Source organism: Salmo salar, chromosome 17, assembly GCF_965601325.2.
Source record: "Salmo salar chromosome 17, fSalSal1, whole genome shotgun sequence".
Classification (NCBI taxonomy): Eukaryota; Metazoa; Chordata; class Actinopteri; order Salmoniformes; family Salmonidae; genus Salmo; species Salmo salar.
This window is the reverse complement of record NC_138307.1, coordinates 48357856-48428081: the sequence shown is the minus strand read 5'-3', so window position 1 is coordinate 48428081 and position 70226 is coordinate 48357856. Positions and strand designations below refer to the sequence as shown.

The 70226-nt window shown below is 41.6% G+C and overlaps 6 protein-coding genes across 8 annotated transcripts in view; 3 read left to right on the top strand and 3 right to left on the bottom strand.

Moving 5' to 3' along the window:
- Positions 1–6244, top strand: part of ldhb (L-lactate dehydrogenase B chain) — an 11628-nt gene extending 5384 nt beyond the window's left edge. The window contains exons 2-8 of the mRNA NM_001140497.1: positions 1830–1969; positions 2219–2336; positions 2582–2755; positions 3022–3195; positions 3495–3612; positions 5320–5443; positions 5558–6244. Coding sequence (NP_001133969.1) covers positions 1841–1969; positions 2219–2336; positions 2582–2755; positions 3022–3195; positions 3495–3612; positions 5320–5443; positions 5558–5725 — 1005 coding nt within the window. The 5' untranslated portion in view covers positions 1830–1840 and the 3' untranslated portion in view covers positions 5726–6244. The remainder of the gene's footprint in view (positions 1–1829; positions 1970–2218; positions 2337–2581; positions 2756–3021; positions 3196–3494; positions 3613–5319; positions 5444–5557) is intronic.
- A 6024-nt stretch (positions 6245–12268) lies between these two features.
- On the top strand, positions 12269–24451 carry gys2 (glycogen synthase 2). The gene is made up of 16 exons (XM_045699682.1): positions 12269–12631; positions 16431–16612; positions 16993–17184; positions 17384–17569; positions 18180–18324; positions 18550–18667; positions 18772–18892; positions 18978–19084; positions 19290–19349; positions 19678–19756; positions 21007–21120; positions 22148–22274; positions 22436–22531; positions 22783–22946; positions 23281–23361; positions 23699–24451. The coding sequence occupies exons 1-16, from the start codon at positions 12511–12513 to the stop codon at positions 23915–23917; spliced, it is 2112 nt and encodes a 703-aa protein (XP_045555638.1). The 5' UTR covers positions 12269–12510; the 3' UTR covers positions 23918–24451.
- LOC106566434 (spexin prohormone 1) lies at positions 24264–25659 on the bottom strand. Its single transcript, XM_014134466.3, has 4 exons — positions 25304–25659; positions 24951–25013; positions 24689–24775; positions 24264–24516 (listed from the first exon to the last, which is right to left on the bottom strand). Exons 1-4 carry the CDS (start codon positions 25449–25451, stop codon positions 24452–24454), a joined length of 363 nt encoding a protein of 120 aa, XP_013989941.1. The 5' UTR covers positions 25452–25659; the 3' UTR covers positions 24264–24451.
- A 7143-nt stretch (positions 25660–32802) lies between these two features.
- LOC106576018 (vesicle transport protein GOT1B) lies at positions 32803–36231 on the bottom strand. 2 transcript variants are annotated; one of them, XR_001321880.3, is made up of 6 exons: positions 36060–36231; positions 35549–35640; positions 35066–35244; positions 34753–34834; positions 34306–34370; positions 32803–34001 (listed from the first exon to the last, which is right to left on the bottom strand). XR_001321880.3 is itself a non-coding variant. In XM_014152815.3 (5 exons), the coding sequence occupies exons 1-5, from the start codon at positions 36082–36084 to the stop codon at positions 33963–33965; spliced, it is 417 nt and encodes a 138-aa protein (XP_014008290.1). In that variant the 5' UTR covers positions 36085–36230; the 3' UTR covers positions 32803–33962. The 2 variants fall into 2 exon arrangements, 1 of the variants encoding a protein (XP_014008290.1); XM_014152815.3 differs by lacking the exon at positions 34306–34370 and having other exon boundaries at positions 36060–36230.
- Positions 36232–36418: 187 nt separating this feature from the next.
- On the top strand, positions 36419–55563 carry LOC106576017 (ATP-dependent DNA helicase Q1). 2 transcript variants are annotated; one of them, XM_082963799.1, is made up of 15 exons: positions 36419–36634; positions 39871–39943; positions 40516–40719; positions 47118–47297; positions 48101–48207; positions 48315–48513; positions 48808–48974; positions 49152–49233; positions 49347–49613; positions 49861–49999; positions 50105–50196; positions 50369–50585; positions 50906–51035; positions 52079–52201; positions 54362–55026. In XM_082963799.1, exons 2-14 carry the CDS (start codon positions 39922–39924, stop codon positions 52172–52174), a joined length of 1902 nt encoding a protein of 633 aa, XP_082819925.1. In that variant the 5' UTR covers positions 36419–36634; positions 39871–39921; the 3' UTR covers positions 52175–52201; positions 54362–55026. The 2 variants fall into 2 exon arrangements, with proteins under 2 accessions (XP_082819925.1, XP_014008288.1); XM_014152813.3 differs by lacking the exon at positions 52079–52201 and having other exon boundaries at positions 54362–55563.
- Positions 55564–55790: 227 nt separating this feature from the next.
- pyroxd1 (pyridine nucleotide-disulphide oxidoreductase domain 1) lies at positions 55791–69682 on the bottom strand. The gene is made up of 11 exons (XM_014152981.3): positions 69350–69682; positions 69180–69260; positions 68846–68965; positions 62333–62461; positions 62166–62239; positions 61775–62069; positions 61437–61539; positions 59454–59566; positions 59209–59331; positions 58917–59054; positions 55791–58736 (listed from the first exon to the last, which is right to left on the bottom strand). Exons 1-11 carry the CDS (start codon positions 69425–69427, stop codon positions 58488–58490), a joined length of 1503 nt encoding a protein of 500 aa, XP_014008456.3. The 5' UTR covers positions 69428–69682; the 3' UTR covers positions 55791–58487.
- Positions 69683–70226: the final 544 nt, after the last annotated feature.

Below are 70226 nucleotides of genomic sequence, written 5' to 3'. Positions count from 1 at the left end.
CCACTCCTGTGTTGTCTTGGCTGTGTGCTTAGGGTTGTTGTCCTGTTGGAAGGTGAACCTTTGCCCCAGTCTGAGGTCCTGAGCAGGTTTTCATGAAGGATCTCTCTCTCTCTCTCTCCTCCTCTCTCTCTCTCTCTCTCTCTCTCTCTCTCTCTCTCTCTCTCTCTCTCTCTGTGCTGCCATCACCATGCTTCACTGTAGGGATGGTGCCAGGTATCTTCCAGATGTGACAATTGGCATTCAGGCCAAATAATTAAATCTTGGTTTCATCAGACCAGAGAATCTTGTTTCTCATGGTCTGAGAGTATTTAGGTGCCTTTTGGCAAACTCCAAGTGGGCTGTCATGGGCTTTTCACTGAGGAGTGTCTTCCGTCTGGCCACTCTACCATAAAGCCCTGATTGGTGGAGTGCTGCAGAGATGGGTTGTCCTTCTGGAAGTTTCTTCCAATGCCACAGAGGAGCTCAAGCTGAATGGACAATTCCTTTGACCTCGTGGCTTGGTTTTTGCACTTACATGTACTGTCAACTTTTATATAGACAGGTGTGTGCCTTTCCAAATCATGTCCAATCAATTGAATTTACCACAGGTGGACTCCAATGAAGTTGTAGAAACATCTGAAAGATGATCAGTGGAAACAGGATACACCTGAGCTCAATTTCGAGTCTCTTGGCAAGGGGGGGTGAATACTTATTTACATAAGGTATTTCAGTTTTTTTAATTATTTTGAATGTGGGATAAAAAATTGAAACCTGTTAACTTTGTCATTATGTGGTGTTCTGTGTAGATTGCTGAGGATATTTTTTATTTAATATATTTTTAGTATAAGACTGTATAATGTAACAAAAAGTCAAGGGGTCTGAATACTTTCCGAAGGCACTGTATCCTTCATTGTCATAAGATTAAAATATATTAAGACATTTATCAGAGGGTGCACTGTTTTCATATTTAAGAATTGCAATAACATACACTCACATCTGGGTCATGCTACTCGTTATAGGGCTACGTTAGGCCCACTTGTCACATTGTCATGTAAAACTGTAGTAGAACAGGTGTCGTCAGCTGAACTCTTCTATTCAGGTCAAATTGTAATAACACCATTGCTTGACCTTTCTGACTGTCCTGCCTCTGGACTCCAGTATAATTTTTAGCTGCTGATGGAGGATTCAGGCTACTGGTGGCAAACAATTCTAACTCATCACAGTTTTATTTGTTACATGCTTTGTAAACACCTGGTGTAGGACAGGTGTACAATAACAGTGAAGTGCTTACTTCGTCTGCGTCTGTTTTTAAGAAGTGTTATAAATAATGTTTGAGGAGTTTGCGAGCAATAGTAACTGCGTCTCACATGGACTAGACTAGATATTTGCGAACAGAGCAACTCTCCTACTGATATCACTTGTTGTGTAAGTTTGTGTGTGCGCCTCTGCTTCAGCAGCAGCAAATGGAGGGGGGAAATGGATTGTAATTTAGGCTCGGGGGGGGGGGGGGGGGCCTAATGATGAGGGAGGATTAGGGTCACTGTCCGACCCTTTCTTTTTAGGGGGGCAGTTAATAGGATATTGGTTTTAACTGAATAAATGAAATACAGTAGTGTTTGATTGGCTTAAGAATTACATTCCTTGGGCTGGATTCCCAGACACAGATTAAGCCTATGCCTGGACTAAAGAGCGTGCTCAATGGTGAATGTCAATTTGATTGCTTTTCGCCAAGGCATGATGACCTCTCACCCAAATTTCACACTCATCTTGGTTTCCGTTTGAAAAATTTCTCACAGTAGACCAACCTTGATAACTAGTCTGAAGGTTAAACTCGCTCTCCCTCCCTCCAGCGTCGTGAATCATGTCGTCTGTGATGCAGAAGTTGCTCACCCCCGTGGCCAGCGGCCCCGCGGAGCCTCCCAGGAACAAGGTGACCGTGGTGGGGGTGGGCATGGTGGGTATGGCCTGTGCCGTCAGCGTCCTCCTCAGGGTAAGTCTAACTATATCACTGTCTTACTGCTACTTTACTTCTCTTACTATTGTATTATCAGTACTAGTTTACTCTGAGTTTACCTCTACTATTGTGATACCAGCAAATAGTTACTACTCAGTTATGTAGGCTAGTTGTAATTGTGGATTTTACCATGTAATTTCTAACTAAATACCAGGTATTCATATCCTTCCTCTCCTTTTGGCCCTTCACCTCCTCTCCACCCTACCTTCTCCCTCTTTCCTATAGGACTTGGCTGATGAGCTGGCTCTGGTTGATGTGATGGAGGATAAGCTGAAGGGAGAGTTGATGGACCTGCAGCACGGGAGCCTCTTCCTAAAGACGTCTAAGATAGTCGCTGACAAAGGTAAGAGAATCTCCTTGTGTGCATGCCACTGGAGTGGCTCAGAGCTAAAATGGCAGAATATTTATGTATTTCGCAATTGAACATGTAATGCAGCCTATTTTGAAACGAGTGGCCTTACCAGGGTAAGGTTTTGATTACCATTTCGATTCTTTTTTTTGTTTTTTTTTTGTTGTTTTTTACCCCTGCTAAATGTGAATTGGAAAAATCCTACGTAATTCAATTGCTCTTTCTCGATCTCTGTCCAGATTATGCCGTAACGGCTAACTCCCGCATCGTGGTTGTGTCCGCTGGCGTGCGTCAGCAGGAGGGAGAGAGCAGGCTCAACCTGGTTCAGAGGAACGTCAATATCTTCAAACACATCATCCCACAGATTGTCAAACACTCCCCCAACTGCACCCTTATTGTGGTGTCCAACCCAGGTACACAAACAAACAAACAATCCGGTACACACACTGACATTTCAAATAAAATCTTGGACACACAAAATGTTCTTATTCTCCCCTAGATTATGTTGTCCCAACATTCCACCCTTATCAACTACTACAGTATCACACCATTCCACATTACAAGATAGGGCGGTCACTGTGACAACAAATTGGGTGACAGGGATGGGCAGTCATTCATTAGCATTGTCAATGATAAGTGTGTGTGTGTGACCCTATCCCCGTCTTTCCCTACCCCCTAGTGGATGTGCTGACCTATGTGACGTGGAAGTTGAGTGGCTTGCCCAAACACCGTGTCATCGGCAGCGGCACCAACCTGGACTCCGCCCGCTTCCGTTTCCTGATGGCTGAGCGCCTGGGCATCCATGCCTCCAGTTTCAACGGATGGGTGCTGGGAGAACACGGCGATACCAGTGGTGGGGATGATGGCGACAATATTGACGTCAGTGGAGTGTGTACTTCAGTGGGAATCTGAGCTCATGTGTGAACTTCTTGTCACATCTAGTAAGCCACAAGGCTGTTGGCAGATTTAAAGGCTTTAAATGAATCCCACGAAAGTACTTGTTTTGGCATGGGTTTTTACATCACTCTGGACATCAATTATCTCTGTCAGAAAGAATGTGTTATGAGTTGAGTCTGCTTGTTTTAAATAGGAAATTCTAAAATCTGGTTAAATGAATGTGTAAATATCTGACTCTCCCCCTGTGTGTGCTAGTCCCTGTGTGGAGCGGTGTCAATGTGGCTGGAGTCAACTTGCAGAAGCTGAACCCAGAGTTTGGCCTTGATGGAGACAAGGAGGACTGGAAGGCCACCCACAAGGCAGTGGTCGACAGGTAACTACCCTGAACCTATCCCCAGCTCCATCCAGAGTCTAAATATGTGCCTCTGACTCCACCTAGCCCTGGTAGTACATCTGGAGTTTACACCGTATTGCTCCCCACCTTTTGATTCATTCATATCTACTGGAGCTGTCAAGGTGTAAGGGCTAAAATAAGGATGATATAAGGCTGGGCTAATTTTCTGTATAATTCATATAATTAGTTCTACTGATGTTGTATACTAGAATTACTGTCAAAGCCTGCCCTCCCTTCCACATTTTATTTTGAATTCGCTTTTGTGTTTTATTAGGATCCCCCTTAGATGTTGCAAAAGGAGCAGCTATTCTTCCTGGGGTCCACATGAAACATTTAATATACAAGAACGGCTCAAGGACAGCACTACGTCAATTAAAAAAAGGCACACGTAGCCTTCATATCAATACATACACAAATTATCTAGGTGAAATCTGGGAGAGCCGTTGTGAGGTGTTGCTGTATCTGTTTTTTGAACCCAGGTTTGCTGTTCATTTGAGCAATATGAGATGGGAGTTCAATGCAATAAGGGCTCTATATAATACTGTACGCTATCTTGAATTTGTTCTGGATTTGGGGACTGTGAAAAGACCCCTGTTGGGGTAAAAGTGTGTATCAGAGCTGTGTAAGTTGACTATGCAAATAATTTAGAATTTTCAACACATTGTTTCTTATTAAAAGAGGTGACGCAGTCAGTCTCTCCTCAATGCATAGTATTTATATCAGCCCTCTGATTTACAGTGAAGAGCAAGACGTACTACTCTGTTCTGGCCAGCTGCAGCTTAACTAGGTCCTTTGCAGCACTCGACCACATTACTGGACAATAATCAAGATAAGACTAAACTAGAGCCTGCAGGACTTGCTTTTTGGACTGTGGTGTCAAATCAGCATCTCTTTATTACATCTTTACAACCATTGAATCTATATGTTTTGACCACGACAGTTTACAATCGAAGGTAAATGCCAATTAATTTGGTCTCAACTTGTTCAACAGCCACACCATTCATTATCAGATTCAGCTGAGGTCTAGAACTTAGGCAATGATTTTTACCAAATACAATGCTCTTAGTTTTAGACGTTCAGGACCAATTTATTACTGGCCACCCATTCCAAAACAGACTGCAACTCTTTGTTAAGGGTTTCAGTGACTTCATTAGCTGTGGTTGCAGACGCGTATATGGTTGAATCATCAGCATGCATGGACACACGTGCCTTGTTTAATGCCAGTGGCAGGTCACTGGTAAAAATAGTAGAGGCCCTAGGGAGCTGCCCTGTGGTGCACCACACTTTACATGTTTGACATTAGAGAAGCTTCCATTAAAAAGCCATAAAACACGTTTATTTTTATTTTTTTTCAACAGGTTATGGTCAATAATATCAAAGGCTGCGTCAAATGTCAATCATTTGTGTCAGTGCAGTACATGTTGAGTGCCCTTCACTATAAGCATGCTGAAAGTCTTACTTTGTTTACAGAGAAATAGCATTGTATTTGGTCAACACCTTTTATTTTTTTTATTTTTTTTTCCTAACAGTTTGCTAAGAGCTGGCAACGAGCTGATAGGTCTGCTGTTAGAATCAGTAAAGGCTGCTTTACCCCTCATACAGGTTCCTCTCATTGCGAGAGAGACCTGTTCAAGATGGCAACAGTCGGATGTTGACTGACGGTGACTGTTTTGTGTGCTCCTCCAGTGCCTACGAGGTGATCAAGCTGAAGGGGTACACTAACTGGGCCATCGGCCTGAGTGTGGCGGATCTCACTGAGAGCATCATCAAGAACATGAGCAGGATCCATCCTGTCTCCACCATGGTCAAGGTGACGGGATAACGCACCCAGTCACACATTATCCACGTGTAAATGTAAACACACACACGAGAATAAAACACCCATTTTGATGCGATAATTGACGGCTGTGTTTTGTTTCCCAAGGACATGTATGGTATTGGCGAGGAGGTGTTCCTGTCCCTGCCATGTGTGCTGAACAGCAACGGAGTGGGCAGCGTGATCAATATGACCCTGACTGACGCTGAGGTGGGACAGCTGAAGAAAAGCGCAGAAACACTCTGGGGCATCCAGAAGGACCTCAAGGACATCTAGACACACACCTACCCTCTCTTTTCCGTTCCCGATGCAGTCAAACCCAGACCTAGTTCCAACCGTCCTCTGATCTACTGTATCCATCTCCCTTTCATCTTAATCTACTGGTATACTCTTCCTTCCTTGTAGGATTGGGTTGCTGTGTTTCCATGCTAGGTACTGTGTGAACCAGTATGACTGTATGCACCCTCATTGGATTCATGTGTTGAAGCTATTGTACTACGATAAAAAAAAATGTTGGCTTTATCCTCCGTTTGCACTGTCTTGAAGCACTGTTCTGTTCACTTCCTGTAGTGAGAGCAGAAACACAGACCCTATAACTCAGTCTCCTCCTGAGGGGAGCAGTGGTGTTGGTTATTGTGCGAGGAGAGATGTTCAGTCTTTCTTTCTGGCAATCAATGTCAGAGGGCAGAGTTGGACTCAATCGAAATGGCCTACTTTATTTTTACTTACTGTAACACCCATGTTGATTGTGTAATGAATGAGGACAACAACCAATTAATAAATATTTGAACCTTACGAAGCCTGTTGTGTCCAATGATGTAAATGTTTCTCTGTAAAAACTAGTCTACACAATGCCTCCCTGTGGTTAGGTATTGCTACTACATAATCTGACATTTTTTCAAGATGAGTTAAGTGTAGAAGGAAATGCAGATCCTTGGCCATGCTTTTATTCACATAAACCATCAAATTAATTTGGACAATTATTGACATTTTCAGCAAAGAAACATTCTGTTAAATAGCCAACACTACTGCATGCCTTTTACATTGCTTTTCTCCCCCAACCAGCAAATTAAGGCCCTGTCAACTGTTTAGTTGTACTGAAATGCGTCTAGCTGGTTCAAGACAATTACACTACATGGCCAAAAGTATGTGGACACCCCTTCAAATTTAGCAACTAATTTTTAGGGGTGTCCACATATTTTAGTGTAATTGTCTTGAATCATCACGTTGCTGAAAGGTGTATAAAATTGAGCACACCGCCATGCAATCTCCATAGACAAACATTGGGAGAATAGCCCGTACTGAAGCGCTCAATGACTTTCAACGTGGCACCATCATAGAATTCCACCTTTCCAACTAGTCAGTTGGTCAAATCTTTGCCCTGCTAGAGATGCCCCGGTCAACTACAAGTGCTGTTATTGTGAAGTGGTAACAATGGTTCCGCGGTGAAGTGGTAAGCCACACAAGCTCACAGAACGGGACCGCCGGTTGCATTACTCCCTACCGAGATTCAAACTCTCTGGAGGCAATGTCCGCTTAAGAACTGTTCGTCGGGAGCTTCATAACATGGGTTCCCGTGGCCAAGCAGCCGTACACAAGCTTAATCCCCATGAGCAATACCAAGTGTCGGCTGGAGTGGTGTAAAGCTTGCCGCCATTGGACTCTGGAGCAGTGGAAATGTGTTCTATGGAGTGATGAATCACGCTTCACCATCTGGCAGTCCAATGGACAAATCTGGGTTTGGCGGATGCCAGGAGAACTCTACCTGCCCCAAAGCATAGTGCCAACTAAGGTTTGGTGGAGGATAAATAGTGGTCTGGGTATGTCTTTCGTGGTTTGGGCTAGGCCCCTTAGTTCCAGTGAAGGGAAATCTTAACGCTACTGCATTCCAGACAATTCTGTGCTTCCAACTTTTTGGCAACAGTTTTGGGAAGGCCCTTTCCTCTTTCAGCATGACAATGCCCCCGTGCACAAAGCGAGGTCCATACATAAATGGTTTAAGATCGGTGTGGAAGAACTTGACTGGCCTGCACTGAGCCCTGACCTCAACCCCATCAAACACCTTTGGGGTGAATTGGAAAGCCTACTGTGAGCAAGGCCTAATCGCCCAACATCAGTGCCTGACCTCGCTAACGCTCTTGTGACTGAATGGAAGAAATTCCCCGCAGCAATGTTCCAACATCTAGTGGAAAGCCTTCCCAGAAGAGTGGAGGCTGTTATAGCAGCAAAGGAGGGACCAACTCCACATTAATGGTCATGATTTGGGAATGAGATGTTCAACGAGCAGGTGTCCACATACTTTTGCTAATGTGGTGCACTTTTGGCCATTTAGTGTAATAATAATTACATCACACAATACATGTACAAAACTTTTATTTAGCAGACTTGTATTTCCCAAACCCAACTTACAAGTAGACAATATGACACACACTCTTTACCTCATAAGTGACGTGCTATAACGACGCTGCTATAACTGCTACAACAATAAGAAATTGACCGTCTCCGTTGTTTAAATATTGGTTCCTTCTTGGGAAGAGAAAATGCTTTTCAATTTAGGCAGGAACTTCTAGTTCTCGGAGGTAGAGTAGAATAGGCAACAGTTTGCTTGTCCTGGATCTTATGAGGTTGGCCTTGAATGGGTCAAATTTATCGCGCTTTCCAAATCGGAGCCCAAACGGGTTGAAGTTGAATTTGCTGGTCCGAGTTAAACGATGTTTGCAGATCATTTGTCGCTGGTCTTCATCACCCTCTTTCAAAAGGTAACAAAGGTTCGCATCGCCAGGTAAATTCGGACTGACAATCTCGCTTCCTATCACCACAGAGTGCCTCACTTGCACCTTAGCTGGTGTATGTCCTGAGAAAAGAGAGAGCATCAAATTATAAAATCGAATTTTCTTAGCTTATTACTTTTGGATATTACAACGTTTGGCTCAGGACATTATGAGAAGAAAATGAACCTATAAGAAATCCAAAAGTAATTAGAATATATCAAATCAAGAAATTACCTGGGATATCCGTCCACCCAAATCCATGCGTTGGAGTTCCCGATGTTCCATACTGGCGAGTTATTACACAAACAAGGAAAAATGCCAGCATTCTCATTCTGTCAAAAGCAAGTGATGCAGAAAGAAACTATATGTTATCTACACTAAGCTGTCTTTCTTTGATACATGACGTGTATTCTGTGCCTTTTATATTTCCGTCTGTATGCCCCGGATTGTTAGGAGCGAGATGACAGCGAATGAGTCGCGTTCGGAGCGCTGTCCACTGTTTAGTGGTGCTGAAATGAATAGTTCATTACGTTCTAGGAAATGTTGACAACCGAGCCAAGGGATGTCTTTTCTCTGAAAATATGACCGTCAGATGTGGTTATTGTTGAATTGATGCAGTTTGCTAGAGTGCATGAGAGGATAAAAAAATGTAAAATGATTGAGGGATATGAAAAGAGTACGTGTTATGCGTTTGGCTAAAGTAAAAAATAAACATCCATACACTGCAAAAATTTAAATCTAAGTAAGATTAAATATCTTAAATCAAGGCAATATATGCTTGTTTTTTGTCTGACAAGATATTTCTTCTTATCAGCCAGTTTTTATGTTGGAGGTAAAATCAACCAGCTTTTCAGCATCCACTAACTCAGTGGCCTGTGCAAGGTGTGGGACCTCAACTTGATAAGCCATGATGTTTCTATCAAAGCATATAGTTTGAAATGGTTGCTATTCCAAACAATAAAGCCTAGAATCAACAAGAAATGTGCTTTAGACCAGTCCAAATTCTGGCATATTACCATTCTGTACTTCGGCAAAGATCATGGACTTCTGAGTTATGTATTTATTAGAATGTATTACAAGCCATTTGACTGATACAGCATGGTTTACTTCATTGAAACCTAGAAAGTCCCTCAATTTTCCACAGAAATATTGTAGATCTTTAACCTCTGATACAGGTCCCATCTCCCTTTCATTTGAAAAAATTGGGTGCATTGAACTGTCAACATTTTGGCAGCTTCATATATTTGGTTCTGGTTGATCAAAGACTTGCAAATATTTATAAAATTGAGCTTGGAAGCCCATTGTTTAAAGAATACACAAATGTCAAACCATTGGACCCAAAGACTTTATCTGTGATGGCAAATGTATCATATAATGCTGTTTAGGTGTAACATTGCGGTCTGGAAAAAGCTCCTTCCAATGCTTCAAATGATTTTCAATGAGTAACTTCAACCTAGACACAGTCACAATGGAAAGAACAGGTGCAAATACTATCTGTACAGTCTCTATTAACTCAATTATCAGTTGTATATATGCATTGACTTCCAAACTCTCCAAAACAAATGGCAATATCCTTAGCAGGACAAGCATTTGCCCAGATGACTGTTTTAGTTTACCATCACTTGACATTAATGTACTAACATAAATTGGGGAAGGCCGATCTCTAACATCTAGAGGGGAATAAGGGAAACCAAGAATAGCAGAATTCACTGAGTCCAGATCAATCTGTCCTGACACAACAAGATGATTCAAAACACATTTGATTTCCAACGGGGCTATGCCCTCCAGAATTACATGCATAATGTCTTGCGGAGTTTGTTGTATGATATCAAAGGCTGGGAATTCAACTAACTTGCTCCTTCTATTGATCCCATATGTTGTTCTCAGGCTGTTGCGAGGCAAGTCCGTCTGTACCTTTTTCTATTTCATCACACTTTCTGACATGCTTCTCCAATGTCCTTTTAGTATATGCATCCTCATTGAAGTGTGTCTGCATGTCCTCAAAAGAACACTCAGTGTTCTTTTGAGGACATTCTTTTGAGGACAAGTTCTTTTTTGACATTCTTTTGAGGACAAGTGCAGGCAAAGCCCACACCCTTTGAACCTTGCTAGTTCATGTTGTGCTAGGGTGTCTCCAGAGAGAGAGACCATGGTACCATATATTGTTTTCTCTCCGTTAATAATTAGCATTTTAACCCCACTGTACAATGCATCCATGTCTTCTTTGATTCTATTCAATATTACATCTACACCAGATTGACGGAGGTCTACTGATCTAGCTATGCCAAGTAGCCTGATAGCAGCCAGTTTAGACCTGAATTTTGGATTTATATTTCCTAGGGTGTAGTACACCATTAACAACTTGTTTTTTGATGCAAAGGATCCTAGTGGATTACAGATTTCTATTTCATCCGTGTACAGAACCATCTGCAATGCCTTTGGTTTCTCTGAAAATAAGGGATGTGATTTTAGAAGAGCACCATCAACAATGTCATGAAAAAAACTTTCCCTGCACATCTGGGGTCCCTTTTCAACCACAGACACAATCCTTGGGTGATAAGAACTGCTCTAGACTTTTGACTAATGGTACATAATGAAATAGTTTGTCTTTGATAAAGAAGTATTTTGATCCTCCACATTTCATCCTGCATATGTTTTGAGCGTTTGGAATTTCCTCTGCATCCAAACAGCTAAACTGCTTCTTAATAACACTGTCCTGTCTAAATGTTGTTGCAACGCCAGCAAAAGGGTCAATGAAATTGTCAAATATATCCATTGCATCTTTTTCAAGTTGACCTGATGTGCTTCCTGAAGGCTTCTTTAGCACTGCCTCCATCTGCTTCCTGAGGTTGTCCAATAGTGATGATTGATAATACTAAATTACTTCACCCATGATTGATTCTTGTAATGTCGGTCTGTCAGAATCGGATGCATTATATTTGACCAACATTCAACCCCATTCAGGACGAATGGGGGTGCCAAGTGTTTGCATAGCCAACACAACATATAAGGCCTATTTCTACGAATGAATCGAGATTATTTGCTGAGAAATTATGCCATATACCACCAATAGGCTTACCTATAGGCTAAACCACCTATAGGCTAAACCACCTATAGGCTAAACCACCTATAGGCTAAACCACCTATAGGCTAAACCACCTATAGGCTAGGCAACATTGAGAAAAGGACTATACACTTGAAAAGGCTACATGGACTGAACATGGATTAAGAGCGAGGTCAGGTTTCAATGTGTGGATATACATTACACAGCCCTAACATTTGGCTGTCACTGAATGAGGAGGAGCAAAGTTCAAGCGAACGTTTTTGTCGCAATTACTGTTTTTTCCCTAACTTAAGCTATTGTTTCAAAACAAAAATGTGATTTGTGTAATTATTTAGGCTATTGTAATTAATGTCGAGGTCCCTCAATTGCAGACATATGATGTGCATGATAATAAAACTCCAGTAGGCCTAATATAGTCTACAGCGCCTAAATAAGGAGGAAACCATAGCCCTATAAATAGTATGGACAAATTCATGATATAAATAATAAACATTTACATTTTGATATAAAAAATACAATATCCAAATGTGAATGAGTATTTTAATATCATGAATTTGGTGTACTGTTTAAGGCTAGGGAAACCACAGAATAATGACGGTAAAACTTTCATATATAATTTATGTAGGATCTTCATTTGATCGCTCTTTTGTTGCTGAGAATTGTCCTGCACAGCAGGAAATGCAAACTTGTAGTGTATTTGAGTTTTAAAATGCCTTCTAAAGTTTGTAATTTCCAGTAATGAAAAATTTATCAACCCCTATAAAAATGTCAATTAATCATAATCCTCATAATAATTAATATTTCCTGTTGCTGCAGGATTATTTTCCTGCTGTAGCAAACTGGCTCAAATTAAGATCCTACATCTGTATATTCTCCACTTTGGCTCACTATTGGCTTTGTCAAAACATTACTCTTGATGTCTGTGTGTGGACTTCAGTCCCGTGCATGCAGCCAGGGAATGTTGACTTTCTGTTCAAAGACGAGGGTCGGATTCAATCACAAAAAGTAGGCGGGCTGGACAGTGGACTGCTACGAGTGACGAACTGGGACAATGGGATGTGTGTTGTATCCTCTTCTGAGTCCAAGTGAACTCCAGTGGGATATTCGGGTGTGAGAAGATAGACAGTTTACAGTTGAACCTACAGAGGAGTGGACCAACAAACTGAGAGAGCATCAGTGGCACTTACCTTTTCTTAACTTCAAAAACTCTACTTGTTGACAGCAACATGCCCCTGACCCGTTCCTTATCCATGACGTCACTGAGCGGTTTGCCTCTGTGGGATGAGGAAGATCTACCTGTAGACGACCTGCTGCTGTTTGAGGTAGCCTGGGAGGTCACTAATAAAGGTTAGTATTACCTGACCGAGAATTATTTGCATGGAGACAGACAATTCACTGTAAAGTCTCTTCCAATGGTCTTGGTCCTTGGAGTATAACTGTTTTGCGTCCCTCCTCAGTGAATGTAATAGTGACAGTGGATGCAATGTTGTATGCATTATCTACAGATGCTATTGATGACCTTTCAATTGTAATAGTCCATCATATATTTTAGGCAGTGTTACTACTGTTCTGTAAAGATGGGTTGCAGTGAAGTGTACAAATATGGAGCAACTCTTACAGAGTTCATGACCCCTGGACTATTGGTCCAGAGTGGTCAGATATGGGATACTATCATGATTGAGAGGATCATCTTAAAATTCCTCTGGAGCTGTGACAGTTCAGCCTAATGCCAGTGTCACCTGTCATCTCATTTTTGCTAAATATGGTCATCTTTGAATCTTTGGCCACAAAAGAGCAAATATTGAAATACAGTGAAATTACACTGTGGAGAACTTTAACTGTCTCAGTGTCTGAACCTTTAAACATTAAATTGAAGATAAATACACAATCTCTGTCAAATACATATGTCTTAATGTTGTTTGTGTAAGAGGATGTGTGAACCATATGAACTATGGTTATATATACTATATGAACCTTAACCTTACTGGCAAAATAAATGTGTGTTCCTAGAAAATAGACTGAACTAGACATGAGAGTCCCAATGATCATAAAAACATGATGTACTTTTTGTAGTATAGGGCTCTTCCTGGTTCCTCTAGGTTTCTTCCTAGGTTCTGGCCTATCTAGGGAGTTTTTCCTAGCCACCGTGCTTCTACACCTGCATTGCTTGCTGTTTGGGGTTTTAGGCTGGGTTTCTGTACAGCACTTTGTGACATCAGCTGATGTAAGAAGGGCTTTATAAATACATTTGATTGATTGATTGATTGATTCAGTTCTGTGTACTGTACACGTACGGATCTGTTGTCTGAGTCTATCCTGTTGTTTATGTGAAGAGTTCAGAGGTTATCACTTATGCAGTGTTGGGAGTAGTGAACTTCTATATATGTAGTTCAACTAGTTCAACCCACAAAGCTTATCACCAAGCTAAGGACCCTGGGACTAAACACATCCTGGACTTCCTGACGGGCCGCCCCCAGGTGGTAAGGGTCGGCAACAACACATCTGCCACGCTGATCCTCAGCACTGGGGCCCCTCAGGGATGTGTTCTTAATCCCCTCCTGTACTCCCTGTTCACCCACAACTGCATGGCTAAGCACGGCTCCTCCAACACCATCATTAAGTTTGCTGACGACACAACAGTGGTAGGCCTGATCCCCGACAACGATGAGACAGCCTATAGGGAGGAGGTCAGAGACCTGGCAGTTTGGTACCAGGACAACAACCTCTCCTTCAACGTGAGCAAGACAAAGTAGATGATCATGGACTACAGGAAAAGGAGGGCCGAACACGCCCCTATTCACATCGACAGGGTTATAGTGGAGCAGGTAGAGCTTCAAGTTCCTTGGTGTCCACATCACCAACAAACTATCATGGTCCAACACACCAAGAAAGTCATGAAGAGGACACAACAACACCTTTTCCCCCTCAGGAGACTGAAAAGATTTGGCATGGGTCCCCAAACCCCCCCCCCCCCCCCCCTGTTTTTACACTGCTGCTACTCACTGTTTATTATCTATGCATAGTCACTGTACAAATTACCTCGACTAACTTGTACCCCCGCACATTGACTCGGTACCGCCTGTATATAGCTTCATTATTGTTCTTTTATTGTGTTACTTTTAAGTCGGTACCCCCTGTATATAGCTTCATTATTGTTATTTTATTGTGTTACTTTTAAGTTTGGGGTCACTTAGAAATGTCCTTGTATTGAAAGAAAATAAAAAAATTTGTCCATTAAAATAACATAAAATTAATCAGAAATACAGTGTAGACATTGTTAATGTTGTAAATGACTATTGTAGCTGGAAACGGCTGATTGTTAATGGAATATCGACATAGATGGAATATCGACAGAGTTCCTCTGCCCAGTGTCTGTGTTCTTTTGCCCATTTTAATCTTTTATTTTTATTGGCCAGTCTGAGATATGGCTTTTCTTTGCAACTCTGCCTAGAAGGCCAGCATCCCGGAGTTGCCTCTTCACTGTTGACGTTGAGACTGGTGTTTTGCAGGTACTTTTAATGAAGCTGCCAGTTGAGGACTTGTGAGGCATCTGTTTCTCAAACTAGACACTCTAATGTACTTGTCCTCTTGCTCAGTTGTGCACCGGGGCTTCCCACTTTTGCACTGTTCTGTGAAAGGAGTATTACACAGCGTTGTACGAGATCTTCAGTTTCTTGGCAATTTCTCACATGGAATAGCCTTAATTTCTCAGAACAAGAATAGACTGACAAGTTTCAGAAGAAAGTTCTTTGTTTCTGGCCATTTTGAGCCTGTAATCGAACCCACAAATGCTGATGCTCCAGATACTCAACTAGTCTAAAGAAGGCCAGTTTTATGGCTTCTTTAATCAGAACAACAGTTTTCAGCTGTGCTAACATAATTGCAAAAGGGTTTTCTAATGATCAATTAGCCTTTTAAAATGATAAACTTGGATTAGCTAACACAACGTGCCATTGGAACACAGGAGTGATGGTTGCTGATAATGGGCCTCTGTACGCCTATGTAGATATTCCATTAACAATCTGCCATTTCCAGCTACAGTACTAATCTACAACATGAACAATGTCTACAATGTATTTCTGATAAATTTTATTTTATTTTAATGGACGAAAAATGTGATTTTCTTGAAAAAACAAGGACATTTCTAAGTAACCCCAAATCTTTGAACGGAGGTGTATATTTTTTTATTTTATTTTATTAATTAAATACTTTCTTATCTCTATTTTCTTAAAACTGCATTTCAGGGTAAGCTCTACACCTTTTGTATTCGGCGCATGTGACAAATAACATTTGATTTGATTTGAATTTAACTACATTTTGCAGTAGCTTGGTGGTAGTTGAATTGAATTCAAATCTTGGTTGTGTTTTTTTGGGTAGGCAAGAATTTCGTTCATTATTCGGCATCAGACTTGCCTAGATGTTACTTGAAACAATGTTTTTGTATTTAGTAGGCTAAATTACACGTTCTGTTTACATATGAACCCAAAGTGATCTGTTATTGCAATTTGTAGTCTATGACATTTCAGATGCAGTTTGGACGTAGTGAAATACTTTTTCAAAGTCAATTTAGTTAAGTAAACTATATTGTTCTTAAGGGTAGCTTTACTTCTTCCAGATTGAAGCAATTAGTAGCTTGGTAAACTATATTTTAAGAGTAGCATCCCCAACACTGTTTATCAGGTATGCAAAAAAAAAAATGTATGAAATTGTATGAAATGTATGCATTCACTACTGTAAGTCGCTCTGGATAAGAGCGTCTGCTAAATGACTAAAATGTAATGTAAAAAATGTATGCTGAGTAAATGTATTTGGCATCAGGGAAATGTCTTATACGCCTACAATATGATGGTGTGCAAACATAATACAGTGGTTTGTGATTGTTGAGGGTCCTCTTCACAAATATTTGACAACTGTAGCTTATCTTCTATGCAGCATTTTCAGTTTTTTATTTATATTTATAAGCTATTTATATCATGGTCTTTGTTTTTGTTAATTCCAGTGTATCTTGGACTATTAATCATGCAAAACACACAATATCATGCAGAATTATATCTTAATATGTGGACACACCTCCCCTTATGGTTGTCATAACAAGTCACAGGTTAGAAAGTTTGAATCTCATGTATATTATATATATTTCCTCCAGTGGGTGGGATCTACACAGTTATCCAGACCAAGGCCAAGATAACAGTGGATGAATGGGGGGAGAACTTATTCATGATGGGGCCGTACTACGAACACAACTTTAACACCCAGGTGGAGCAGTGTGAGCCCCCCAACCCAGCCATCAAGAAAGCCATGGGTGCCCTCAATGACAACGGCTGCCTGGTACTCTACTACAGAATTACTCTATTCTATTATTTTCTATTCTATTCTATGGCTGTGACATGCGAGTGGATAATAGTAGTACTGTAGCAGTACTTCCTGGCCAGCAGAGGGCAGACATGCACTTCTACAGAAGTAGGCCTAGACTATTGGCGCCAATAGAGTTAGATAGAGGCGATGAATCCACAAGATGGCAGACAAACTCCATCTCCAGGATCAGAAACAAACAAATACATCAGCAGCTTCAGAAACTATTATTTAGTAGTATTTCAGCTTTGCCCCATGTGTTTGATACTGTGATTGCGGGTCTCGTGTTGATTGGTACTGTCTTGTAGAACCACACATATCTTTCCCTTGTGTTGGGGTTATACTGTATGTTTTAGGTGTACTTTGGGCGCTGGCTGATCGAGGGCAGTCCCTATGTGATCCTATTTGACACGGGGTCAGCAGCCTGGAACCTGGACCGATGGAAGGGGGATCTGTGGGACACTTGTGGTATCGGCCTGCCCGCCCATGACAGAGAGGCCAACGACTCACTCATCTTCGGATCCATGGTTGCCTGGTTCTTTAAAGAGGTAATTTGTCAGGTTGTTAAGGATATTTCGAAAAATACTCTGAAAGAGGTTTATGCTTGATGTGAATACCTTAATGTCAGATACCTTTGAAAATAAATTATACAGTAGCCTACTTCTTTTTACCCAAGACATATTCACCCTCTTGGGTAATATGAGATTTCAGAGCTAATTATCAGTAATTAATTGCTTTCATTCCTAGTTAACCGACGAGCTTGGAGACTCGCCCAATGTCCTCGCCCATTTCCATGAGTGGCAGGTAGGGGCAGGACTTATTCTCTGTCGCTCACGGAAGATTCCCTTGGCAACCATTTTCACAACCCATGCCACTCTGTTGGGAAGATACATCTGTGCCGGAAATGTTGACTTCTACAACAACCTGGGCAAGGTAAAGAGGCCGCACACGCACGCACGCACGCACGCACGCACGCACGCACAATAAAGTTGTGTTATTCAAATTCCTCACAAACTTTTTCTGCTTTGACAATGTTGACGTGATAATACGTTAAGCATCATTAGAGTTAGTTTGAGTTTAGTTTCTCATAGTATCTTCCCTGTGGGTGTCAATGAGCTATGGGTCTGTGTTGTGTTCACGCTGGTGTACGGTATTGTAATTGGCCCTCAGGCTAAGTGTAAAAAGGTCATTGTGGACCTAAAGGTCATTCACTGGGCAGACAGGGTAATTGACAGCAGCTTCTCCTTATGGAGAGGAAGCCTCCTCATCACTGGCAGACAGAAGACTCAAGGGTGATCTTACTTCAAACATTTGTCAAACTGTTTGATTGACAGATACCCAACAAACTCGAAATGAACCCCATAGCCCCAATAATAGTTATTGTAGATCTCAACATTTGAAAAAGTTGTGTTCACAGGTTTCATTCACTATTCACCTGATATTTACTTAGAATGTGCATGACAATAGATATTTACACACTAGTGATCTCTTAACAATGACCTATTAATGACTCTTGTGTTGATTTCTGATGTGCCCCTGTCAGTTCAACATAGACCAGGAGGCTGGTGAGAGGCAGATCTACCATCGCTACTGTCTGGAGAGAGCTGCTGTCCACTGTGCCCATGTCTTTACAACTGTATCCCAGATCACTGCTGTAGAGGCTAACCACATGCTGCACAGGAAACCAGGTGAGGGGGCCAGGGTCCTGTACATTACGGTTCACCGTACCAAAACCTTTCGAAATGGAGGCGGTACTACCTGAAATTGTCAATTTATGTCCAATAAGAATTCTCTTTTCACGTTTAAAAAGGTTTTCTCCTGTTTCACTCTATTTCCTCCTATTGAACAAAAAGTGACAGAGCAGGGATATTTGATATTGAAGTAAGCTGGGCTTCTCTCTATCTACTGTACAGATGTGGTGACTCCAAACGGATTGAACATCAAGAAGTTCTCAGCCATGCACGAGTTCCAGAACCTTCATTCCACTAATAAGGGCCGGATTCAGGAATTCATCAGGGGACACTTCTATGGGTAAAACTTAGGTCCTTATTATGTTTTCAAGTTTGTTATCCAATATACTGTTAACTACATTACTATTGCCCGTTATAAAACTATTATCCCTTGTTTTTTGTCAGTCATCTGGACTTCAATCTGGAGAAAACTCTCTTCTTCTTTATTGCTGGACGATATGAGTTCTCCAACAAGGGAGTTGACATCTTCCTGGAGTCACTGTCCAGACTCAACTATCTGCTAAGGGTATGGACCTCTAATCAATACTGCACATGTACTGGTCTCTCTCATAGCAAAATGACAGTTGAAGTTTTTTTCCCTTCTCTCCCAGGTGCATAAGAATGACGTCACAGTGGTGGTGTTCTTCATCATGCCAGCCAAGACCAACAACTTTAACGTGGAGACGCTGAAGGGTCAGGCGGTACGCAAACAGCTCTGGTACGTTTCTGCAACCCCCAACGTTACACCTCATGGAGTTCTGCAAAATGTCTGCGGTGTTAGCGCCAAACGTTTCCTGAAAGTAACATTCTAATTTGTATTCTTCTTAGAATGTTGCCTTGGAACTTGTGTTGCCAACAAGGTTCCCATGAACATGTTAAATCTTAAACAGTTTGCTGATTATCTATGTATCTCTCTCTGACAGGGACACTGCTCACACTGTGAAAGATAAGTTTGGCAAGAGGCTTTATGAGGCTTTGTTAAAGTAAGTCAATTTAAATGTAAATAAAAAATACAGGCTCTCTTCCACCAGTGTATTCACCAGAGCTGTACTGTATGTCATATCAGTGTAACACTTCTCTATTTGACAACCCTGCCATTTAGCCAGGCAATCCTTAAGCAGGCTTTTGTTATGAATGAACTAAGGCTTCACTTAGTTCATTCATGCGGATGGTGTGTGACCTTTGGGTCTTCCATGTTACCAAAGTGTGGAACGAGCTTCCGTGTTAATGAAGGGCTTGTCCATGCGGGTTATAATGTGATTACTTGAGTGTTGCCTTACTGACCTGCTGATGACCTCATGATGTCTTCAGAGGAGACATCCCTGATATGAACACCATCCTGGACAGAGACGACTTCACCATCATGAAGAGAGCCATCTATGCCACACAGGTAGGAGTTGAAGAGACAGATAATGTATGAAATATACTCCGGTAAATGTTATAGTGTATAATTGTTGTAAGATGTGTGTTATACACAGTAATAAAGCCATTAAGTGTTAGGTTGTTGAGAATGCTAACAGTCTCCATATTGTAGATTGGGTCAGGTCTACATTATGATTAAAAGACCGGCGTATAGACATTTGTATGATAAACATCAAATTAAACAGAGTTGGGGTGTGAGACAACCAGAGTGGTAGAAAGACAGAGACAACTGGACAACAAGGTAATAAATATAGTGATGTATCGTACAGAGAATCCCTATATATTGTACCCTGCTGTTTTATGAAAGGAGTAACTTAACATTGGCGTGGTAAAATGGGCCTATAAGATCACTCTGTAAGGTGATCAATTCAGAATGGGATTGGGGGATTCCTGGTGCTAAAATCAATGAATGAATGGTCCCTGCAGTTACACAGCCCAGCGTGAATCATTGAACCGCCATAACACCAGGCCATGGGTCAATAGATTGGGTGTTGTTGCAGTATTGAATAGCAAAGTGCCAGTGAAAATGGTGTTGTCACTTAGATTTATTCATGTCACTTGTGTGTAGGTGTAAAATTACGACCCGGGTGTTTGATGGCTGGACAGATTGTGGCCGTTGTTACTCTCACTGCCATTTCTATTGACCCTGAGTCTCATTTGTGTTAGATGTACCAGTACAGAATGACTTGTCTGTCTCCACTTTTGCTGCATTCACACAGCGGTTAGGGTGACAAATGTCTTTGCGTGTCTGGTAAGTTCTTACGCCTCAGAGCTGATGTAGCAGCCTGTTCACGTGTGACATGTTTTTAGCATTACTGTCCATTCAGCAACTCTTTTACATGCAAGTTAATATATTCTGAGAGAAGGGCTTGTGTTTCTTTTGAGGGTAATCCCAGGAGAAGAGAATCATTAAACATCATTAGGCCAATGGATAGATATTCTCCTTCAGATCCATATTCCTGATGTCTACCCGTAAAGGTTATTAGTCATGGATCAGTGACTTATAGATGTTGATACGTGCCATGTTTACTGCTCAAGGCACGTGCACAACGATGACGCTGTCACAACACACTCGCACACACACACACACACACACACACACACACACACACACACACACACACACACACACACACACACACACACACACACACACACACACACACACACACACACACACACACACACACTGTACTCTGTCTGTCTCCCTCTCCGCAGAGACACACCCTTCCTCCAGTGACCACTCACAACATGCTGGATGACACCTCGGACCCCATCCTGGCCAACGTGAGACGCATCGGCCTCTTCAACGCTCGCATTGACCGAGTCAAGGTATGCAGGATGTTTGTTTGATGTCCGTGTTTGATAGTGTTTTGCCTCGTTTATTGTGTTAAACCAGTTGAAGCATTGTCTGGAAAAAGCCTGGCAGCCGAGACATTGACAATATAAAAGACCCCATAAAGACCCATACGTGCTTATGAGTAGTAATGTACATACTATCAAAGTATTCTTTATTCTGTTAGAGTAGTGGTTCTACAACTGTGGGTCGCGGGAGGACATTACCCCCCCCCCCATTTGTTTTATTTATTTTTAGAATACATTTTCCGTATAGAAAAAACGCTTTCATTAAACTTAAATGACTTAAACCAAATAGAAAGTAGGTAGAAAAGGTAATGGACCTACACGTTTTTCTATAATAGGTTTATCATTTCTTTGAATTTACAATCAACAAAATAAAAGCTAGACGATCAGGACCACATTGATTTCGTTATAATGTTTGAGCATAACAACACAACATTAGCCATGTCAAAATGCGTAGAATTCTAGGAAATTGGCTTAAAAACTGCAAAATGTTCTCTAAGCTCCATGGAAAAATGTATAGGATTTCAGGAAATTGGCTTTAAAATTGCAACATTTTCTTTCAGATCCATATCAGGATGTGTGGAATTGCAGGAGATTAGTTTTGAAACTGCAACATTTCCTCTCCGCTGGCACGATAATATGTTTTACTTATTTTTTGGTCAGTGTATGTTTTTTCACCGCACAACACTTATGGTGGGTTGGGGCTCAAAAGAAACCTCAATTGGTGGGTCATGAAGGAAAAAGGTTTGGGAGCCCCTGTGTTAGAGTATACTGTATATGCCATTTAGCAGACGCTTTTATCCTAAGGAACTTGCAGCTATAGATTTTACGTACAGTTGGTCCTGGGAATTGAACCCACTATCCTAGTGTTGCCAGCACCATGCTCTACCAACTGAACTACAGAGGACCCTTAGAGCATACAGTATAACCAGCGTAGTGCTGATCTCTATATTTTATTCTAAATGGTACTAACAGACATGTTTCCTGATACTCTCAGATAGTGTTCCACCCAGAGTTCCTGTCGTCCACCAGTCCCCTGCTTCCTATGGACTATGAGGAGTTTGTACGAGGCTGTCACCTGGGGGTCTTCCCTTCTTACTACGAGCCCTGGGGATACACACCAGGTGACCTGTCACCACTTACAAAGCCTGCAAACATAAACTCCATCACTTGGGTTTTCTCTGGCTAATGTTTATATCATTGTTTTTGTGTATTCCTTCATGTGCGCGGAGAGTTGTATGATGTGTGGGTGCACTACTATGGTGGAGTTGTTATTGTTCCCCAGGTGAGTGTACTGTGATGGGAATACCCAGTGTGACCACCAACCTGTCTGGCTTCGGCTGCTTCATGGAGGAACATGTGTCAGACCCTACAGCATACGGTATGTACGTGCATATAGACCTCTTCACTTTCATCACCAAATCAATAGATAGTTTGATTGACCTCTTATGGAAGAGGTCTGATATATTTTGGGAGTGCCCCAAAACCAGAAGAACTCTTTTTATCAGTGAAATTCAAGCCCCTACTTCCTATCAGTCAGCAGTTTAGAATAGAATAAATACTCTATTTACATTACAATGGAATACTTTATTCCTGCGTCTCAGTGGTCCGTTCCTGTCCCGCTCCTCTCAGGGATCTACATAGTGGACCGGCGGTTCCGCTCGGCAGATGACTCGTGTAACCAGCTGACCCAGTTCATGTTCGGGTTCTGCCAGCAGTCCAGACGACAGCGCATCATCCAGAGGAACCGCACAGAGAGACTGTCGGACCTGCTGGACTGGAGGTACCTGGGACGGGTGAGTCGCTATGGGTTCATGTCCCTGTTTAACTAATGGTTTGAAAGGCTGGTGGATCTCACAATGCAACAAAGTTTAGAAAACAAAATACTATGACCAACATTGCAGCCTACTGAAAGTAATTCCACTGAATTGTGTGCTTTTGGTGCTAACTTCATTGCTATTCTTTGTTATTGGTACTATTTATTTTTGTAACATATAATGTAAACAATGTCCCTTCTTTCCTCTGAGAAGTATTTTATTGTTCCTTCTTCAGACTAGTTCAGTTGATTTGGGATTGGTTCAGTTGTGTTTTACTTGTGGTTCAATTGATTCAGTTGATTTATGTTTGCAGTTCTACATGCACGCCCGGAGCCTGGCTCTCAGCAGGGCTTTCCCTGACAAGTTCAAGATGGAGCCGCTGGCCCCGCCACAGGTGAGATACGGAGGAGAGTTTGTCTTCCTCTGACTCTATTGATTGACACTATAGATGCATCAGAGACCCAGAGTTCATCCATTCCCTTCGCTTTAATTGACAACCTAACATTTTAGTAAATGACAAGACATGATTTTGTATTTGTGCAATCTGTTACTACTGTTCTCTAAGCACTGTCCTCTTAAGTAAAACAATCTCTCTCTGTCTCTCTCTCTGCTCATTTCTTCATGGTTTGTATTTTGTGTGTATTGTACAGGTACAGTTGCACTGTGGTTTTTCCACAGACGTGAATAATTTGTCTCTCTCTCTCTCTCTCTCTCTCTCTCTCTCTCCTCAGACAGAGGGATTCCGTTACCCCCGCCCCGGCTCTGTGCCCCCCTCCCCCTCGGTGTCAGTGCACTCCACCCCCCACCACAGCGATGAGGAGGATGATGATGAAGAGCCGTATGATGAAGATAAGGAGGCGGAGAGGGACAGGCAGAACATCAAAGCCCCATTCACTCTGGGTGCCACGCCCGAGGGCAAGAAGACACACCCAGGGGAGTCTGCCAACTGAGAGATCTCTCGCTACTAGCCTGGGATGGCCAGCCCTGGTCCTTGAGAGCTGCAGAATGTGGAGGTTTTTGTTCCAGCCCAGAACATACAATATTAGCTCTGTTGTAGGGACACTGAGTCTCAAGTAGCTGTTACACATACTACCTATGTATATTTTCTAAGAGAAAATGCCTATTCTTTTGATGCTAAAAGTCCCCTCACGCCCATAGGATATGAGACATGAATAGTTTAATCAATAGTTATATATCAGGAATTGCATTGAGAGGTCTCTCTCTCTATAGCCTGGGATGGCCAAACCTAGTCCTGAACATATTACTTCTATGATCAGATATACCCTCAGACAAGTGTTGCTATGAATTCTAAATCATTTTATTCCACATTTTATTAAATAATACATTGAAACATTTTCAGTGTAGCCGTACTTAGAGTCCAGTGTTTTTCTCACATCGCATTAAATATTCTACATCCAACAATAGATCAACAGATGCAATAGATTAGAATGTTATCAACAATAATAAATACATTATAAAACACATCAGAAGTACTCTCTTTTCCATGCCGGCAAGTCTTGAAAGTACAGTTGTTCAAGATTTTCTTCTCCTGAAACAAAAAAAGTTAACAGTGCAATTACCTTTATGGCCATTTCAAACCTATAGCTTGGATGTGGTTGGGGGAAGTCGATGCCTGAATTAGCGCCTATTGAGGTGGTTTTCCTAGCTAGCTTGGATGTATTCTTAACCATTACTGTAGGTTATAATATGACCCAACTCACTGTCCTCCTTGGCTTGTTGCAGGAAGTTGAGCAGGACTGTGGCTGCCTGGTTCACACTGAGTTTCTCTGTGTTTTGGCTGCGAGTCTCTGAAAAAAGGATGTCATACAGAGGAATGATAGGTCAAAGTAAAAGATGATGGTAAAATCTCAAATCCTCCTCCTATTCCCCATACAGTGCACTACTTTACAGAGCCATACAGTAGAAGAGCCACACAAAAGAAGAATATGTGCCTACCGCCGAATACAAGCGTATTGTATTTACCTAAATGTAATGTGTCATATACGTCTCCTTCTTTTCTGTCCTCGCTGATAAACCGCCGTCCCTCTGTAACAGCAACATACACACAGTCACACACAGTTATGAAATACAATATATTTTAGTTGCATTCATAAATAAACATACATAATGAGGAAATAATAAGACAACTTCAGATTTAAATGATAATGTTAATCTCTTTACATTAAATATCATTATAGTTGTGCCATAAAAACAGCTAATTTCTAGCATATTATTTGCAATTATTCTCTGTGGAGGACATACATGCAGAAATACATTTAAAAGGTATGTCAAAGGAATGCAAAGTATGATTAGGCTAAAATAGGTAGTAGACATACGGGTGCCCTTGAGGTACAGCATTGCCTGAGGCGACCAATTTCTCCTCTGGAAACTGCCCTTCGGTGCACTCCACGAATGGGAGACGAGCGTTGCCAGAAGTAAAAGAGCAAGTGCATAAGCTGTAATAGTCCTCACACCCTGAAACATGTAAAAGTAGAGTTATGCTGTATGAACAAGCGGACAATGTAAAACAAATATGCGTTCAAAATAAATGACAAGAACGTAATAATCTGTGCGCGCCATGCGCATCTCCATTCGTGAGAACGCAAAGATCAAAATATACCTCCCTAATAGGCAACTTACTTTCATTGCGACGGAGGATATTAGATCCCTGTAACGCCGGTAGAGATCTGTTTCAAGTGGAAAAGGGCAGAAGTTGTGTGCCTTGGCAAGTGCTGTCCCTGTATTTATATTGGACGGGTGGGGGAGACCTCGTAGCCCACAGCGCAACACGTTATGGATGTCAACAGTGATAGGTCATGTCAATTTGATGAAAGAGAGGTGGGCTCCAAGCTCAGAGAGGGAATGCAGAGAGGAACCAATCAAATCACTTACTCACATTTTAATGTACACAATACACATTTTATGAATACAATTAGCTGCCAAAGGCAATCATAGATCTACAGTGCCTTCAGAAAGTATTCACACCCCTTGACTTTTGACACATTTTGTTGTGTTACAAGGTGGGATTAAAATGGATTTCATTGTCATTTTTTGTCAATGATCTACACAAAATACTCTAATGTCAAAGTAAAAAATAAATAATCTAAATTTAGTAAAAAATGTATGAAAAATTAAAACGTCATATCTTGATGCCATAAGTATTCAACCCCCTGAGTCAATACATGTTAGAGTCTCTTTAGGCAACCATTACAGCTGTGAGTCTTTCTGGGTCTCTAAGAGCTTTGCATATTAGCATATTATTATTTTTTCATTCTTCAACTACAATCTGTTTAGTTGGTTGTTTATCTTTGCTAGACAGTCATTTTCAAGTCTTGCCATAGATTTTCAAGACGATTTAAGTCAAAACTGTAACTAAGCCACTCAGGAACATTCAATGTTGTCTTGGTAAGCAACTCAGACTGAACCTGGTTTTCCTATAGGATTTTCCCTGTGCTAAGCTTTATTACATATATTTTAATCGCCAAAAAACTCCCTTGTCCTTGCCGATGACAAGCATACCCATAACATGATGCAGCCACCACCATGCTTGAAAATATGAATAGTGGTACTCTGTGAGTTAGGAAAGACGCCTTCATCTTTGTAGTGACTGGGTGTATTGATACACCATCCAAAGTGTAATAAATAACTTCATCATGCTCAAAGGGATATTCAATGTCTGCTTTTAGGAATAAAAAAATCCAATCTTCCAATAGGTGCCCTTCTTAGCGAGACATTGGAAAACCTCTCTGTTCTTTGTGGTTGAATCTGTGTGTAAAATTCACTGCTCTACTGAAGGACCTTACAGATAATGAATTGAATGTGTGGGGTACAGAGATGAGGTACTCATTCAAAAATAATGTTAATAATCTATTATTGCACACAGTCAGTCCATGCAACTTATTATGTGACTTACTAAGCATATGTTTACTCCTGAACTTATTTAGGCTTGCCATAACAAAGGGGTTAAATACTTATTGACTCAAGACATTTTAGCTTTTCTTTTTTAATATATTTGTACAAATAAAAAAAAAACACAGTACCAGTCAAAAATGTGGACACACCTACTTATTCAAACATTGTAGAATAATAGTGAAGACATCAAAACTATGAAATAACACATATGGAATCATGTAGTAACCAAAACAGTGTTAAACATATCGAAATATATTTCAGATTCGTCAAAATAGCCACCCTTTGCCTTGATGACAGCTTTGCACACGCTTGGCATTCTCTCAACCAGCTTCATGAGGTAGTCACCTGGAATGCATTTCAATTAGCAGGTGTGCCTTGTTAAAAGTTAATTTGTGGAATTTATTTCCATCTTAATGCGTTTCAGCCAATCAGTTGTGTTGTCACAAGGTAGGGGTGGTATACAGAAGACCAAGTCCATATCATGGCAAAACAGCTCAAATAAGCAAAGACAAACGAGATTCCATCATTACTTTAAGACATGAAGGTCAGTCAATCCAGAAAAAGTGCAGTCGCAAAAACCATCAAGCGCTATGATGAAACTGGCTCTCATGAGGACCACCACAGGAAAGGAAGACCCAGAGTTACCTCTGCTGCAGAGGATAAGTTCATTAAAGTTAACTGTACCTCAGATTGCAGCCTAAATAAATGCTTCACAGAGTTCAAATTTACATTAAAATAAATAAATAAATAAAACAAATAACAGACACATCATCTGTTCAGAGGAGACTGCGTGAATCAGGCCTTCATGGTCGAATTGCTGCAAAGAAACCACAACTAAAGGACACCATTAATAAGAAGAGACTTGCTTGGACCAAGAAACATGAGCAATGGACATTAGACTGGTGGAAATCTGCCCTTTGGTCTGATGAGTCCAAATTCTAGGTTTTTGGTTTCAACCGCCGTGTCTTTGTGAGACGCAGAGTAGGTGAACGGATGATCTCTGCATGTGTGGTTCCCACCGTGAAGCATGGAGGAGGAGGTGTGATGGTGTGAAGGTGCTTTGCTGGTGACACTGTCTGTGATTTATTTAGAATTCATGGCACACTTAACCAGCATGGCTACCACATCATTCTGCAGCGATACGCCATCCCATCTGGTTTGCGCTTAGTGGGACTATTATTTGTTTTGCAACAGGACAATTGACTCAAAACACACCTCCAGGTTGTGTAAGGGCTATTTGATCAAGAATGAGAGTGATGGAGTTCTGCATCAGATGACCTGGCCTCCACAATCACCTGACCTCAACCCAATTGAGATGGTTTGGGATGAGTCAGACTGCAGAGTGAAGGAAAAGCATCCAACAAGTGCTTAGCATATGTGGGAACTCCTTTAAGACTGTTGGAAAAGCATTCCTCATGAAGCTGGTTGAGAGAATGCCAAGAGTGTGCAAAGCTGTCATCAAGGCAAAGGGTGGCTACTTTGAAGAATCTCAAATATAAAATATATTTTGATTTGTTTAACACCTTTTTGGTTACTACATGATTCCATGAGTTATTTAATAGTTTTGATGTCTTCACTATTATTCTACAATGTAGAAAATAGTATAAACAAAGAAAAATGTAATGAGTAGGTGTGTCCAAACCTTTGACTTGTACTGTAATCCCACTTTGACTTTATGGGGTATTGTTGTGACAAAAAAATCTAAATTTAATCCCTTTTAAAATGTAGGCTGTAACACCACAAAATTTGGAAAAAGTCAAAGGGTGTGAGTACTTTCTGAAGGCACTGTATAAGGTCATCTTTTATCAAAAGTCAAGAAAGAAGCCATTTAATGCAAAATGCTGAGACACTATCAGTATTCTTAATGTTGTAAAAAATGAAAGTAATTGCTTTGGAAATATTGATATGTTTACTTCTTGTGCACTGAAGCGGTTCATGGATAGATGCCTGGTCGTTTTTATGAATGAACAGCTGACAGTCTCCCAATGAATGTAGGAGTGTTTGATTGGGATAGACTCAGGGAAGCTGGAGGGTGATGGGTTCCCTGGGATTCTCATTGACATTACCATCAATTATTATATCTAGTCTAACGCTGGTAAACAATCCACAACTAAAACTAAACAATTGTAGAGTAGTAGGCCTAGCATATGCCTACAATGTAATGTGTATGGAGACAAAGAATACATTATTCTAAAAGTTATTCATACATTAAAAATGAACAAAATAATAGTAGGGCCATCTGGACTTGCCTCGTTAAATACAAGTTAAATAAAACATTTAAAAATGAAGGACTACAATCTTACATTTTCTGTGCATAAATGTTGAGACAAAAACAGGCCTGCCATTATAATGTGTCATAAAGTCCATTGACGTGAGTAGTGATGTCATGTTATTGACCTTGTGACCTGTGAGTCTATTACCATAGTGCAGGTATTCCCAAACTGGGGTACGCATACCCCCAGGGGTAAGCGCAATGCCGTCGGGGGTAAGCCAAATAAAAATGTGATTCACATTTAAAAAAATAAAAATACCAATTTTGGGGGGGATTATTCAAATTTTCAAACAGTACATTCATATTTCCCAAAGGGCTATACATTTGGGTGAGGTTTTTTTCTCGCCTAAGTAGCCTCGTTTCACTGCCAAAAATAAAATTAAACCATCTAGTGTTCAGCGAAATAACAATACAATGTCAAATACAGGTAGCCTAATCAAATAATTAACATCCAATCACATTAACCGTTACTCTCTCGCGGGAAACCTTAACTCTTGAGCAGACATTGCCTTCATCAAACAACACTGTTTCATGACGCATCAGTGACATGGCAGGAGATGTTTTGAAACAATTACTGCTTCGCATACAAGCCAGTGAATTATATGCGTTACAGCTGGATGAGTCAACAGACGTGGCGGGTCCTGGCACAGCTCCTGGTATATGTCCGTTACGTTTACAGGGGGGACAATTAAGACTGAGACTCTCTCCAATACAACCCAACATTGCAGAGTTATGTGCATCCTTTCAAGCCCACCCTTCTTATTAACCTGTGGTGAGTTATTCACAATTTTTGATGAACAAATAAGGTTTTATATGTAAGATGGCTAAATAAAGAGCAAAATTATAGATTATTATTATATTATTATTTGTGCCCTGGTCCTATGACAAAAACTCACACTCATTCTTATGTTTAATAAATGTATCGTATAGTGTGTTTGAGAGTACGCTGACCCTGGTGCTAGAGGGGGTACGCAGCTGGAGGTTGAACGTTTGAAGGGGTACGGGACTATAAATAGTTTGGGAACCACTGCCATAGTGTATGCAAGTGCCTTGTTTGGCATAGGCTATATAGACATGCTGAAATTCCCCTGGTCCAGCTCCAAGTTTATCCTGGCATCTACAGTGCATTTGGAAAGTATTCAGACTCCTTGACTTTTTCAACATTTTGTTACGTTACAGCCGTATTTTAAAATGGATGTAAAAAAAAATCCTCTACACACAATACCCCATAATGACAAAGCGAAAACAAAACACATTTTTAGAAATTTTAGCACATCAAAAAAACAAAAACATAAATACCTTATTTACATAAGTATTTAGACCCTTTGCTATGAGACTCGAGATTGAGCTCAGGTGCATCCTGTTTCCATTGATCATCCTTGAGATGTTTCTACAACTTGGTTGGAGTTCACCTGTGGTAAATTCTATTGATTGGACATGATTTGGAAAGGCACACGCCTGTCTATATAAGGTCCCACAGTTGACAGTGTATGTCAGAGCAAAAACCAAGCCATGAGGTTGAAGGAACTGTCCGTTGAGCTCCGAGACAGTATTGTGTTGAGGCACAGATCTGGGGAAGGGTACCAAAAAATGTCTGCAGCATTGAAGGTCCCCAAGAACACTCCATCATTCTTAAATGGAAGAAGTTTGGAACCACCAAGACTTTTCCTAGAGCTGGCCGCCCGGCCAAACTGAGTAATCGGTGTAGAAAGGCCTTGGTCCAGAATTCCTCTGTGGAGGAACCATCTCTGCAGCACTCCATCAATCAGGCCTTTATGGTAAAGTGGCCACTCTTCAGTAAAAGGCAGATGACAGCCCGCTTGGAGTTTGCCTTTTGGCACCTAATGTCACACCTTGATCTCTTTCACCTGTCCTCGTTATTGTCTCCACCCCCTCCAGGTATCGCTTGTTTTCCCCAGTGTATTTATCCCTGTGTTTCCTATCTCTCTGTGCCAGTTCATCTTGTATGTCCAAGCCTACCAGTGTTTTTTCACGTTTTCCTTTGCCTTTTCTCCTTTTTCTAGTCTTCCCGGTTTTGACCCTTGCCTGTTCTGGACTCTGTACCTGCCTGCCTGACCATTCTGCCTGCCCTGACATCGAGCCTGCCTGCCACTCTGTACCTCCTGGACTTTGATCTGGTTATGACCTGTTGCCTGTCCACGACTATTCTCTTGCCTATTCCCTTTGGATTTATTAAACATCTTAAACTCCAACCATCTGACTCCTGTGTCTGCATTTGGGTCTCGCCTAGTGTCATGATACCTAAAGGACTCTCAGACCATGAGAAAAATGATTCTCTGGTTTAATGAAACCAAGATTGAAGTCTTTGGCCTGAATGCCAAGTGTCACGTCTGGAGGAAACCTGGAACCATTCCTACGGTGAAGCATGGTGGTGGCAGCATCATGCTGTGGGGATGTTTTTCAGCGGCAGTGACTGGGAGACTAGTCAGGCTTGAGGGATAGATGAATGGAGCAGAGTACAGAGATCCACCTTCCAACAGGACGACCCTAAGCACACAAAGACAACGCAGGAGTGGCATTTGGACAAGTCTCTGAATATCCTTGAGTGGCCCAGCCAGAGCCCCGACTTCAACCCGATCGAATATCTTTGGAGAGACACGAAGAAAGCTGTGCAGCGACGCTCTCCATCCAACCTCAGAGCTTGAGAGGGTCTGCAGAGAAGAATGGGAGAAACTCCCCAAATACAGGTGTGACAAGCTTGTAGTGTCATACCCAAGAAGTCTCGAGGCTGTAACAAAGTATTGAGTAAAGGGTCTGAATACTTATGTAAATGTGATATTTCATTTTCTTTATTTTTGAAATACATTTGCATACATAAAAAAAAATCTGTTATTCCTTTGTCATTATGGGGTATTGGGTGTAGATTCATAGATGATCTATGAAAACACGATGTACCTGAGCTCAATTTCAAGGGTCGGAATACTTATAAATATGGTATGTTTTTTATTTTTTTTTAATCAATTATAATCTATAATACATTTTAGAATAAGGCTGTAACATAACAAAATGTGGAAAAAGTCAAGGGGTCTGAATAATTTCCAAATGCACTGTATACTGAACAAAAATATAAATGCAACAATTTCAACCATTTGAGTTACAGTTCATATAAGGAAATCAGTCAATTGAAATAAATTCATTAGACTCTAATCTATGAATTTCACATGACTGGTCAGGGGCGCAGGGGAGCTAGACCCAGCCAATCAGAATTTGTGTTTCCCCACAAATGGGCTTTATTATCGACAGAAAATACCCCGGGTGGTGAAGGTCCTGGGCTGGCGTGGTCTGCAGTTGGACGTACTACCAAATTCTCTAAAATGTGAGGCGGCTTATGGTAGAGAAATTAACATTAAATTATCTGGCAACAGCTCTCGTGGACATTCCTGCAGTGAGCATAACAATTGCACGTCCCTCAAAATTTGAAACATCTGTGGCGTTGTGTGACAAAACTGCACATTTTAGAGTGGTCTTTTATTGTCCACAGCACACAGTGCACCTGTGTAATGATAATGCTGTTTAATCACCTTTTTGATATGCCACACCTGTCAGGTGGATGGATTCTCTTGGCAAAGGAGAAATACTTACTAACAGGGATGTAAAGAAATGTGTGGACAAAATTTGAGAGAAATACAATTTGTGTGTATGGAAAATTTCTGGGATCATTTATTTCAGCTCATGAAACATGGGACCAATACTTTACATGTTGCATTCATATTTTTTGTTTAGTATATTTGCAATTTCTCACAATCAAAAACAATGAATGACAGACAACGGCACAAGGCACGTTTTTTTAAAGCGTAATTACAAAAGTGTCAGACAAAACATTGTAAAACCATTGTCATATCCCATTAGCCATTCCATTCAGTACCCTCCATTACTATAGTTAACATTGATAAAATTCGAACTGAAATGTTGCTCTTGAAAATAAAAAATAATAATCATCTACAGAGCTTCCTCATCCAGTCATACACAGAAACGACAGAAAAATTAAGGGAAAATATGCAACTGCCAGATCTGGTAATCATAACAAGCGTGAGAGAAAAGGAAAGCTATTTTCTTCCACAGGACTCAAGTTTCAGTCAGTATGAGAAAGCACAGGCACCATAAGTAGGACCAGGAGTCTTTCCAATACCTGACCAGGAAACCACCTTTAAATATGGCTTTGAGTTTTCCCTGGTCTGGTCATATGGTCAGGAAACCCTAACATGGTCTAAGACCTGTTTGTGCCATCTCGCTAACCCCTAGTTCATTTTTGGCAAGACAGCACAGCACTAGGAAAACCCCCTGGCCCATCTACAATGTAACAATAGGACCAGCTCTCCTCCGCCATACCTCTTCTGAGGTTGTCCAGAGGCGATGACATGGTGAGTTTGTCTGTACATTCAATAGCAGAGTACGAGCGCCAAAATGGACACTGGTTCTCTTCAGTCCAGTAGAGGGACTCTCCTCCACGTGGGGAGTACTCCAGTAGAGGAGAGCAGCATTCAACAACATGTAAAACATTCTGGGGTAGCCATCGTAACCAACTCCAGATTCATTAGTAACAGTTGCCCGTAGCAACCAGGACTGGTACCCTTGGCTGGTACGGACCTTCAAATTGCAGAATCAAGATACAAAAAAGCTGACTGTTTTCCCTTTAAATGGGAAGAGGTCTTAATATACAAAGTCTCATGAAAATGACCTAGCTAACTGTTGGAGGTAAGCAATTGACCAATGGGGGTTAAGTGGCTTTATGAGAACTACTGTATCATAAATATAATAGATTGTTTTTCTCCATAAACAAAAAGTCACTGTTATACCATGGTGTTGCTCTCTCCCACTTTGTCCACGAACTGAAAGAGAGAGAAAATAAACTAATTTAAGTCAGTCTACCGCCCCCCTTTGCAAAGTAGAGCAAAAATAGATGACATATACAAGCTTGACTAAAACGTTTAGTGCATAGTTGTACATGGGAAAATTAAATGTTTGCTTGACGTGACTGATTGAGTAGACTATTCAAAATGGCGTGTAGGATAAATGCTGTTGCTGGTGTCCTAGTATAAATTATTTCCAATACCAATGGTTCCCTACTCTGGTCAGGCATAAGGCAACATTACAGTATAACATACATTATAAACAGATGTGAATCATGCTCACATGCAAGGGAAAATCTGCAGTGACTGACCAAGACAGCGGATTGTCCTCAGAGTTAATTATGAAGGCTTTAAAAGAGACAGAGACACATTCTCCTCAAAACAAGTCACTTCACGAACATACACCGCATAACACACACACACTTATATGATAGAAGATTGAGTGACACAGTATGAGACACTACAGCCTTCCAGAACCAATGTCAGAGACCAATTGGACCCTGTGTTGTCTTTAGTATAACCACCTCAGCCTACCCAGCACCCACTGCATTGTAGCTCCTGTTGCCATACTCTTCCTCACACAGTGGTGTAGTGGAGGGTAAACGCAAGTGTAAACAGTTTACCCACCGGGAAAAATGCATTGAAACTATTGGAGCGTTTCTTTTTTCACCTTGACCGGAAATCAGAATTTACCCAGCTATTTTTTTTACCACTACCTCTCTGAACTCACCCCACTGATGAATGGGAGGTTTAGCAGGGAGCCCAGGAAGGGTATCCTTCTGATGAAGCCTACTGCCGCTGGGAAGAAACCCCTGGAGAAGATAAAGAGAGAGAGTTAGTTGACATCAGCAAGCACATGATGACGGACTACGGATCTTTACACGCAGCAAGCCCTTGCATAAAATGAGGGCTGCACTCAACAGGGGGTGGGGGCGAGGCAGTTGACAGGACAAACAAAGATTTCCTTGGCTTGTTTTCCTCAAGACTGCATCTTATTCGAAAAATAAGCTTAGCAAACAGCCTGGGGCCTGTACTTTACCCACCTGAATAAAAGGAAAAATCCATAGACCTCCAGGACCACTCCCACAATGGGCCAGCCAACAAGAACGATCAACACTCCACCCAGGAAGAAGCTAGTTGCCTTCATCTTGTGTTTCTGGAAAAAGAACCGGAACGTCCTCTCCAGACCGATCACAAACGACAGGCCAGCCACAAACAGGATCTATAGCGAGATAGAAGGGACAGGGAACAGACAATGTCAATGTTTGTTGACAATGACAGAGTACTTCACAGTTAAACCCTACAACTCCCCACTACTCTATAAGGTGGTGATTGTGCTCAGTTGAGAGAGTCAGAAAGGCAAGGAGGGCTCTGCAGCTGTGTTTTTCTCAGTGTCACTCAGAGATAATGGAATTGCATTTCAGACCAACGTTACAATAAATATAGCAAAACGTAAGCCTCGTGTATGTAGCTGCAGAAGGCAGACAAATATATGAACTGTGGATGGTGATGATGAAATCACTCACATTTCCTATGGCAAGGAGGGCTTTGTCAAAAAACAGAATCATTCCAAAGAAGAGGAAAAACACGCCGAAGCCTGTTAGTCCCATTCCGATCTCTGCAAGAAAGAAGAATCACATTATTTAAAGTATCCAAGCACACTAACGTTAATACGTTTGAATCACAGGAGACTGCTGAGGGGAGGACAACTCATAATAATGGCCGGAAGGGAGCAAATGGAATGGCATCCAACCATTCCACAGCCTATCCCCCCGTACTTTCAACTGACATCCCCCTCCCTAACTAGCCATCTGGTTCAGAATGAATGTCATTAATTAGCTAGCTAACGTTAGCTGTCAATGGTCACTCTATCTAGTAAACAAATACGATTCAGCAGGCTAGCTATTTCTAGCTGTTTTCCTCACATAAGAGAATAGCGCATTAGTAATGTAGCTGAGGATAGCTTGCTAATGTTAGTTAGAGAGCTGGACCAAGTTGGCAAGCAACAACCGTTAGATAAAATAGAAATCGCCTTACTCTGTGAGTCCGTTAGAGAGATCATTTTGACAATGAATCAACAGCTTGTAAAATATAAAAGTTGACACTGTTAATTGTATTTTACTAAAATACAAGTTCAAGTGCTGCCACTGTAGCACTAGCCACGTCTTCCGGAAACACGCCTTCTTGGTTTCCTCAAAAATATCATTCTTCCGGACAAAATCAGGGTTGCATTCAACATTCTAAAGGGTTGTATAAAAACGTTCATGAAAAAAATAAGGAGAGCACTTATCTGCTGAATATAACTAGGTAGTTGCTGGAAAATATCTGCCCTGCCTACATACACGTCAATTTTCCGGATGGAAAATGTTTTCAGGTTGTATTGTAAAATAAAGGTAAAATAAAAATACAGCATTTATTCAGCATTGATTGCAGTTGGTTTGTTGAATGTACCCCATACCGTGGAGAAAGTGAAACAGCAATCTGATTGGTCTGCACAAAAAAATAAAATAAAAAAAAAATCGCCCGCGCGAGCTGTCTAGCAACGATCAAGAAAAAAGAGAGCGCAAATAAACAGTGCAAACTCGAGAAGTGAGGCGAGTACATTTTTGATGGTGAGTTTTGCTTTGTTCTTTCAACATCCTCTTTCCCTCATTTTCCATAATTTCGTCCCACATGTTAGTATCATTAATGGCTAGCCAAATATGTAGCTGTCAAAAAGTTGAAGTATAATTTGCTAGCTAGTCAGCTACAGGTTGGCTAACATTAACATTAGGCTGTTTGGTGGAGCAGGTGGCTGATTCCTGGTGGAGGCTGGTTAACCTTCTGCTAGGGTGGTTGATCATTGGCAATCTATTTATCTAACTATCATTGGCTGGCAATCTATTTATCTAACTATCATTGGCTAGCAATCTAATGTGGTGGAGAAAAAGCTAAGAAAAATGGTAAAGCCACATGGAGGAAGGGTGGGGGCTTTCCCGGTTCACCCATGTCCGTTTACTTTACACAATAAATGTTTACATTCCGGCCTGCTTGCCAAAAGCTCAAGGAAACAGCTTGTTCGTGTATGGATAGATTCAAAGTGTATTTTATGCATACAGTTTATAATATATCCTTGGTTAATTAAGAAATAAATCCCGAGGGAGTGTGGTATGTGGCCAATATACCACCTAAGGGCTGTTCATATCCACGACGCAAACCCCCGAGGTGCCTTATGGCTATTATAAATTGGTTACCAATGTAATTAGAGCAGTACAGATACATGTTTTGTCATACACATGGTATATGGTCAGATATACCACAGCTTTCAGCCAATCAGCATTCAGGGCTCGAACCACCCAGTTTATAATGCACATTATACCATGGCATTGTTGAATACTTGTTTCTGATTGGCTTGAAGGGCATTCTTTCCCTAAATAATGGACAGTATAATTGCACTGTAGAATTCATTGCCAATATTTCATTCTTTACATGTTTAATGTTTGAGCTGCTTTTTAAATCAATAGTCGAATTGAAAACATTATTTGCATTGTTGAATTTGATTTTCATAATGGCATGCTAGGACTGATGGTTTGGTTAGCTAAACTAGCAGTTCTACTCAGCTAGCATGTCGCGAAACACACCTTCCATCTCATTATTTTCCATAGAACGCATAGCTCCTCGTTGATTATCCCTTACATATCCAATGTTGAGGGAGAAAGATTGTGTAAGCAATGTTTTACATGTTATTTACAGAGCCTTCAGAAAGTATGCACACCCCTTGACTTTTTCCACATTTTATTGTCTTACAAGGTGAGATTAAAATAGATTTTAATTGTAATTTTTTTGTCAAAGTGGAAGAAAAATTCTAACATTTGTAAATAAATAAAGTATTCAACCCACTGAGTCAATACATGTTAGACTCACCTTTGGCAGCGATTACAGCTAAATCTTTCTGGGTAAGTCTCTAGAGTGTTGTACACCTGTATTGTACAATATTTCCACATAATTTAAAAAAAAATTCTTCAAGTTCTGTCAAGCTGATTGTTGGCCATTAGTAGACAGCCATTTTCAGTTCTTGCCGTAGATTTTCAAGCCAATTTGTAAAAACTGTGACTAGGCCACTCAGGAACATTCAATGTCGTCTTAGTAAGCAATTCCAGTGTAGATTTGTCCTTGTGTTTGAGGTCATTGTCCTGCTGAAAGGTGAATTTGTTTCCCAGTGTCAGTTAGAAACGGCTCTATTCTGTTTCTTTTTATCTTAAACTCCATAGTCCTTGCTGACGACAAGCATACCCATAACATGATGCAGCCACCACCATGCTTGAAAATATGGAGAGTGCTACTCAGTGATGTGTTGTGTTGAATTTGCCCCAAACATAACACTTTGTATTCAGGACATAAAGTTATTTTCTTTTCCACATTTTATGCATAAGGCAATTTGTGCCTTATTGCAAACAGGATGCATGTTTTGGAATATTTATTTTCAGTGTTGTTGATCCATCCTCAGTTTTCTCCTATCAAAACCATTAAACTCTATTTTATATCTCAATTTCTTTTCTTCTCAAACTTCTGGGCGATTCTCGTAAAAAATATAAAATGTTTTCTCGAAATAAGCATTGTTGTACTATTAAAAGGTCAAATACACTGCATTTCAAACAGTCAGCAATAGTCTAATGAATTCAGTGCTTGTGAAATTATATCTAGACTAAATATAAGCCTTCCACAACCATAAAGCCCACAAATAATTTCATTATTTTATACAAATATTTTAATAACCTGCGTTTTCAAAATTGTTATAATCACTGATCTGGCTTTCAAGTATGTCTATGAAAATGCCCTTTTTTGTTACAAATTTAACTAGTATCATGCACAATGCACATTCACTGATAATGACTAACTTCTTGTAGTAGGCATTAGGCACTAGACAATTAACACAGGTGTCATCAACAATATCTCAAGCCCACGTGCTAGTGATTAGCCAGCTAATCTTTAGACAACTTTGATCTAGTTGCTAGCTAACAAAGTTGAACAGTTGAATTGTTATGAACACACCCTTCTGTCTGTCTCCAACTGTTTGAAAAGCATGTCCACTTTGTTCAGATGTTGAAATCAAGTGGCCTACCTTATTTCTCAGAATGAGAACGAGTTGCCAAGTACTTATTTAATTGTGTTTTATTCTTATTGCACATTTATAAATCACAGACTAGACAGCTAGTATAATAACAGCCCTTTGGCTAAAATGCTGCTAGCGGTAATTGGTACCCCCAATGCCGGGCGGACAAACTTGAGCATTAATTTTCCAGAATCCATGTTCATTGACACTCTCGTTTTAGTAGTCTGCTCTGCGCGCAATTTGAGTAGTTGAGACAACTTTTCTAACGATAAACTTTTTAACTTCTCTATTACAGTAAAATAATGTCTCAATGTGTTTTTGTGTCCATATGACCGATTCTGCTGGACCAAACCTCAAATGCAAATAGTGAGTTGAAACCCCATGTCAGAGAGGAAGATGTGATCTCTCAACTTTGTTGGCGTGAGAGGAAGGGGGACGGGCTTGGTATGTGTGTAAATCATAGAGGAAGAGACGAAGCGAGAGGTTTCACTTGCCCATAAATAAGGCCAATGTGTTTCTATGGGCTTATTTTTGGATCTAAACTTGTCGCCTGCATTCCCACCTTTGGGACAACGACTCCTATTGTTAGGGCAGAGGCCAGTGACACACAATCTCAGTTTAATCCATTTTAAATTTAGGCTGCCTGTAACCCAACAAAATCAGGGGAAAAAAACAAGGGGTAGGAATTCTTTCTGAAGGCACTATATCTTGCAGGCTACATTGCATAACACTGCCATTTCCCCCCTCATTCAACAGAGTGATTAAAGTCTGCAAGGTGGTTGATTGTGTTGTAGATTTGCCTTGGAAATGGACAGTGACAGTGCCGAAGGTAAGTGAATGTGATCTCACATTTCTATTCCCCTTTCTTAAAAGTATGGTACCGAACCCATAGAGAAACAGTGACTGTGAAATAGACTGATCTGTGTCTGACGTCATTAGCGCCCTACCTGTGAAACACAGGTCGTTAGTGACTCGGAAGTGTCAGACCTGACAGTCTCCTCGTATAGGATCACATGCGATTGGTCCCAGAGGAAAGCTAACCAGGGCAGATTGTGCCAAACTTTGAAATGGATATCATAATAATAATATTAGGCCCTGGCCAACATGTGTTTATCTACAAGGATTTAGCACAGCATTTCATGGTACCACTATTGTCTTTGTGCATATGTGTTCAATGCATATTCTAGATTATTTCTATGTAGGGCCTAGATACCGTAGAGAGCTTTGATGACAGGAAAAAGTCATTTAAACATAAAATAGTTATTAACCTAATGTTCTCCTCTCTACCAGAGGGGCATGTGTGTTACATGAATGCTCCATCGTAAGTAGTAGATACCATAGAGCACGTTGAATACAGCAAATAATGATGGTTTTATTTTTTGTTAATATTCTCCTCCCCAGACGTGCAGGCAGAGCTGGACTCTGTGGAGGCCGAGCTGGAGGTGGTGGAGCTGCAGATAGCTGAGCTGCTGGAGAAGCAGGCTAGCCTGACCTCCAAGAAGAAACAGCTGCTCTGCAGGCTGGAAGAGCCATGTGACTCCACCCAGCCCTCTGGATCTGGACCTGCAATGACCAAGCAGGAGCTGCTGCGCTATGAGAATGATGGTATGGTAGAGGCTACAATGTATAGGATGTGGCACATATGTACAATATACACAGAGTGTACAAAACATTAAGAACACCTTCCTAATATTGAGTTGCACTTCCCTTTGCCCTCAGAACAGCCTCAAATCGTCAGGGCATGGACTCTGCAAGGTGTCGAAAGCGTTCAACCGGGATGCTGGCCCATGTTGACTCCAATGCTTCCCACAGTTGTCAAGTTTTCATGATGTGCTTTGGGTGGTTGGACCATTCTTGATACACACAGGAAACTGTTGAGTGTGAAAAACCCAGCAGCGTTGCAGTTCTTGACACACTCAAAACCGGTGTGCCTGGCATCTACTATCATACTCCGGTCAGAGGCACTTAAATCGTTTGTCTTGCCCATTCAACCTCTGAATGGCACACATACACAATCCACGTCTCAATTGTCTCAAGGCTTAAAAATCCTTCTTTAACCTGTCTCCTCCCCTTCATGTACTCTAATTTGAAGTGGATTAAACAATTGACCTCAATAAGGGATGATGGCTTTCCCCTGTATTCCTATGTTAGGGATGCAAATTTCGGTAAATTTTGCTGCCGACTAACTGACCCTTATTAACTGGTCAACAAACGGCCAAAAAATTAGGTGACCAACAGAAAATACTATCAGATATCTGAATATAATGACGAGATACTTACATTTCCGCCCTAACAATGGGAGTCGTCCCAAGGCGAGAAGGCAGGCGACAAGCTTAGGCCCAAAATAAGCCCATAGAAAAGCATTGGACATATTTTTGGCAAGAGTGAAACCTCTCGCTTCGCCTCTTCCTCTCTGATACTATGCATGCATACAGTTGAAGTTGGAAGTTTACATAAACTTAGGATGGAGTCATTAAAACTCGTTTTTCAACCACTCCACAAATTTCTTATTAACAAACTATAGTTTTGGCAAGTTGGTTAGGACATCTACTTTGTGAATGACAAGCAATTTATCTAACAATTGTTTATAGACAGATTATTTCACTTATAATTCACTGTATCACAATTCCAGTGGGTCAGAAGTTTACATACACTAAGTTGACTGTGCCTTTAAACAGCTTGGAAAATTCCAGAAAATTATGTCATGGCTTTAGAAGCTTCTGATTGACATTATTTGAGTCAATTGGAGATGTACCTGTGGATGCATTTCAAGGCCTACCTTCAAACTCAGTGCCTCTTTGCTTGACATCATGGGAAAATCAAAAGAAATCAGCCAAGACCTCAGAAAAATAATTGTAGACCTCCACAAGTTTGGTTCATCCTTGGGAGCAATTTCCAAACGCCTGAAGGTACCACGTTCATCTGTACAAACAATAGTACGCAAGTATAAACACCATGGGACCACGCCGCCGTCATACCACTCAGGAAGGAGATGCCTTCTGTCTCTTAGAGATGAACATACTTTGGTGCGAAAAGTGCAAATCAATCCCACAACAACAGCAAAGGTCCTTGTGAAGATGCTGGAGGAAACAGGTACAAAAGTATCTATGTCCACAGTAAAACGAGTCCTATATCAACATAACCTGAAAGGCCGCTCAGCAAGGAAGAAGCCACTGCTCCAAAACCGCCATAAAAAAGCCAGACTACGGTTTGCAACTGCACATGTGGACAAAGATCGTACTGTTTGGAGAAATGTCCTTTGGTCTGATGAAACAAAAATAGAAGTGTTTGGTCATAATGCCCATCGTTATGTTTGGAGGAAAAATGGGGAAGACTTGCAAGCCAAAGAACACCATCCCAACCGTGAAGCACGGGGGTGGCAGCATCATGTTGTAGGGGTGCTTTGCTGCAGGAGGGACTGGTGCTCTTCACAAAATAGATGTCATCATGAGGAATGAAAATTATGTGGATATATTGAAGCAACATCTCAAGACATCAGCCAGGAAGTTAAAGCTTGGTCGCAAATGGGTCTTCCAAATGGACAATGACCCCAAACATATTTCCAAAGTTGTGGCAAAATGGCTTAAGGACAACAAAGTCAAGGCATTGGAGTGGCCATCACAAAGCCCTGACATCAATCCTCTAGAAAATGTGTGTGCATAACTGAAAAAGCATGTGCGAGCAAGGAGGCCTACAAACCTGACTCAGTTACACCAGCTCTGTCAGGAGGAATGGGCCAAAATTCACCCAACTTATTGTGGGAAGCTTGTGGAAGGCTACCCAAAGCGTTTGACCCAAGTTAAACAATTTAAAGGCAATGCTACCAAATACTAACTGAGTGTATGTCAACTTCTGACCCACTGGGAATGTGATGAAAGAAATAAAAGCTGAAATAATTCTCTCTACTATTATTCTGACATTTCACATTCTCAAAAAATAAAGTGGTGATCCTAACTGACCTAAGACAGGGAATTGTTACTAGGATTAAATGTCAGGAATTGTGAAAAATTGAGTTTAAATGTATTTGGCTAAGGTGTATGTAAACTTCCGACTTCAACTGTACAAGGACCCAACATTGTTCATTACGAGCTTAATGGAAACATGCAACAATGGCAAGGCTATCGTCTTAGAGTCAAAAGGCTATAACCTATTATTAAACATTCGACTCCTGTCATGAAACAGCTAATAAAGCATTTTGCTTAAATGCATTTAGCGGAAAACACAGTTCTAAAGTGCGCACCAAATGCGAGCAGTGCCAGATGTGACCTTTTCCTTTAGAAAGCGTCTAATAGCAACTACTATGATGGATTGCTTATATGTCTAGGATTGTGCCTTTGGCTTCTGGACAACGAAGTGAAGTTTATATGAAAACCAATAGAACAGGAGAGAAATCCTGGTTAATGGCATGAGGAAGTCATTATAAAATAATTGCCTCCACGTTTCTATGGATGGATTTTTTTTTTTGCAAGGCTACTTTGAAGTAAGGTAAGACACGCCTCGTTATTTCAAGTAATTTAAAAACGTTCGGGTTTCAAACAATTATACTGCCTCAAGCAAACATTACAAAGTGGTGTGTGACGCGCTGATAGTCAACGTTTGCAGGCTATATATAGCCTATGCATCCAAATGGCGAATGGGAGGTGAGATAGAGAAATAAAAATATCTCCTTTTTTTAATCGTGGCCATCAAAATTAACACGCGATTTGTTGCGCAATGACTGGGCTTACAAAAGCAGGTTTCACTCCAGTAACCTACAGGCGTTTTGAGGAGCTATTCTCGCGTTGTCTGACAGGTGGTAGGCTATTCCGCTCTTCAAAATAGGCTCTGTATGCTGTGCGCGCGGGATAAATAAAATGCATGACGACCAACAAAAATACACATGCGCCAATTTAATTCCACAAAATACAATTATGCTAATTAACCTATAGACGAAGAAGCATGATCGGTCAAATGTATTTTCAGCTAACCGATTAACAGTTAACCTTAACCTTAACAACCCTAGTCTATGTCATGGAAAGAGCAGGTGTTCCTAATGTTTTGTTCAGTGTGTACAGTACCAGTCAAAAGTTTGGACACCTGCTCATTCCATTTTTTTAAATTTAATTTGACTATTTTCTACATTGTAGAATAATAGTGAAGACATCAAAACGATGAAATAACACATATGGAATCATGTAGTAACTAAAAAAAGTGTTAAACAAATCAAAAAATATTTGTATATTTGAGATTCTTCAAAGTAGCCAGCCTTTGCCTTGATGACAGATTTGCACACTCTTGGCATTCTCTCAACTGGCTTCATGAGGTAGTCACCTGGAATGCATTTCAATTAACAGGTGTGCCTTGTGGAATTTCCTTTCTTCTTATTAATGTGTTTGAGCCAATCAGTTGTGTTGTGACAAGGTAGGGGTGGTGAACAGAAGATATTTGGTAAAAGACCAAGTCCATATATTTAAGGTCAGTCGATAAGGAACATTTCAAGAACTTTTAAGTTTCTTCAAGTGCAGTCGCAAAAAACATCAAGCGCTATGATAAAAACTGTCTGAGGACTGCCACAGGAAAAGAAGACCCAGAGTTACCTCTGCTGCAGAGGATAAGTTCATTAGAGTTAGCTGTACCTCAGATTGCAGCCCAAATAAATGCTTCACAGAGGTCAAATAACAGACACATCATCTGTTCAGAGGAGACTGCGTGAATCAGGCCTTCATGGTCGAATTGCTGCAAAAAAACCACTACTAAAGGACACCATTAATAAGAAGAGACTTGCTTGGACCAAGAAACACGAGCAATGGACATTAGACTGGTGGAAATCTGTCCTTTGGTCTGATGAGTCCAAATTCTAGGTTTTTGGTTTCAACCGCCGTATCTTTGTGAGACACAGAGTAGGTGAACGGATGATCTCTGCATGTGTGGTTCCCACTGTGAAGCCTGGAGGAGGAGGTGTGATGGGGCTTTGCTGTTGACACTGTGATTTATTTAGAATTCAAGGCAGAATTTTGAAGCACTCAACCAGCATGGCTACCACAGCATTCTGTAGCGATTCGCCATCCCATCTGGTTTGCGCTTAGTGGGACTGTCATTTGTTTTTCAACAGGAAATGACCCCAAACACACTTCCAGGCTTTGTAAGAGCTATTTGACCAAGAGAGTGGGGTTGGAGTGCTGCATCAGATGACCTGGCCTCCACAATTACCCGACTTCAACTCAATTGAGATGGTTTGGGATGAGTTTGAACGCAGAGTGAAGGGAAAAGCAGCCAACAAGTGCTCAGCATATATGGGAACTCTTTCAAGACTGTTGGAAAAAGCATTGTTCGTCACCAAACTGTTCCTGGATGGTTGGGAGAAGTTACTCTCGGAGGATGTGTTGGTACCATTATTTATTCATGGCAGTGTTCTTAGGCAAAATTGTGAGTGAGCCCACTCCCTTGGCTGAGAAGCAACCCCACACATGAATGGTCTCAGGATGCTTTACTGTTGGCATGACACAGGACTGATGGTAGCGCTCACCTCGTCTTCTCCGGACAAGCTTTTTTCCGGATGCCCCAAACAATCGGAAAGGGGATTCATCAGAGAAAATGACTTTACCCCAGTCCTCAGCAGTCCAATCCCTGTACCTTTTGCAGAATATCAGTCTGTCCCTGATGTTTTTCCTGGAGAGAAGTGGCTTCTTTGCTGCCCTTCTTGACACCAGGCCATCCTCCAAAAGTCTTCACCTCACTGTGCGCGCAGATGCACTCACACCTGCCTGCTGCTATTCCTGAGCAAGCTCTGTACTGGTGGTGCCCCGATCCTGCAGCTGAATCAACTTTAGGTGACGGTCCTGGCGCTTGCTGGACTTTTTTGGGCACCCTGAAGCCTTCTTCACAACAATTGAACCGCTCTCCTTGAAGTTCTTGATGATCCGATAAATGGTTGATTTAGGTGCAATCTTACTGGCAGCAATATCCTTTCCTGTGAAGCCTTTTTTGTGCAAAGCAATGATGACGGCACGTGTTTCCTTGCAGGTAACCATGGCTGACAGAGGAAGAACAATGATTCCAAGCACCACCCTCCTTTTGAAGCTTCCAGTCTGTTATTCGAACTCAATCAGCATGACAGAGTGATCTCCAGCCTTGTCCTCGTGAACAGTCACACCTGTGTTAACGAGAGAATCACTGACATGATGTCAGCTGGTCCTTTTGTGGCAGGGCTGAAATGCAGTGGAAATGTTTTTTTGGGATTCAGTTCATTTGCATGGCAAAGAGGGACTTTGCAATTAATTGCAATTCATCTGATCACTCTTCATAGCATTCTGGAGTATATGCAAATTGCCATCATATAACTGAAAATTAATATTTGTCGTTCTCAAAACTTTTGGCCACGGCTGTACATGACTCCATATGTGTTATTTCATAGTTTTGATGTATTCACTATCATTCTACAATGTTTGTTAAATGAATTGAGAAGCACAACCACACTGCTGTGTGTGTGTAATATGTTCCAGACCTGGGTTCCAAATACAATTTCAAATATCTCAATTACTTTCACATACATTTCTAAGGAAGTACTCAGATGTATTTTTATTTTTAAAAGACAATTAGTTGAATATTGGTATGTATTTGCCAATGCTCATACACTGACTCAAATACACTCCCATATTATTTAACCCAGGTATTTTGAAAAAAGTATTTGAAAATACTTTCAAATAGTAGGCTAATTATAGGAAATTAAAATGCATCCTATAGAAGTAGTTGATTCGGGCCACATTATTTGAAAATACTCAAATACATATTTTAAATAACTAATAATCGAATACACATGTATTTTAACTCTGCCTATCTTTTTGGATGTAAACATATCAGATAAATCTTTCCAGGAGCTGAATTGCGCACTTCAATTTAAAGCAAAAATAAATATGTAGATTGTGTCTAAAGTGCTATTTTATTAGGTGGGCTACAATCTTGAAGGCTGAAAATATTGCTGTACTGTATTTTGACATGCTTAAATGTTTTCTTTCCAAACCTAGATTTCTCGTGGTCAACAGAGCTGGAGCAGAATCTGAAGGATGTGTTCCAGCTCTCTAAGTTCCGTGCTCTCCAGCTGAAGGCCATCAACCTTAGTATGTCTGGTAAAGACCTCTTCCTAGTGATGCCCACTGGACGAGGGAAAAGCCTCTGCTATCAGCTACCTGCAGTCTGCTCTGAGGGTAAGTGGAGAACACACACACACACACATACACAAAATGCATGCAGGTGCATATACTGATAACACTAATGTTACAGTTCATTGAATAATTGTGTGTGCTGTGCAAACACATACTGCAGACAGGGCTCTAAATTAACATTTTCATTGGTAGCACTGGTGCTCCTAATTTTAAAAAGTTAGGAGCACCACATGAAATTTAGGAGCACCAGAAAATAAGATAAAAAAAAGAAATTGTGATACAGCGCATATTGGACCTATATGAACTTGACTTACTTTTGAACCACATGTTATGCCTTAGAAACTAATATGTAACATTGTAAAGACATGAGTTTATTATAAAGGCTAACATTTTTATACGAATACCTGTCATTGAAATTTCAAAGTAATTTGTGGAATATTAGGTTTCTACATTGTGTAAAAGCACTATTTTCCTATTGAGATGCATTACGTTAGTGTATAATTTCTATCTTTAAGAACGTCAGGTTTGTGATGACATGCAGGAGCTCTGTCATTCATCCATTGCTCTCCTGAAAAAGCTGTCCCTTTTTCTTTCTGTGCCCCCAAATGTTTGGATATACTGGTAAAGTTACCAGGATGTTAGCTAGCTAGCCAATGAGGTAACATGACTGAACAAAGTTTAAAAAGGCGCACTGTGCTACAAAAATAAAACTCCTGGGCGCACAGCAAAATATTTGGTCACATATGCGACTAAATTGGTTGCACTTTAGAGCCCTGACCGCAGATGGTTGCAGCCATTACTCGCTGCAATGTTGTTTTTTTTAACGTGTGTTTGTGTGCTGCCAGGTTTCACTCTGGTAGTAACTCCTCTAGTTTCTCTGATGGAGGATCAGCTCATGTACTTAAAGTCCATCGACGTTGAAGCCGTCTCTCTCAACGCATCCAGCAGTAAGGTAATGACCAACAAACACTTTCTACATATTATTGATACTTTGCTGGTATTGATTATGATTATAGCTGTAGGATTCATGTTTGATTTGACTTCTGCTATGTACCTCAGGAACATGCTAAAATGGTCCTAGCTGAGATGACGGACGCCAAAGCACCTTTCAAGCTGCTGTATGTGACTCCAGAGAAGATCGCGAAGAGCAAGCTGCTGATGTCGAGGCTGGAGAAGGCCTACAATGCAGGCAGGCTTAGCCGTATTGCTGTGGACGAGGTGCACTGCTGTAGCCAGTGGGGACATGACTTCAGACCTGGTGAGAGACCGTGCAACTGTACTGTATATGGACTACTTACTTTTTATTAGTCTCCTTACTTTGTTTTGGAAGGTAAAGGGCTACTCAAACAAATCACTCAAAGTAGAATTCTAATAATTCTTCTTTACGTTACAATACCCAAACAAGGATATCACCATATAATTAAACAGAACACTTCAATGTATCTCTATGCATACCACTTAGAATGCATGCCCAATAGATTGCTTCATTCTAAGGTGCATGCTGTGAGTTTTGTGTTGGGCTGATAGCCAACTAACCTTCCTCTTCCGCCAGACTACAAGCTCCTGGGGATCCTGAAGAGGCAATTCCCAAAGGTTCCGTTGCTAGGGCTGACGGCCACGGCAACCAGCAGTGTTCTAAAGGACTGTCAGAAGATCCTGTGTGTCCCTGAGCCAATCACACTCACCGCCTCCTTCAACCGCACCAACCTCTACTACGAGGTGGGCGTCATGGCAACTATACACACCTGTTCGCCACCTGCTTGGCAAACACCTGTTGATGTTCTTTTGACCTTTAAAAATACACACACTTGTGTTACTAAAGGGGATGCTTGTTAGATTCCCGCTGTATCTCTGCACAGAAGTATTGAGGATCTGTACTGTTTTTGTGTCTCTCAGGTACGCCTTAAAGACTCGATCAGTGATGATTCAATCAGTGACATCTCCGCACTGATCAAGGAGAGATATAAGGACCAGTCAGGTACTTTGAAAGGAAAAACAAAGGATAGGTCAAAATTCAGTTTGTCCCATTTTAGAAACCATCAGCAACTTGTTATCCAGACTTTTGAGGTATTATGCTTCTGCTTTTGGCAGGGATAGTGTACGTGTTTTCCCAGAAGGATGCGGAGACGGTGTCAGCAGACCTACAGAAGAAAGGCGTCAATGCATCTTCATACCACGCTAACATGAATCCAGAGGACAAGTCACAGGTTCATCGCAAATGGGCCACCAACAAGATCCAGGTGGTGGTAGCTACTGTGGCGTTCGGGATGGGGATCGACAAGGCTGACGTCAGATTTGTCATCCATCACACCATCAGCAAGTCCATAGAGAACTACTATCAGGAGAGTGGACGAGCAGGTAGACAACTCTTTTCTCCCCACTCAAAAATGTAATAATTTAGAAACAACACCTGATCCCTTGACCTCAGAAAATGACGAAATACTATTCTACATTTGAAATGTTTTTTTCCCCCTCTGATTTTCCAACTGCGCTTCTACTTCGACCGCAGCCATGGGAGTAGCCAGTTTGTTTTTAAACTCTTTTCCTCTTAAAACTCTGAACTTATTTTCCCTTATCTTTACCATGGTTCTCTCCGTTCCTCCAGGCAGAGACGATAAGCCGGCTGACTGCATTGTGTACTTTGGCTTCAACGACATCTTCAGGATCAGCACCATGGTTGTCATGGAGAATGTAGGACAACAGAAGCTGCTGACCATGGTCGACTACTGTCAGAATGTAGACAGGTACTGAGCTGGACCAATAACAACGCTCTCATTGACCATTTCAGTTGTGTAGATATCTGTGTGCGGATCAAGAGTACAGTACGTGAGTATCTCTATTGTTTTAAGGTGTCGGCGCTCAGTGATCGCTGTTCACTTTGATGAGGTTTGGGACGATGAAGGATGCAACGAGATGTGTGACGTCTGTCGCCATGGCAATGGTATGTATACAATATAGTGAACATACCACTTTTCAAATCCAACGTACATGGCGTGCTAGGGGCGTAGGAGTAGATTTGGAATTGGGCATATGAGTTACACTCCATCGAATTGAAAGATCTGCCATCATTTATGTTGAGTCTTCATACCTAAGATGCCTGTGTTTCTATCCAGACTACATCACAGTGGACATCACGCAGCATGCTAAAGATGTGGTCCAGATTGTGGAACTGGCGGGCACTCTGGATGAGAAACTGACCCCCCTGAAGGTGACCGAGGCGTGGATGGGGAAGGGTCCGGCCAAACGCAGGAAGATGATCCAGACCACCACCCTGTCTCGCCTGGAGGTCGAGGCCATCATCACAAGCCTACTGCTGCAGGGCTACCTCAGGTACTGACTGACTTAACTTTAAGCCCTTTACCAGTTCAATATGCTTACTGCTGCAGGGATACCTCAGGTAGGCCTACGACCTAGGGCATGTTCAGCACACAATAGGAAAAACCTTTGCAACAAAAATTGTTTCACTTCAGGCTGTACCTCTCTAAAGATCACATCCTGACATCAGGTACTGACTAAGGACAAATGGGGTTGTCAAGAGTGGCGTCTGGAGAGAATTGTGAGGTCACAATGGACTTGTACTACTGCACAGCTGGTTGCTTTTAGAATGTTATTCTTTGTTTGATCCCCTTTTTTCCCCCTCTTCTCCACAGTGAAGACTTCAGTTTCACTCCGTACACCACCTACTTCTACCTGAAGCTGGGTCGTAAGGCACCCCTGCTGAAGAACCAGAGTCACTCCATCACCATGAAGATGAGGAGGACAGGCCTGGACGCCAACACGGTCAGTACTACACAGCAAACGGTACAGGAATCATTCAGACAGGAAGCCTTTGGGTGCATCTCAAGAGACTAAAGTGGCCTCCTCCATCTGCATGGAATTGATATGATAAATTACTACCTGGTAATAGCTTTTTTTGGTTGTCATTTTTTTCTAGCCCGTGCAGATGGGAAGCCACTTTTGTCTGAAAATGCATACATCATGTCTCATCTTTTCTGCTTATCACATTTTTTCTATTTCTCCTTCTGCACTTCTGACTGAAATATTTCAGTGTACTTATTTCCCTGTTTTAAAGTAGTACTTTACTCAACTTGTTTTCTCACCGTCTCAATCCTCATCTCCTTGTATGTCTTTGCCCCGTCTTCGCTCTGCCCTTTCAATCTGTTTAGTCTTCTCTGTATCTGCTCTGTGTACCTCCTATTGTTTACTTGGCTACTTACCTGCAGGTAAGTGAACTATGTTGTCAGTTTCTTTTCCTTTCAGGCCATCGGATGAAGGATCACTTTTTTTTTCAGCATTTTGATTCTATTATTCAATCAATCACCAACAAAATCTGTGTTTTCCCTTTTATCAATGTCAATTATTATTTTAAAGATTGAGTAAAATCATTCTTACCACCATCACCCTTGATTGTCATTAGCACGCTTACTGTAAACAAAACATATCCCTAATCACTGTATATGTAAATCACTGTAGTTCTAATGCTATAGGTTTTCTAAACAATGTAGTGTTGCGTAGTACCAGACAGGCGCCGATATCAGGGCTCCAAGTGTACAACACCTGTGGTTTTGGGTGGTGCTGAGATCTAGACCTACTTATTTAATCCATGTTGATATTTGCTAAAGGTGACCAAGGTGCCGGTAATGGCTGATCACAATCAATCCTAACACCTTGATATGGGAATGATTCATGTTTCTGGTTCTCCCATGTCAATTCTTAAACCCTTCTCTTACGTTATTACCCACACCTAGCTTAGGTGAATGAGTGAGTGAATGTGTGTGTATGTGAGAGACAGACAGGTTAAAGCTGTTGTTGATGACCTACAGGTAAAAGTGTCCCAGGTAAAGACCAAAGAAGGAAAGAGATCTGGTGACAATGCTGCAAACTCCCCTGTCACCAAGAAAGTCAAGAAAGACCTCTAGTTCCCCCCTGAAGAGACCAAAGAAAAAGTACAGTTCCCTGATTCTCTATTCAACCCACTGCATCTATGGCATGACACTGTCTGGGCAACCTTGTGTATGTCAATCAGGTTAAAGACAAATCTGTAACGTTGGGCCCTGAATGATATCCTTACAGAATGCATAATTATTCATAAAATAATAGAATATGCATGATGTCATACAGTACCGTTCAAAAGTTTGGACCTACCTACTCATTCCAGGGTTTTTCTTTTTTTACATTGTAGAATAATAGTGAAGACATCAAAACTATGAAATAATACATATGGAATCATGTAGTAACCAAAACAAATATATTGGAGGTTCTTTAAAGTAGCCACCCTTTGCCTTGATGACAGCTTTGTACACTCTTGGCATTCTCTCAACCAGATTCATGAGGTAGTCACCTGGAATGCATTTCAATTAACAGGTGTGCCTGTGGAATTTCCTTAATGACGGTCAGTCAATCTGGAAAATGTCAAGAACTTTGAAAGTTTTTTCAAGTGAAGTCGCAAAAACCATCAAGTGCTATTATGAAACTGGCACTCATGAGGACTGCCACAGGAAAAGAAGACCCAGAGTTACCTCTGCTGCAGAGGATACGTTCATTAGAGTTAACTGTACCTCAGATTGAACCCCAAATAAGACACATTCAATATCAACTTTTCAGAGCAGACTGCGTGAATCAGGCCTTTGCTGCAAAGAAACCACTACTAAAGGACACCAATAAGAAGAAGAGACTTGCTTGGGCCAAGAAAAACGAGCAATGGACCGGTGGAAATCTGTCCTTTTGGTCTGATGAGTCCACATTTTTGATTTTTGGTTCCAACCGCCGCGTCTTTGTGAGACGCAGAGTAGGTGAACAGATGATCTCTGCATGTGTGGTTCCCACGTGAAGCATGGAGGAGGTGTGATGGTGCTTTGCTGGTGACACCTTCAGTGATTTATTTAGAATTCAAGGCACACTTAACCAGCATGGCTACCACAACATTCTGCAGCGATATGCCATCCCATCTGGTTTGAGCTTATTTGTTTTTCAACAGGACAATGACACAAAACACAGTCCAAGACTGTTGAAAAAGCATTCCTCATGAAGCTGGCTGAGAGAATGCCAAGAGTGTGCAAAGCTGTCATCAAGGCAAAGGGTGGCTACTTTGAAGAATCTCAAATATAAAATATATTTTGATTACTACATGATTCCATATGTGGTATTTCATAGTTTGACTTACATTTAAGTCATTTAGCAGACGCTCTTATCCAGAGCGACTTACAAAATGGTGCATTCACCTTATGATATCCAGTGGAACAACCACTTTACAATAGTGCATCTAAATCTTTTAAGGGGGGGGGTTAGAAGGATTACTTTATCCTATCCCAGGTATTCCTTAAAGAGGTGGGGTTTCAGGTGTCTCCGGAAGGTGGTGATTGACTCCGCTGTCCTGGCGTCGTGAGGGAGCTTGTTCCACCATTGGGGTGCCAGAGCAGCGAACAGTTTTGACTGGGCTGAGTGGGAACTGTGCTTCCTCAGAGGTAGGGGGGCCAGCAGGCCAGTGGTGGATGAACGCAGTGCCCTTGTTTGGGTGTAGGGCCTGATCAGAGCCTGAAGGTATGGAGGTGCCGTTCCCTTCACAGCTCCGTAGGCAATCACCATGGTCTTGTAGCGGATGCGAGCTTCAACTGGAAGCCAGTGGAGAGAGCGGAGGAGCGGGGTGATGTGAGAGAACTTGGGAAGGTTGAACACCAGACGGGCTGCGGCGTTCTGGATGAGTTGTAGGGGTTTAATGGCACAGGCAGGGAGCCCAGCCAACAGCGAGTTGTTCTACATTCTACAATGTAGAAAATGGTAAAAATAAAGAAAAACCCTTGAATGAGTAGGTGTGTCCAAACTTTTGACTGGTACTGTATTTCTGTAAACACTCATAACCATTGTTACAGCTTTCATGGTTTGTGTCCTAACTCAGTAATGTGTGTATGTCCTGTCAATGTCTACACACATGGCTGTAGATTCATTGAGCATGCTTTCACTAACTCGCATTATGCCACACTAACATTGGGGTTCACTAACATGGTTCTGTATAACAACATGTCCAATCCCAAATCAACCATCTTCGATTTAGGATTGGTTCTTCAGTAAAGTCAGGGGTCACTGACACTTCCTTTTGTCTCCCATAGGAGGACCAATTAGCTGCTGGAGTTAAAGAGGTGGTGGTGACCTCCCAGTCTCCTCCTCCCATTGCCCCCAATGACAGCAGCACTCCCCCTCCCAGACACAACAAACTGATCAAGATGGATAAAGAGCAGCAGAATCTGGCCAGGAAACAAGACAAGGACCATGACCAGACAGAAAGTCAGACAGGGTATGACCAGAATGACCCTGCTGCTGGCCAGCCCACTGCCATTGAAGTAGACGTAGAGATCAATATTATAGAGAAAGTTAATGACATCGAATCCCCGCTACCACCATTAAAACTAAATTCAAAACCTAAATCAACAACCCCTCAAAAGAAGCGAAGGAAACCCTGTACTGCTGCGTGCCCAGCTCCTTCAGAAGGTGCAGTTACAGACTCTGACCACCGGAGGCCAGCATTGGTCAACTCTCCCTCCCAGGTCTCCATCATCTCTGAGGCTGCAGTGGAGGAGCTCTGTGACCTGAGGAACTACTACAGCAACCAGCTGAGGCGGATAAACTACATTTCCCATGAGTACTTGCAGAATCAGGGGTGCTCAGACCCAGGGGTGCTGGCCTGTATCAGAGAGCCACTAAAGAGCCTGCGCCTCCCCCGTGGCTCAACCATCGCCCGGACGGCACGCAACCTGTGGACCAGAGTCAGCTCCAGAAGGAAACTCATCCAAAGATGAATCTTGACCTTCCCTGGGACAGTTAACATTCAGATGTGGACAATACTGTATCTCTCTTTCACGTCTCACTTTGCCAGACCTAGAGCCCTGGGGCAGACGAGTCTACTTTTTTCTGTACCACTTGATGTTCTATTTTTCTGGATTGGCTGTGACAGAGAATATCCCCATCCAAGTTAGTTTGTAATATTTTACGGTTGGATCAATACCACTGTTAGCCTAAGATGAAGAGCTGTTTTTGCTGACATTTCAATATTTTACTTTGGATAAACTAACTCACATGAACTGAAAGGTTTGTTGAACTGAAGAATGTTTTCACAATGTATTATGTCACTTTTTTTATATTCGAGCATATCCTAATCTAACAGCCACAATGTGCACGCTAGTGAATTTGATTCACTCTAATACGTTTTATAATACTGCACTGCAGCTTTGGAATAAGAAGGTCCATTCACATTTGAGGAACACAGTATATATCTTTAGCTATCATTAATAAAAATCTGATTTTAAAATGTAAATGTTTCATGTGACCATTTCAATTTTAATCTTTTGGTTGTAAAGTTAGTTTTTGCACCCTCTTCTGGTATATTTTCAAATAATTCATTTTGGAGTTCTACTAACCCCCCAAAAACACAGTAAGAGCACTGATCAGGAAAATAATTACATTAAAACGCTAATATTGAATCAACAAACGCTGTAAAAAAGTGTTGAATCTGCTTAAATTAAGGCAACAATTTAAACAATATTGAGTAGATGTAGTTATCTTTTGTTTTTGAAGAAAAACAAGTTATTCAAATGTACAAGGAAATAATAATAGCTGTAATATGAATGAGATTTACTTCATTTCTGATGAGTTACTTTCAGTGATGGTGTCTTAACAAATACATTAAACAATGTTAAACATTAATTTGCCATTTACCAGCTTTGGCAGGCATTGTTAAGTGCTCAATCCATCTGCAGTAACTGGAGGTAGAACTGCATTTGCCTCTCGTTTAGGTTGCTGATGGTGGAAATGGGTGGTCTCACAATTGAACGTCAATTTGTCTGACGGTTTTGATATCCATTGCACAACAAGCTGCTTAATACTAATATAGAAATATACTTTTCTTCAAACATGTAAACAACTTTGTTTAAAAGAAACGGTCTACATATGTTGAATTACTCACAATTCTCTGAAAACAGAGCCATTCATTTAAATACATTCTCTCTTTGGTTATCCTCAAAATATACTTAGATTTTATGCAACAGAGTTGGATTTATTCTTAACTTGTTTGGTAAAATGACTTGCATTGATTTGTATTAAGTATGTTGGTTCAATTCACCCCAGAATGTGTTTTTACAGTGTATTGCAGATTACTCATAACCCTTTTCTTGAAAACAATGTTAACTCAAGGTTTGATATTGATATGCAAATCTGCTCTTAGCCCTGCAGGATTCAGTCAAGAGCCCCGTTAATACCTGGTGCTAACACGTGTCCTGATCTTGTCCACATTTTTAGCCAGGTTTAGACGATTAAAAGAACTGATTGTGATCAGATATTCCAGACTGTTTCCAGAGGTACTCGGGGACGAATTGATTGGTTGGATGAAGGCTCGATGGACAGGTCAAAGGGTGGAGTGTACAGGTGAGTGTCAAATAAATCAAAGCCTTCTTTAGGGAAGTAGGTTCGAGGGCGTTAAACGCGGTTTGCGACACACAATGTTGCCAGTTGGAATGCCAATGCAGCTTTTGTTTTCCAACCTTACTAATCACAATTCTACCTGACTGAACAGCTTTATATAAAAACTAGTGCCCTCCCAATTGCTTGCGCAATAAACTAGGCACTGAGATAGGGACCAAAACGTCACAGGTTCTAAACTTGCCAATTCCCTGGTTACACTTTGCATTAACATGTGGTTTTCGTGATCCGATCACTATTAGCGTCTACACAAGGATCACACTCATAACCCGCAATCTGCTGTTATATCTGGGTTTAGGGTCATGAAATAGTGTGGATGATGGGGGAGTGGGCTGCGTGCAGGTTGAATAAAGAAAACGATGAATAAAAAAACCCATAAATGGATAATTATTGTGCAATTCATATCTATAGCTACATTGACATTTATTTTTATCTGGATTTAGTGCGTGGGCCTAACTACACGTGTCAAATGGTTTGGTAAGTTGGGCAGAAAAAGTTAACATCGATCCACTGAGGCAAAAAGGGAACTAAGGCACATTTTCTATATTTGCAGGTTAGTCGGCTGTGGGCCTCAGATTTTCACTATCACATAGTCGGGTGGTTGTGGATGGGTTATTAGCAAGTGCTGGTGAACAAACAGCTGACCACCGCATCACTAGTCTACACATTTGCAGCAACTACATATGGTATTAAAATGTCTTAATGTCACATTGGCAGTTTAAAGTGACAAAAAATATATGCATATCTGATTTTAATCTGTTTTTCTTGCAGTCTGAACAGCCAAAAAGCACATGGACTCTATTTCAAACCACCTTCAAATGTGATTTTAAATAAGATAAATCTGATTCCTGGCCATATGCGACTTGTCTGAACGGTCAAATCTGAATTATTTGCCCTCAAGTGGTTTTTAGACTGTCATTTGGCATATCGTGTTGCTTCCTCGCTACTCTGACAAGAACATGTGGTAGCTAACTAGCTTGTTAATTGTTTACAAACAAATGAGTGACTGTGCTAGCTTCTGTTCTTGCACTGATTTTGAACATTCAAAGCAACTGGGAAATGTCCATGGCAGGCATTGCTATCACTTTAGCTTGCTACAGTACATAACCTCTGAGGGATAGGAAGCACCAATCAGCCTACACTACTGCGCACACATCTGTTGTTACTATGACAGCTAGCGCAGCCATGTTAGCAAATGACTGCTGTCTGAACACACACACACATCCGATTAGGTCACTGTTTGGACAGTCAGTGTTCCAAAATGGATTTGAAAAATAAAACTGATTTGAGCATTAAGGGCTGCCGTGGGAACAAGACTATCTATCCACTGTGTCTGCATTGTTACCAGATGACCTGGTCCCTCCCTGTATGCAAATTATTTGACATATTGTTTCAAAATAATCATATTCTATGTTAAAACAAATACTGACACATTGGGTCAATAGTGCCACCTGTCAATGATTTTAGAGGGACAAATTAAATGGTTTGAAAATCCAGATCTGTTTACACTATCCAGATATGTGTCCCTGACTACTTCCGGAGGTGGTCAGGAAGATCTGATCACAATCAGTTTTTTTTTTATCGTCTACACCGGTCTAAAAATGTGGGCAAGATCAGGACGTGTTAGCACCAGATATAAACAGGGCTAAAGCAGACATCCACTTTAGTATTGATTTACTGGGAAGTTCTTGGCCCCTCAGTCTAACAATAGTCTATGCCGGGGTTGAGTAGTAACCCTCCATACGGTGTTAGGTAGACACATGCTCAGTCAAAGTAGTCCTCTATGTCTATGTTGGGGTTTAGTAGCTCTTCTCCATAGGGTGTTAGGTCCATCTGGTTGAGGATGAGGTTCTCAAAGGTCTCTTCCAGGTCAGTCTCTCCAATAAGGACTGCTCCCAACATCCTCCCTCCGCTCAGCACTACCTTGACGTACTCATGGCCCTTAGTGCAGCGCACCAACAACTCCTGGTTCAGACCCAGACCCTGGCCGTTAAACTTCCCCAGCAGAACCACCTGGAGGAGAAAAAAACACAGCAAGTGGACACACCTTATTTAGCATTTCAAGTCAAGTGATGATTTATTATTACAACGTGACAGGAAATTCATCTTGTTGCAGAGAACACACCATAAAAGCAGATTCAACACATATCAACAACTGATGTAGAAAAGCATAACAACTTTGCCTTCACACACCTTGTAGTTGAAGAACTTTGTAATGTGAGAGAAGAGTTCAAAGCAGAAGTCCAGCTCTATGGTTTCAGACAGGACATCAGCAGCCATACATCGCCCTGCGTACCAGCCCATCTGACGGGCCTGCGTCCACAGACGCATCTACAGAGGAGAGATGTATACAGGATATCATGTCATATATCACAACTGAATTGATGACAGGATAGTTCACCACAAAATCCAAAGGCCTCATACCCAAAGGAATAGTCAGATGCAGCATAACGTGATTAGAAGTGATTCAGTGTGGCCTGTGTACCTGCTGCCAGAGGTGGCTTGGCTCCCAGCCTGCTGTACATACGTCTCCAGCAGCGTAAATGTCTGGTTCTGATGTCATCATGTGGTCATCCACTTTCAGCCCAGAGTCCTCAGCTAACGCAAACTGAACAGAATATGTATGGACAAATATTGGTAAATATTGCTTCTGAGTATAAGTGGCCTGAGTTGTCATGAAATAATGGATGATATGAAACATCTAGCATCTGTTTTACTTATTTTCCTTACGCTGTTTCCCTGGAGAAAAGGTTCGGTGTTTGGCACGACTCCTGTGGCACTGACGATGAAGTCACAGCCAAAAGTCTTCCCATTGGTCAGCTGAGCATACACTGGCCAAGAGCCTATAGTAGGGGAAAACAGTACAGTGGACGAAAAGATAAATCAACTATACTGAACAGAACTATAAATGCAACATGTCAAGTTTTGGTCCCATGTTTCATGAGCTGAAATAAAAGATCCCAGAAATGTTCCATATGAACAACAAGATTATTTCTCCAAATGTAGTGCAGACATTTGTTTATATCCCTGTTAGTGAGCATTTCTAATTTGCCAAGATAATCCATCCACCTGACAGGTCTGACATATCAAGAAGCTAATTAAACAGCATGATCACTACACAGGTGCACCATGTGCTGGGGACAAAACGCCACTCTAAAATGTGCAGTTTTGTCACACAACAAAATGCCACAGATGTCTCAAGTTTTGAGGGAGTGTGCAATTGGCATGTTGACTGCAAAAATGTCCACCATAGCTGTTTCCAGAGAATTGAATGTTAATTTCTCTAACATAAGCCGCCTCCAACGTCGTTTTAGAGAATTTGTCAGCACATCCAACCGGCCTCACAACCGCAGACCACGTGTATAGCGTCGTGTGGGCGAACAGTTTGCGGATGTCCACGTTGTGAACAGAGTGCCCCAAGCTATGGACAATAAACACAATTGCATTTTATCTATGGCAATTTGAATGCACAGAGATACTGGGACGGGATCCTGAAGCCCATTGTCAAGCCATTCATCCACCGCCATCACCTCATGTTTCAGCATGATAATGCACAGCCCCATGCTGCAAGGATATGTACATAATTCCTGGAAGCTGAAAATGTCCCAGTTCTTCTATGGCCTGCATACTCACCAAATATGTCACCCATTGAGCATGTTTGGGATTCTCTGGATCGATGTGTACAACAGTGTGTTCCAGTTCCCGGAAATATCCAACAACTTCGCACAGCCATTGAAGAGGAGTGGAAAACAATATTCCACAGGCCACAATCAATAGCCTGATCAACTCTATACGAAGGATTTGTGTCACGATGCATTTCATTTTTATTTCACCTTAATTTAACCAGGTAAGCTAGTTGAGAACAAGTTCTCATTTACAACTGCGACCTGGCCAAGATAAAGCGAAGCAGTGCAACAGAAACAACACAGAGTTGCATGGAATAAACAAGCGTACAGTCTATAACACAATAGAAAAAAAAGAAAGTCAATATACAGTGTGTGCAAATGGCATGAGGAGGTAAGGCAATAAATAGGACATAGTAGCAAAGTAATTACAAATTAGCAGATTAACACTGGAGTGATAGATGAGCAGATGATGATGAGCAGATGATGGTGTAAGTAGTGATACTGGTGTGCAAAAAAGCAGCAAAGTAAATAAAAACAATATGGGGATGAGGTAGGTAGATTGGGTGGGCTATTTACAGATGTGCTATGTACAGCTGCAGCGATTGGTTAGCTGCTCAGATAGCTGATGTTTAAAGTTAGTGAGGGAAATGTAAGTCTCCAGCTTCAGCGATTTTTGCAATTAGTTCCAGTCACTGGCTGCAGAGAACTGGAAGGAAAGGCGGCCAAAGGAGGTGTTGGCTTTGGGGATGACCAGTGAGATATACCTGCTGGAGCGCGTGCTACGGGTGGGTGTTGTTATCATGACCAGTGAGCTGAGATAAGGCGGAGCATGAGTCAAATGGTGGTTTTCTGATCCACACCCCTACCCTTTTTAAGGTATCTGTGACCAACAGATGCATATCTGACTTTCGTATATGAACTGTAACTCAGTAAAATCTTTGAAATTGTTGCATGTTGCGTTTATATTTTTGTTCAGTATAATTTACTATTTGATTAATGGAAACTAACACATTTACAGCACATCATATTTCCATCTCTTTCACACCGGTATATGTTCCATTGTCATAGAGTCATAGGTTCCTCTCACCAGTGTCTGCTGTCTGTGAGGCAAGTGGTGACAGCAGGAAGTCCTGGTGAGTGTAGATCTGTTTCACCTCAGACTGGTACTCCACTGACACCCTGTGAGACACCTGGCCACAACAAGAGTTAAAACAACTTAGGTTACTATGAATTTCTACTCCAGACTAACCTTTCTTTCCTCGTTCCAGACAAATTCCCATCTCTGAATGGATACATTTCCACCAACGTGTTATATTTGTTTATAACATTTTTTATACCATCTATAAACTAATAAAATTGCTTTACTAAAACAATATAATATTAAAGTTGTATTCTATAATTGTGAACACACAGAAGCACACTTACCTCCTCTGCTCCTCTCAGACTGATGCCTTCATGCCAGTCTGGTCCCAGGGCACTGCCTGGCTCTTCCAACCCTCTTCTCTGGCCTTGTCTGTCGCCACCTCCACCTACAGCAAGGCCCTGCGTAGCTGCAGGCCCCTCTATGGTGTAGCGAGCCCTCTTACAGGTAGCAGCTCTCTCTGGTTTGTCTGTGTCCAGGGAGGGGATCAGGAACTGGGCTGCTCCCGCGTCAAAGAAGGTGTTTCCTATGGCCTTGTCTTTCACTGCCCAGATTACCTCACAACCTTCCACCTCATACCTGGACCCAATATACAGTACATTTAACTATAATATATATACATTTCAGATTTTAGAACAAGACCAATTCAGACAAAAATAATGTCGATATACTCACACTAGTTCCAAGGCAATCCCTCCGTTTCCAACGACTACAATTCGCCTGGCTTTGGATAACCGTTTCTGAAACTCCTGCCAGCACAAAAGACATCATGAGCACTAGATTAACTGAAGCGAATGGGTGGTAAACAAGCAAATCTTAACTGCGAAGCCATTGTCAAGTACCTGGGCACTGTCTGTGTCTCGTATCCCCAGCACATAGGGGTTATCCTGGGTAAGGAGTTTGGGTCTGCCCCCGCTACAGATACACAGCTTCTCATAGTGGATCTCCAGACCATCCACAGTCTGCAAAGTCTGAGAGAAGCAGGAAAGAAGATAACGTTACGCTTGCATTTTAATAGCACATACTGTACTGTATGCATGCTCTGTATGACAATGGATGACATAGTAATTGATGAAAAGACATCCAGAAGGTGGTAGTGTTGGACAGGGATTTATGCTGGGACCTAATGGTACACTATATATACAAAAGTATGGGGACACCCCTTCAAATTAGTGGATTTGGCTATTTCAGCCACACCCGTTGCTGACAGCTGTATAAAATCGAGCACACAGACATGCCATCTCCATAGACAAACATTGGCAGTAGAATGGCTTTACTGAAAAGCTCAGTGACTTTCTATGTGGCAACGTCATAGGATACCACCTTTCCAACAAGTCAGTTCGTCAAATTTCTGCCCTGCTGGAGCTGCTCCGGTCAACTGTAAGTGCTGGAATTGTGAATTGGAAACGTCTAGAAGCCACAACGGCTCAGCCGCAAAGTGGTAGGCCACACAAGCTCACACAACGCGAACGCCGAGTGCTGAAGCACGTAAAAATCACGTCCTCGGTTGCAACACTCATTTCCAAACGGACTTTGGAAGCAACGTCAGCACAAGAACTGTTCGTCGGGACCTTCATGAAATGGATTTCCATGGCCGAGCAGCCGCACACAAGCCTAAGATCACCATGCACAATGCCAAGCGTCAGCTGGAGTGGTGTAAAGTTCGCAGCCATTGGACTCTGGCGCAGTGTAAACGTGCTCTCTTGAGTGATGAATCACGCTTCACCATCTGGCAGTCCGACGGACAAACCTGGGTTTGGTGGATGCCAGGAGAATGCTACCTGCCCGAATGCATAATGCCAACTGTAAAGTTTAGTGGAGGAGGAATAATGGTCTGGGGCTGTTTTTTATGGTTTGGGCTAGGCCCCTTAGTAACATTGAAAGTAAATCTTAACGCTACAGCATACAATGACATTCTAGACGACACCTACAGCACCCAATGTCACAGGAAGGCCAAAAAGATCATCAAGGACAACAACCACCAGAGCCACTGCCTGTTCACCCTGCTATCATCCAGAAGGCTTGAGTCTCACAACTCAATCGCTGGTTGAAAACTGTTTTCTGCCCCTCCCAAAAGATAGAATTTGTAGATAATTGGCCCTCTTTCTGGGACTCACCCACAAACAGGACCAAGCCTGGCCTGTTGAGGAGTGACGGACTCCATCCTAGCTGGAGGGGTGCTCTCATCTTATCTACGAACATAGACAGGGCTCTAACTCCTCTAGCTCCACAATGAAATAGGGTGCAGGCCAGGGTGCAGGCCAGGCAGCAGGCTGTTAGCCAGCCTGCCAGCTTAGTGGAGTCTGCCACTAGCACAGTCAGCGTAGTCAGCTCAGCTTTCCCCATTGAGACCGTGTCTGTGCCTCGATCTAGGTTGGGCAAAATTAAAAATGGCGGTGTTCGCTTTAGCAATCTCACTAGTATAAAGACCTCCTCTATTCCTGCCATTATTGAAAGAGATTGTGATACCTCACATCTCAAAATTGGGTTACTTAATGTTAGATCCCTCACTTCCAAGGCAGTTATAGTCAATGAACTAATCACTGATAATAATCTTGATGTGATTGGCCTGACTGAAACATGGCTTAAGCCTGATGAATTTACTGTGTTAAATGAGGCCTCACCCCCTGGTTACACTAGTGACCATACCCCCCGTGCATCCGGCAAAGGCGGAGGTGTTGCTAACATTTACGATAGCAAATTTCAATTTACAAAAAAAAAAACAATGACGTTTTCGTCTTTTGAGCTTCTAGTCATGAAATCTATGCAGCCTACTCACTCACTTTTTATAGCTACTGTTTACAGGCCTCCTGGGCCACATGCAGTGTTCCTCACTGAGTTCCCTGAATTCTTATCGGATCTTGTAGTCATAGCAGATAATATTCTAATTTTTGGTGACTTTAACATTCACATGGAAAAGTCCACAGACCCACTCCAAAAGGCTTTCGGAGCCATCATCGACTCAGTGGGTTTTGTCCAACATGTCTCTGGACCTACTCACTGCCACAGTCATACTCTGGACCTAGTCTTGTCCCATGGAATAAATGTTGTGGATCTTAATGTTTTTCCTCATAATCCTGGACTATCGGACCACCATTTTATTACGTTTGCAATTGCAACAAATAATCTGCTCAGACCCCAACCAAGGAGCATTAAAAGTCGTGCTATAAATTCTCAGACAACCCAAAGATTCCTTGATGCCCTTCCAGACTGCTTCTGCCTACCCAAGGACGTCAGAGGACAAAAATCAGTTAACCACCTAACCGAGGAACTCAATTTAACCTTGCGCAATACCCTAGATGCAGTTGCACCCCTAAAAACTAAAAACATCTGTCATAAGAAACTAGCTCCCTGGTATACAGAAAATACACGAGCTCTGAAGCAAGCTTCCAGAAAATTGGAACGGAAACGGCGCCACACCAAACTGGAAGTCTTCCGACTAGCTTGGAAAGACAGTACCGTGCAGTATCGACGAGCCCTTACTGCTGCTCGATCATCCTATTTTTCCAACTTAATTGAGGAAAATAAGAACAATCCGAAATTTCTTTTTGATACTGTCGCAAAGCTAACTAAAAAGCAGCCTTCGCAAATGGAGGATGGCTTTCACTTCAGCAGTAATAAATTTATGAACTTCTTTGAGGAAAAGATCATGATCATTAGAAAGCAAATTACAGACTCCTCTTTAAATCTGGGTATTCCTCCAAAGCTCCATTGTCCTGAGTCTACACAACTCTGCCAGGACCTAGGATCAAGGGAGATACTAAAGTGTTTTAGTACTATATCTCTTGACACAATGATGAAAATAATCATGGCCTCCAAACCCTCAAGCTGCATACTGGACCCTATTCCAACTAAACTACTGAAAGAGCTGCTTCCTGTGCTTGGCCCTCCTATGTTGAACATAATAAACGTCTCTCTATCCACCGGATGTGTACCAAGCTCACTAAAAGTGGCAGTAATAAAGCCTCTCTTGAAAAAGCCGAATCTTGATCCAGAAATTATAAAAAACTAATCGGCCTATATCGAATCTTCCATTCCTCTCAAAAATTTTAGAAAAAGCTGTTGCACAGCAACTCACTGCCTTCCTGAAGACAAACAATGTATACGAAACGCTTCAGTCTGGTTTTAGACCCCATCATAGCACTGAGACTGCACTTGTGAAGGTGGTAAATGACCTTTTAATGACGTCAGACCGAGGCTCTGCATCTGTCCTCGTGCTCCTAGATCTTAGTGCCGCTTTTGATACCATCGATCACCACATTCTTTTGGAGAGATTGGAAACCCAAATTGGTCTACATGGACAAGTTCTGGCCTGGTTTAGATCTTATCTGTCGGAAAGATATCAGTTTGTCTCTGTGAATGGTTTGTCCTCTGACAAATCAATTGTAAATTTCGGTGTTCCTCAAGGTTCCGTTTTAGGACCACTATTGTTTTCACTATATATTTTACCTCTTGGGGATGTCATTCGAAAACATAATGTTAAATTTCACTGCTATGCGGACGACACACAGCTGTACATTTCAATGAAACATGGTGAAGCCCCAAAATTGCCCTCGCTAGAAGCCTGTGTTTCAGACATAAAGAAGTGGATGGCTGCAAACTTTCTACTTTTAAAATCGGACAAAACAGAGATGCTTGTTCTAGGTCCCAAGAAACAAAGAGATCTTCTGTTGAATCTGACAATTAATCTGGATGGTTGTACAGTCGTCTCAAATAAAACTGTGAAGGACCTCGGCGTTACTCTGGACCCTGATCTCTCTTTTGAAGAACATATCAAGACTGTTTCAAGGACAGCTTTTTTCCATCTACGTAACATTGCAAAAATCAGAAATTTTCTGTCCAAAAATGACGCAGAAAAATTAATCCATGCTTTTGTTACTTCTAGGCTGGACTACTGCAATGCTCTACTTTCCGGCTACCCGGATAAAGCACTAAATAAACTTCAGTTAGTGCTAAATACGGCTGCTAGAATCCTGACTAGAACCAAAAAATTTGATCATATTACTCCAGTGCTAGCCTCCCTACACTGGCTTCCTGTTAAGGCAAGGGCTGATTTCAAGGTTTTACTGCTAACCTACAAAGCATTACATGGGCTTGCTCCTACCTATCTTTCCGATTTGGTCCTGCCGTACATACCTACACGTACGCTACGGTCACAAGACGCAGGCCTCCTAATTGTCCCTAGAATTTCTAAGCAAACGGCTGGAGGTAGGGCTTTCTCCTATAGAGCTCCATTTTTATGGAATGGTCTGCCTACCAATGTGAGAGACGCAGACTCAGTCTCAACCTTTAAGTCTTTACTGAAGACTTATCTCTTCAGTAGGTCCTATGATTAAGTATAGTCTGGCCCAGGAGTGTGAAGGTGAACGGAAAGGCTGGAGCAACGAACCGCCCTTGCTGTCTCTGCCTTGCCGGTTCCCCTCTTTCCACTGGGATTCTCTGCCTCTAACCCTTTTACAGGGGCTGAGTCACTGGCCTACTGGTGTTCTTCCATGCCGTCCATGGGAGGGGTGCGTCACTTGAGTGGGTTGAGTCACTGACGTGGTCTTCCTGTCTGGGTTGGCGCCCCCCCCTTGGGTTGTGCCATGGCGGAGATCGTTGTGGGCTATACTCGGCCTTGTCTTAGGACGGTAAGTTGGTGGTTGGAGACATCCCTCTAGTGGTGTGGGGGCTGTGCTTTGGCAAAGTGGGTGGGGTTATATCCTGCCTGTTTGGCCCTGTCCGGGGGTATCATCGGATGGGGCCACAGTGTCTTCTGATCCCTCCTGTCTCAGCCTCCAGTATTTATGCTGCAGTAGTTTATGTGTCGGGGGGCTAGGGTCAGTCTGTTACATCTGGAGTATTTCTCTTGTCTTATCCGGTGTCCTGTGTGTATTTAAATATGCTCTCTCTAATTCTCTCTTTCTCTCTTTCTTTCTCTCGGAGGACCTGAGCCCTAGGACCATGCTTCAGGACTACCTGGTATGATGACTCCTTGCTGTCCCCAGTCCACCTGGCCGTGCTGCTGCTCCAGTTTCAACTGTTCTGCCTGCGGCTATGGAACCCTGACCTGTTCACCGGACGTGCTTGTTGCACCCTCGACAACTACTATGATAATTATTATTTGACCATGCTGGTCATTTATGAACATTTTAACATCTTGACCATGTTCTGTTATAATATCCACCCTGCACAGCCAGAAGAGGACTGGCCACCCCTCATAGCCTGGTTCCTCTCTAGGTTTCTTCCTAGGTTTTTGGCCTTTCTAGGGAGTTTTTCCTAGGGAGTTTTTCCTAGCCACCGTGCTTCTTTCACATGCTTTGCTTGCTGTTTGGGGTTTTAGGCTGGGTTTCTGTACAGCACTTTGAGAATATCAGCTGATGTACGAAGGGCTATATAAAAATAAATTTGATTTGAAGGCGAGGTCAGTACATGTGCATCAAAGCTGGGACCGAGAGACTAAAAAACAACTTCTATCTCAAGGCCATCAGACTGTTAAATAGCCATCACTAGCACATTGGAGGCTGCTGCCCTATATACATAGACTTCAAATCTTTAATAATGGAACACTAGTCACTTTAATAAATGTTTACATATTTTGCATTACTCATCTCATATGTATATACTGTATTCTATTATGCTCTACTGTATCTTAGTCTATGCATTACTCATCTCATATCTATATACTGTATTCTGTTCTACTGTATCTTAGTCTGCATTACTCATCTCATATCTATATACTGTATTCTATGTTCTACTGTATCTTAATCTATATACTGTATTCTATGTTCTACTGTATCTTAGTCTATGCCACTCTGACATTGCTCGCCCAAGTATTTATATATTCTTAATTCCATTCCTTTACTTTAGATGTGTGTATTTTGTGTAGTGTTGTGAAATTGTTAGATATTACTTGTTAGATAATACTGCACTGTTGGAGCTAGAAACACAAGCATTTCGCTACACCCGCAATAACATCTGCTAAACACGTGTATGTGACAAATAAAATTTGATTTGGATGAATTGGAACGCCGACTGTGAGCCAAGCCTAATCGCCCGACCTCACTAATACTCGTGACTGAATGGAAGCAAGTCCCCGCAACAATGCTCCAACATCTAGAGGAAAGCCTTCCCAGAAGAGTGGAGGCTGTTATAGCAGCAAAGGGGGACCAACCAATTAATGCCCATGATTTTGGAATGAGATGTTCGACGACCAGGTGTCTGCATACTTTTGGTCATGTAGTGTACATTAATACATTTGAAAGGTTATATTAATATAGATAGCTATAATAAAACTGTATACATTAACATAAAAATACCATATATTAGCCTAATCTAATGCATTTCAGCCTGTGTGTGTTTATTATTAAACGTACATGTTGTTGTGCATGAAGGGCCTTCACTGCAGACTGGATGACTCTCAGGTTGGGGTACTTTTCCTCTAGAACACTGGAGGGCCTCTCCTCCACATCAAACTCCTCCAGCGTCTTAGATACCTGGCCAGGGAGGGGAGTGTATGGGTTACCGTTAGGGCATTATGAATTACTGGATGAACTATGGACAGATCTATTGTAGACATAGCTATAGTATTAACTCACAAACTAATGCTATTTTGAACAGATTAGTAGTCTATAATAAAACATAGACTATAACTTTTATCTTTGACACAATTTAACAATCATGATAGCTAGTCTTTCTGTGTATGATCACCTGTTTGAAGTTGCAGACTGCCTTAATCAGAGGGGCTGCTGTCAGGAGAGCAACATCAGCTGATGGGAACTGGGAGGCCAGCTGTCAAAGACAATCAAAGACAGCGTAACATGTCAAGTTGATCATGTTACAGGCAGTACAGGCAGTTTGACAAAGTGCAGTGGTCTCACCTGCTCAGCACACGTTACACCTGCAATGCCACCACCGACGACCACAAACTTGAATGTCTTTTCGGTATTTGCTGCCATCACTGTTCAGCTAAACTAGCAAGTTAGCTAGCTAGCATGCCTGCATTGACAGAAATTGGAGTTCTCGCGCAAGGTCCTTAACCTATAATAGCCAAGTTAATTGTATCAGTTTCTAATGGACTGCACTGTATGCATCCAAATTGTTTTATGTCAAATAAATTAGCAACACATTGTTTAAATGCATTACATTCACTATTTTGTTGCTCTAAATTTTCAATATACTGCACTTCCTTGTTTGTGACCAAACTATGGCAAGCGGCTGGGTCAAAAGTACATTTCATTATGCAGAGAGAAACCTGTAAATACTGGATCGTAAAGGACAGGCAATATGGATTTTCTCCTTTGCAAATTGAAAAAAACTCTACTAGCAAAAGCATGCAAGTTTTACTCCAGAATATTTTTCATAATATACAAACCATATGTTTATTATTTTCAAAACACACAATTGGTGTGGCCTTTTTATTGGGACAGTTCAATCAATGGCTCTCTCTCCTCTAGCTAAAAAGTGATGCCACCAGCATGCGTCACCAATTATATAAATAGAGAGTGGAGGCATCCAGACAGAAATAAAACCTTCAGAATGAGAAAAATTACTTTGGAAAAGAAAACACTGTAGAAACAGTGATAAGGCATGCCCTAGCTTTCCCCCATCAATATAGGGAGAGTGGCTGGGCAATCTGTCATGCATACAAACCAACATTACCACCGCCCTGACAGTTTCAATTTCCACCCTTAGATTGAATGCCCTCTCAACCTGGCCTCTTGTGCCACACTGACCTTTGTAGGGGCTGTCCTTTAT

Coding starts and splice junctions, on each gene's coding strand:
- LOC106576017 (XM_014152813.3), top strand. CDS start 39,922: ATGGACAGTGACAGTGCCGAAG. Junction 39,944..40,515: donor GGACAGTGACAGTGCCGAAG/GTAAGTGAATGT, acceptor TCTCCTCCCCAG/ACGTGCAGGCAGAGCTGGAC. Junction 47,298..48,100: donor ACCTGCAGTCTGCTCTGAGG/GTAAGTGGAGAA, acceptor GTGTGCTGCCAG/GTTTCACTCTGGTAGTAACT.
- gys2 (XM_045699682.1), top strand. CDS start 12,511: ATGCCCCTGACCCGTTCCTTATCCATGACGTCACTGAGCGGTTTGCCT. Junction 12,632..16,430: donor CTGGGAGGTCACTAATAAAG/GTTAGTATTACC, acceptor TATTTCCTCCAG/TGGGTGGGATCTACACAGTT. Junction 23,362..23,698: donor AGCCGCTGGCCCCGCCACAG/GTGAGATACGGA, acceptor CTCTCTCCTCAG/ACAGAGGGATTCCGTTACCC.
- LOC106566434 (XM_014134466.3), bottom strand. CDS start 25,451: ATGTTTCAGGGTGTGAGGACTATTACAGCTTATGCACTTGCTCTTTTA. Junction 25,014..25,303: donor GCTGTACCTCAAGGGCACCC/GTATGTCTACTA, acceptor TTGCTGTTACAG/AGGGACGGCGGTTTATCAGC. Junction 24,776..24,950: donor ATATGACACATTACATTTAG/GTAAATACAATA, acceptor TCCTTTTTTCAG/AGACTCGCAGCCAAAACACA.
- pyroxd1 (XM_014152981.3), bottom strand. CDS start 69,427: ATGGCAGCAAATACCGAAAAGACATTCAAGTTTGTGGTCGTCGGTGGT. Junction 69,261..69,349: donor GTGTAACGTGTGCTGAGCAG/GTGAGACCACTG, acceptor TGTCTTTGACAG/CTGGCCTCCCAGTTCCCATC. Junction 59,567..61,436: donor CTCACAGACAGCAGACACTG/GTGAGAGGAACC, acceptor CCCCTACTATAG/GCTCTTGGCCAGTGTATGCT.
- LOC106576018 (XM_014152815.3), bottom strand. CDS start 36,084: ATGATCTCTCTAACGGACTCACAGA. Junction 35,641..36,059: donor CTCTCTAACGGACTCACAGA/GTAAGGCGATTT, acceptor TCTTTCTTGCAG/AGATCGGAATGGGACTAACA. Junction 34,002..34,752: donor ACCTCCCATTCATCAGTGGG/GTGAGTTCAGAG, acceptor TCTCTCTTTCAG/TTCGTGGACAAAGTGGGAGA.